Source organism: Budorcas taxicolor, chromosome 23 (genome assembly GCF_023091745.1).
Source record: "Budorcas taxicolor isolate Tak-1 chromosome 23, Takin1.1, whole genome shotgun sequence".
Taxonomy (NCBI): Eukaryota; Metazoa; Chordata; class Mammalia; order Artiodactyla; family Bovidae; genus Budorcas; species Budorcas taxicolor.
In genome coordinates, this window is record NC_068932.1 from 21,577,140 (window position 1) to 21,647,194 (window position 70,055).

The window sequence follows — 70,055 nt, forward strand, 5'->3', positions numbered from 1 at the left end:
ACGACGTGGGATTCCCGTGGGGCTCGGGCTCCAGGGCCCAACGATAGAAGGGGAATAGGCAGTTAAGAGCTAGACCCTGGGCTAGGGTCGTGTTCCAGCCTTGAAACCTTGGCCCAGATTCTGGGTCAGTGGCAAAGAGGGGTGGAGGAAAGCAGAAGATCCATTCCACTGTGGGCCTCAAGAAGGGCCCCTGTGACCCAGCCCAAGTCCTCTCATTCCTGGGGAGGCAGGGCCTAGTGCCCCGTCCTACTCCCCCAGCCGGGCCAAGCTAATCTTAAAGGGCCCTGATGGAACACCACCACCACTGCCAGCCTGGAACCACTGGGAACCCACTGGTGGAAAGGTGCTCCACATAGCCCACTGAGGGGAGCCACAGCCTGCCCTAACCTTGCTTCCGCCCTAAAGAAGGCTCAGAAGGAGCTTATGGCTGTCACCTTATGCATCTGTCTCTGTGCCTGTGCTTGTCTGTGTGTCAGCTTGTCTGGGTCTATAGATCTCTAATTTGTGCCCTGTTGTATGTGATGTGTCTGTATGTTGGTGTGTAATGGAGGCCTCAGGTCAGGATCCAGGATACCTGGCCTTGACCACGGATGGTCTCTTACTGTTGAGCAGCTTCTCTGAGGCTGGAGGCCTGGGGCTATGAGGGGAATGCAACCTTTAGCTCGCCTTGGACATGCCCCTCAAAAAGACTGCATCTGTCTGATGGGCATATGGGAGCCCACGGCTAGGGAGGCCTCCGTGGTGGCAGAGCCCATGGCGTCGGCCTGGCGGGCCGCTGGGTGGGGGGCCATTTCAGGCCACAGGCTTGGAGCTGAGGGCTGACAGGAGGACCACAGGCCTGCTTTTGGGGTCTAGCCGCTGGGCTTGCTGACTCGCGGGGTGTCGGCCCTGGGACGCCTCCTGACGCTCTGCCGCTTGCCTCTGCCGTCTGTCTGTCTCTCCCGCTCCAGTGGCCCTCTCACCCTTCACTGTAACACGCCGTATAGGTCACCCCTATCAGAATCGGACGCCCCCCAAGAAGAAGAAGCCGCGCACGTCCTTCACGCGCCTGCAGATCTGCGAGCTGGAGAAGCGCTTCCACCGCCAGAAGTACCTGGCCTCGGCCGAGCGCGCCGCCCTGGCCAAGGCGCTCAAAATGACCGACGCGCAAGTCAAAACCTGGTTCCAGAACCGGCGGACAAAGTGGAGGTGAGCTGGCGGGTTTGGGCGGTACAGTCTCTGGTTCCAGGCCTCTCCTGGGGAGTTCACACTCCTTCGATCCCTGCCTTCCGATGGTTCTGGTTCGGAGGAGCGGACCGCTCTGCTAGGCTCGAGGGGAGTGCGAAGCAACCGTGGCCGATCACCGGATGGGGCCGGAGAGCCCCTGCTGTTTTGTTTTCCGGCTTTCTGGCCGGCACACTCAGTGCGGTTGTAGACGCGGCTGGTCTCTGCCGCTGCTTGGGGTATACGTCTGGATTTAAGCAGTCTGCGCCGTCTGGGCTTCCGAGATCAGCGAGTCCTGAGGGACTTTTTGTTTGCGCAGACTTACGGGTACAGAGATGCCTCTTCTATCCTGGAGACCAGAGGCAGAATAGCACGCTCCCGGTTTCTGCGCCCCAGCCGGGGCTCCTGCTAGAGCGCCTGGGGCCCCAGGCCGCGAGCCCGGTCCCTGCTCTCTCCCTCCTCCCTAGACGCCTGGCCTGGGCGCAGCGGGTCCCCTACCCGGGAAGGGGAAAATCAATCTGCGCCGCCTGCGGCGGGGTTTCCCAGGGTCCCACTGAAAGGGGGATCAATCAGGAACAGATGGGTATGTGTGTGTAAGAGAGAAACATTTTCTCTTATCCCGTCACACACCCACAGCCACACTCGTTTTCCCCACAAGCAGGCGCTTTCTTCGGTTGAACCCTTTTGCACCCCTGCATCCTCCCGCACATTTGGCCCGCCTGCTGGGTTCCACACACGCCGGGAGCTTCTTGCTAGCTCAGGTCTCAGGCGGGAGAGCAAGAGAGTCTGGGCAAAGTCCCCGGCGCCGGGCAGGGAGGGCCTGGGCCCGGAGGAAGGAATTGGAGTTTCCTCTTTTTCTGAATGAAGGCGAGGAATCTGCCTGAGATTCCGCCACCGTGGCCACAAAGGAAGCCACTGCCCCGCGAGTCTGTGCCCCCTCTCCCCACATTCCTGCTGCTGGGGAAGGGGTGGGGGACGCAGCTCAGACCTCTGGAAAGCTAGGGAGGGAGCAAGGACTGGAGGGGGGAGGGGGGAACGCACTCGGGTTCCCAAGGCCGATCCGAGGCTACGGCCTAGGGGAGGGAGTCAGGCAAGCCCTTGGGGTGGGCGCACAGAGAAAAATAGTATAGCAGGCTTAGAGAAACTGATACACAAGGTGGGGGCAAAGATAAACAACCCACCCAGGGAGAAAATAAAAGAGAGAGAGAGTGGACTTCCCTGGTGGCGAAGAAGTCTTATGTATGTATAATAAAGAAAAGCAATAGATGACGGAAACCTTCATTTTCGTTTCAAACAAATTCCCTTAAATTCTGAGAGAAGGAAAGGGGTGGGGCGAGAGAAAAACCAAAGGAAAAGACACAAAGCCTAAAGGAAGAGAAATAGTTTGAAATTCAGGGAAGAACGGGCAGAGGAGAGACAGAGCTAAAAGGCAAGAAAGGGCGGCGAGAAGAAGGTCGGCGTCCGCTGCTGGGAGAGGCCCTCTCGCTGGCTTCGCTCGCCTTCATCGATCGCCTACAAATTGCTTCTGGAGGCCCCGGGGACTCCCATTAGGTCTGTCCACCTTAGAGACAGACGCTTGATCTCAGTTGACTGGGTGGAGGGGAGGCATTAAATGGAATAAGTGAGTCATCGCCTCCCTGGACCGCCTCGGAGGAAGCCAGTCGGTCCGGCGGGAATCCCGGCCGGCCCAGGGCTTGGCGCAGGAGGTCGGAAGCCTGGGAGAGGTTCTCAGAGAGAAACGGGGTGAAGAGGTCCATCATGGCAGCTCACATCCACCGGTCCCTGCCTCTGCCCTGGACTGATGGGGAGGGTGAGACCGCTCAGACTTGGGAAGGCTCCTGGTCTTCCTCGAGTCTGGGGAGAGGCAAAATGCCATCCTAGCCCTGCTTGTGCCTTCCAAGGCCAGTGAGGGTGTGGGCCCTGCCTGGAGCCAGAGAGCCCCAACCGCTTGGGCCTAGCGGATCTCCCTACAGTTCCCCCAGAGTACACCCTATCTACTTTTGTGGTTTCCAGTCTCTGTCGGAGTCAGAACCCTCAAGATAGGGGAGTGTTTCCAAGGGCCCCCAGCTGGAATTGGGGGCCGCGAAGGGGAGCTGCGCTCTCCCAGGCGGTCTCCCGGGAGCGCACCCGAAGCGTGGGTAACGGTTTGTCCCCGGTGCAGGCGGCAGACTGCGGAGGAGCGTGAGGCCGAGAGGCAGCAGGCAAACCGCATCCTCCTGCAGCTGCAGCAGGAGGCCTTCCAGAAGAGCCTGGCTCAGCCACTGCCCGCGGACCCGCTGTGCGTGCACAACTCCTCGCTCTTCGCCCTGCAGAACTTGCAGCCGTGGTCTGACGACTCGACCAAGATCACCAGCGTCACGTCCGTGGCGTCGGCCTGCGAGTGAGCCTGTCTGCTACTCTCTGAGAGACCCGAGACCCGGGCCCAGCCAAGAGGTCTCAAGGCCCCGAGAGCCAGGACTCTCGTCCGCTCTCCGCCGCAGACTGCACGCCTCCGGGGATCGCGGCGCCCCTACGCACCGGCCCGCGCGCTCGCGCCGACGCCGTTCTCTTTTGGGTGGAGAAGAAGAAGAGAGCGCGCAGGAAAGGGACGCGCCGCCGTCTCCCAGATGCCTACGCGGTCCCGCGCCTGCTGGAACTGTTCAGAGTCCTCCGTTAGCGTCTATTTTATTTTATTCTGATTTTTAACGTGGGACTGAGAGAGGCAGAAGTGGTGGAAGAAGAGCTGGTGGGGTCCCTAGAGGACAGCATGAGCTGTCGTTTGAACTTACCCTGGGGAGACCGCCCTCTCTGTTCTCCACTCCCCGTAGTAGCCCGCCCACACGGACGTGATTTCACTGTCGCTCCTGGTGTCTCCCCACAGTCACGCACAGGGGCCCTATGGCAGAGTGTCCTGCACACACAGGGTCATAGCCTTCACTCCCTTGGCCCTTACTATCAGGGGTGGCTCAGATTCATTCTGAACAGTATGGCACTTCTCACAAATACAAGGCCACAGTCACACTGTGACACACCATCACACACACAACAGCCACAACAGCGTCACTTGGCCTACCAGACCCCTATCACACACCCTAGCTGCACCCAGGTACGCACAGGCAGGTTTCCACACAAAAAGCCTATTTCTCCAGATCCTGTTCGTGGGGGGGGTTAAGTTATGCACTTATAAGGTGTTTTCTGTGTAACCTTTTTATAAAGTGCTTGTGTAATTTATGTGAAAAAAATAATAAAACCCTCTGAATCCAAAATCAAGGCTGCTTGCTCCTTGCTGAGCCCAGCACCTTGCAGCTACTTGGGTCTGGTGTGAGCTGGTGCAGCCAGGGCAGCCCCTCATACTTAAGTTTGAAGGATATCTTGGGGTCAGGACCTGTCAGGTTCTGGAGAGAGGAAAGGAGGAGGAGGAAAAATGAAGAGAAGGCAGCAGTGAGAAAAGTTGGGAGAGCCAGTGTCTCCCAGAACAGTTAGTGCTCAAGATTTGTCTTTGGGAGTGAGAGTTATGTGTGTGCACTGTGTGTTTGTGATGGTGTGGGCAATCAGGATGTTATACTGACAATGAATGTTTGTATAATAAGTGTTCAAGTGTGTAATTTTGTATGCAGGTGTGTGTGCTTATTTTGCTTCAGTTGTGAATCGAAACTATTATATATACAGACTTGAATTGGTATGTGTGTGATCATGTGTAAATGTGGCTTTTTGGGTAGTTGTATAATCGCTCACCAACATCTGTGATTGTTAGTGAATCAGGGGCTAATGTTTGTGATAGTGCATATTAGTTTCTTATTATGAATCTATTTTTGTGTTAAATGTGTGAATGTTTATGGTTGTATATCGTCTATAACTGTATGTATGTAATCATGTGTTAGAGGTGTATTTCACTGTATGAGTGATACTTGTCTAGGATTGTATATAATTGGGGGAGTGAATTAATGGGAAGTAGGGATCATTGTGGATGACATGTCCCTGCGGTGAGTGTGTATAGTGCTGTGTGATTGGGTATAATTGTACACTGCTGGAATACATGATGGTGGGGTGTGCAGATCCATTGTAGGGGTATACACATCTGCTAGGAGTTTGGGGTCCTAGGACCTTACCCAGCAAGCTGCAGAGATTACAGCATTCTATGAGTAATCGGACCAGGATCTTCTGTGATGTTTGAAGCAAGACTTCCAAGCTCCCAGACTAGCCTGGCCTAGGAGGGATCTGAAAACCTGACTTCCCCGGGACCTTCAGGGAGGCCCCAGACCACTCTAGCCAGGACAGCAGCCACAGTACACAACACTCCCCATAACATTTAATCCCCCACCTACCAGACCAATGTCAGGATATACAAAACTGACTTAAGCCTGCTTTTCTGGAAGAAGCTAGGTGGTAGAGGCTTTGGGAAACATGCCATCCTGGGGTAGTGGAGTGGGGACATAGGAGGCTCTTTCTTTACCGTGGAAGAGTGAGAGAACTTTGTGGCTAAAAACTGGAAGAGAGTAGGGTGTGGGGCTTGTTCATGTATGCAGAGCTGTGTGCACCCAGACTGGGGTTGAGGGCAAGAGAGTTATGGAAACCATCAGAGCCCTTATCCTGGCCTAGACTGCCCTCTTGGCTCTGCCATATCACAGGACAAGCACAGCAACCTCCAACCCAAGGAGGCCCAGGAGGAAATTTGGCTGAGTGCGGAAGGGGCACTGCTTGTCCACCCCTATCTGTGCTCCTCTTTAAGCAGGATCTGGGAAGGAGGAAGGATTCTGAGTCCAAAGGACTTCCAAGGTGGAGGGGCTACCCCAACTCCAGACCCACCGGGTGACCAGGCCAGACCCTGACAGTGTGTGGGTCAAGGGGAGAAAGTTCTGGTCTCAAAGTCAGGTCTGCAGTGGGCCTCCTGCCTGTGCAGGCGGCGGCATCCAGTACCGGGCCAAGAGAAATCGAAATCCGGAAATGGCCTCTTGCAACCGCAGAATTCTGCTCCTCCTACCTGGGTAGGTCTGGCTCTCCCTCCCCTCGTGCCGGGACTGGAGCTGCCCTGCCTAAACCATTTTCAGTTGGTGCGGTCTCTCCTCTATTTGCGTCTTTAAGAGGCACCTTCAGTGCCTGCCGGTTGCTGTATTCCAGAGTTGCTGACCCCAGGGGAAACTGGGGCCTTTCTCCCACCTCCTGACTCCTGGGACCCTTCAGGCTGGGCACCCGGGGGCTCCTGGATATTTTCTGGCCACAGACTGTCTAGCCGAGGCAGGAACGGGGAGTGGCTGTCCGGCTCAAATTCAACCACCAAACAGGCTCCCGAGAACCCCAACTCTTCACCAGCACTCCCTCACCTCTGCTCTGGCGAGACAAAGCAGGCAAAATCAGGCATAACACACCTCCTCCCCCAAATACCTCCTACGTCCCGGATCTTCACCAACAGCTGGGGTCACACTCAAAACAGCGCGGGGCCAGGCCCCTCAGCCCCTCTGCTCTCGGACCCTGTCCAGCTTATTCGGGCCTCTCGGAGAACTGGGCTTCCGCACGCCGGAATCCCGGGAGCCCATCCCCACCGCTCCCCGCTCCGGCTCCCGCTCCCTGTCGCGCGCTCTCCCGGGGCCCCTCCCACGCGCTCGGGACCCTGGGCAACGCGTCTCAGGTGGGGGCACACTCCCCGGGGTACTGGGGCCCTCGGCGCTGAAGGACGGCGTACGACTCCCCTTTCTCGGTCGGGAATTCGTTGGGACGGAATCTCGGTAAATCCCGCGTCGGCCGAGGGCCGCGGCGAGGACAGGCCGGGATGGCGGCGGGGCCCGCACACCCCGTAGTCCCGAGGGGACGCGGGCTGGAAGGAAGGGGAACTGCCAGGGTCACAATCAGGGCCAACTACCCGCCGCACAAACAAAGCTCTCAACTCCTATCTGCCACCGCTCCTGCAGGCAAGGGTCTGTCTCTGTTCAAAAATAGAAAAGAAACAAATGATCCGAATAATGGTGTGTAGAGATGCGGAGGGAGAAGAGGAATTAACGAACCTGTCTGAGCAGAAAGGGCCACATCCTTCCTTGGCTTGAGTGAGCCGACTGCACTGACCAAATCCTGCAGTGAGTGAGCCTTGATACCCCTTCAGACCTGGCTGACTGGGTGGTGGCCTTCTGGGGCCCAGAAACCCAAGCAGGGCTGGGGTCCCAGCGCCCCTGTGCCCCCGCCCCCTGGGGTGGCACACAGAGAATCTGGCCTAACCTGTTAATGATAATAGCGGCTTTGTGTGGCCAGATCCGTGCTTGGGAGCTCTATGGGCACAGTCTGAGCACTGCCTCGTGAAGCGCCCACCGCAATGGCAGGTATGGGGTCTGTACTGTACAGGCGTCCTGTTCGTGGTGTGTGACCTGCAGATGGGCAGGCTGGTTCCAGGTGTATGATACAGTAGTTCAGGGATCTCCAGGCTGTGCAGAATTGGAGCAGCTGGGACTCAGAGGACATGCTGCAAGGGGCAGTGGGCTAGAGCTGGGGCCCCAGAGCTGCACGAGGGGCCAGATGCTACACTAAGGCCAGATGCTGGAGGAAACTTCCTCTCTGTTTCTGCAACTTTGCTCAGGCACACTTGGCCCTCGCCCCCACACACTTCCCCCCCCACACACTTGCCCCCCCCCACCCCGCCCCACACACTTGCCCCCCCCACCCCGCCCCACACACTTGCCCCCCCCACCCCGCCCCACACACTTGCCCCCCCCACCCCGCCCCACACACTTGCCCCCCCCACCCCGCCCCACACACTTGCCCCCCCCACCCCGCCCCACACACTTGCCCCCCCCACCCCGCCCCACACACTTGCCCCCCCCACCCCGCCCCACACACTTGCCCCCCCCACCCCGCCCCACACACTTGCCCCCCCCACCCCGCCCCACACACTTGCCCCCCCCCACCCCGCCCCACACACTTGCCCCCCCCACACACTTGCCCACCCCACACACTTGCCCGCCCCACACACTTGCCCCCACACACACACTTGCCCCCCTACAGACACTTCCCTTTTACTCCTCCCAGACAACCCCCCCCCACCGCCCTGCCCGGCCCCGCGCAAGAGTCGGACACAATTGAGCGTCTGAACTGAACTGAGACCCCCCTCCCCCTCCTAAGCAGCGTCTCACTCTCCTAGGCCTTCCTAATCAGCTCGGATTTTGGAGCCCAGCAGCCAGGTCACTGCCTGGGTAGCTAAGAGGAGCTGCCCGCGCGATTTTCCCGTATCGTTCGAATCCACGGCGGGCCCAGGAAGATCTCTGGAACGGCCCACCTGCACTCACTCCTGGATTCCTTATCTTCGGGAGTCTGATAGGAACAGGCTGAGTGAGTGAGAGGTCTGCAGCCAGTTCAGATTTTCCAAGGAGCTCAGAGCAGACTCGGAATATGTTGTTTGCAACTGGGGCGTGGGAAGCCAGGGCGGAGGTGCAAGTGGGGAAAGGGGGAGGGGGAGGAAAGGAGAGGGGAGGAGGAGGGAGAGGCGTCGGGGGTGAGTAGAGGGAGTGATGAGTGCCCGTGTTGGGTTGAAATCACATCCTTTCACCCTGGGCCTGCTTTGTTGTGGACCTCACATACCTCCTCCAACTTTACTACGACTGGAGTGTGCGATGTTACACAAGGCAAGCTACAGGTGTGCTGTTCTACGCGCGCGCATACACGGCACACACACACATACACGCGTAAGGTCTCCACTGCTGCGTTCGCAGTTACCTCCACAAGCTCACGCCAGGGGGTCCCCATCAAGTTCCTATGGATGGTTACCACGCGTCTATCCCGCCAAGGGCCTTCCTTTCCTTTCCCCATCTCTCCTTCCCTAGCCCGGAGGGAGGAGGGAGGAGGGTCTAATTCAACTACCGGTCGGTTTGGGGGTGGAGATTGCCCAGGCCTGCATTTTCGTTTCCAGCCCCGCAGCTCTGGCAACGTGACCGTGGGGGCAGCGGGCCGTCCTGGATTCGGCCGAGAACCCTAGCAAGGCCCGGGAGGTCCAGCGGCCGCCGCTGCCTCCACTAAGCCCACAACAATCTGGCCTCCTTGTGTGTGCGAGAAGGCGGCGGGGGAGCGGCGTGGCCATGGGGGGTCTGAGGCCCCCCTTCTGGGTGCCATTCAATGGGGAGGTTTGATGGGAGCTGCTCCTGCCGCCTCACATTTTCCGCCCTGTGGCCCCAGAGCCCATGTATCTTTGGTTCCTGCGGGAGGAGTCCCAAGTCCGGAAAGCTGAAGGCCCAGAGACTGCTGGAGCCGGACCTGGGCTTCGAAGAAACGCTGGACAAGTGAGTTCCGGGCGCCCTCTAGGGGCCGCGCGGGGAGAGGCGCCTCTACCGAGGCCCTGGGAGCTTGTGGTCTGAGGGACCCTGGAGACCTCAGGGACGGCTGCTACCAGCCCCAGTGGAAAATAATAACGATAATAACATTAATAATTAACAATATCGAGCACTTGCTGTATTCCAGGCACTGCACTAGGTTTTAAAGGTATTAATACATTCTTAACAACCACCCTATGACGTGGGTGGTGTTCTAATCCCACGTTATAGGCAAGGAAAATTGAAGTCCAGAGAGGTTAAGCAACCTGCCTAAGGGCACACGACTCCAGCATTAGAAAGTGAAAGAAAGAGGGTGAAGTCTCTCAGTCGTGTCCAACTCTTTGTGACCCCGTGAGATTCTCCAGGCAAGAATACTGGAGTGGGTTGCCATTTCCTTCTCCAGGGCATCTTCCAGACCCAGGGATTGAACCCAGGTCTCCCGCGTTGACAGGCAGACCCTTTAACCTCTGAGCCACCAGGTCAGACCCCAGGGTCTGACCCTGGAACCAGTTTCTTTGGGATGGATGGCAAGTCCCAGGATGTGGTGGACTTGGGGAGGACTCCTCAAGGAATGTCTTGTTTTATGGAGGGAGCTCTTAGCTCAGAAGTCCACCGGGAGTTTGCTCCCTTGCTGCTGCTGCTAAGTCACTTCAGTTGTGTCCGACTCCCTTAGGACTTTGGAAAAAATATTTCCAAGCCACCGCAGTCCACGGTTTCCTCCAGCTCTTACTGCTCCCCCACTCCAGGATCCCCTCTGCAGCACTGCCAGGACTTGAGACCTTGCCCTCCTCCTTCCCCACACCTAACCCTTTAGGCTTTCCCAGCCAGGGCTTACCACCTTCCAGGAGCCCTTTGGGATTGGAAGGGGGTTGCATATGCTTCCACCCCTCCCTCTTCTGGGTCAGCAGGATAGAGGACACAGGCCAACAGAAAATTTAAAATAGAAGTGAGCGTGCCACACTTTATTAGAGGAAGAAGTGGAGAACCAGGAAGGTAACCTGCACTAGGTTTTAAAGGTATTAATACATTCTTAACAACCACCCTATGACGTGGGTGGTATTTTAATCCCACTTCATAGACAAGGAAAATTGAAGTCTAGAGAGGTTAAGCAACTTGCCTAAGGGCACACGACTCCTTCCTGTCTTTTCCATCTGCTCTGAGCAAAGCCTGTAGCTGGAGGAGGTTGTTCTGGGTTGGAGGATGGGGGAGCATGTTGGGGTGGGTCAGAGGATTAGCAAGGGCTTATGCCCTGACCTTTTAAACAGTAAAATTCAGTCAGAATATGAAAAGAAAAGAGAGCATTGTCTTCCCTTCTTCCCTGCCTTCTCCAGAGTGATAGAGAAGGGGGAGGAGGGTAGGTGAGTTGTCTCTGGGAGGTTCTTTTATGTACAATATAAGGTGTGTTCAAGGCTATGGTTTTTCCAGTAGTCATGTACGGATGTGAGAGTTGGACTATAAAGAAAGCTGAGCACCGAAGAAGAATTGATCCTTTTGAACTGTGGTGTTGGAGAAGATCCTTGAGAGTCCCTTGGACTGCAAGGAGATCCAACCAGTTCATCCTAAAGGAAATCAGTCCTGGGTGTTCATTGGAAGGACTGATGTTGAAGCTGAAACTCAAATACTTTGGCCACCTGATGCAAAGAGCTGACTCATTTGAAAAGACCCTGATGCTGGGAAAGATTGAAGGCAGGAGGAGAAGGGGAAGACAGAGGATGAGATGGTTGGATTGCATCACCGACTCAATGGACATGAGTTTGGGTAAACTCCGGGAGTTGGTGATGGAAGGGAGACCTGGCGTGCTGCGGTTCATGGGTCGCAAAGTCAGACACGACTGAGCGACTGAACTGAACTGAAGGTATATTCATTTATATACAGATTTCACCTGACAGTCTTAAACTTTCAGGTGTATAAGAAACACTTGGGAACCTTGTTAAAATGTAGGTTCATATTCATTATGTCTGGGGTGGGGTTTGAGATTCCAGATTTAGAGCAAGCTTCCTGTGGTGCTGGTGCTACTTCAAGGATCAAGGTACCACCCCTGTATGTCTGAGATCTAATTCTGGGTTCTCAAGCTTATCTATCAAATATGGCCTACAGTTTTATTTGCCTGAGTATTTTCCCACTTTATTTAAAGAAATTAAAAACACAGACACAAGTGACACCCTAAAATTCACTCTCCAGGATGCTACAGGCCTCACCACTCCCTGCTATCTTATGTCCTGCTCCTTCCCTGTTTACCTGCATAGCCCCTCTTTTTCCAGTGCACCTGTCCCTCTTTCTAAAATTCTCTTTCACTCCCAGGTGCCTGCTGAGGTGACTTTGGGCATCAGCCTAGGTTTTGGGCTCTGCTTCCCTGCTTTCTAACCTCCGGCAAGTTGATTAAATTTTAGGAGCCTGCAGTTTCCTTGTCCAAATTATAGGGCCAACCCTTCCCCGGATTACAGAAGGGATTAAGGAGATAAGGCAAGTAAAAGCGTTTGGCTCTTAGCTGGTGCTCCAGGAGTGGCGCCCGGAGCCCCTAGGTGGCTTGACCTAGGTTTTCTGTGCACCAGGCGGGGTGGGGCAGTAGGGGGCGGGTCCTACAAACTGCAGAGGTCCCCTCCCTCCCCTCCCCATCCGCAGATTCTTGATTCCTAGGGTAAAGTCGAGTGGCCTCGCAGCTTTCCCTACTCAGCGCTTCAAAGGGAGGCTTACTGCGCATTTAGGTGCTGCACTTCCTGCTCCTCCCGGCAACAGGGAACAATTAGCGAGTCCTCGTGTTCACAGGCGCCCAACTGTCCGCGGGGCAGGCCCTCGGGGTGAGAGCCGGTAGCCAACAGGATGGGACGGTGGAGACAGGCTCAGCCCCAGAGGGCTGGAGGCCCCGGCAGGGTGGGGCCGCTGCGGAGCAACGTCCATCACCGCTTCCATAGACACACCGCACACCTTCTTCCACGCGTGCTCACACTGCCTTCTTCCTGTCTCACTCCCAGGCTAGGTCTCAGTGAGTCCACAGGGCAGAACGATCCTGTCATATGTCTACACATTCATTCCAGCAGGATCCTTGGTTACACAACAGCTGCTGTCCCCAGATCTCACCCTCACGATTGTGTCAGTCTAGGGAAACTGCGGGCTTGCGGGCATGGGCATTCACCCACCTGTTCCCTGGCCACAAGGTCACACCTGACTGCACATAGGCTCGGAGGTGGGTCCCACAGGTTCACAGGAAAACACTTAGGAGCCTCTGCAGAATCCTCTCACTAGTTCACTTGCTAACAGGGGAAAACCGGCTCTTGTGTGTTGGTGCATTTTGTTCAGGAGTCCAGCCCACAAGCTCATAGACACAGAGTGGTACCCTTGAACCCATTTCTACCCAAAGGCTTCTACTTCTCTCCCTTTGGCATCTCAGACCTGAAATTGGGGGCTTCCTGGTCAGCACAGGGGAGGCATGGTTGCTCCACTGGGGCGGATTCTGCTGGTTGGTGGGCAGGATGAGTCGGGGAGGACAGTTTATTAACCCCACAGAAGCCCCAGGTTACGGTCCTAGGTGCTGGCCTGCCTCTCTGCATAGGCGTGCTGGATCACAAGGCGACTCCAGTGCTGTTTATAGTGCTGGTGCAGCCTCGGTGCTGTCGGGAAGGCTTCTAGCCTAGAGAAAGTGAGGGGTCGGTGGTCCCTCAGAGACTGGATGCTTCTTGATGGGGGGGGGGGGAGTAGATAGAAGTAGCGGAATCACTGGAAGGCCTGGGGCCTTTGATTTCACCAACTGAGCCAAATACTCAGTTCTAGGGACCCCCTACCAGTTCCTGCACCTTCTGCCCAGGGGTGAGTTCCACTGTCCTTCCACACAGCTTGTCGCGGGGTGTCGCCGCCAGGTCACTGGAGTTCACAGGACGCCAGTGAGCTCCAGCGCCGGCCTGCGGGGAGCTGCCCTGCGGCGCTCAGGACCCATCCAGAGCATGCGGAAAACTGCTTTCATGCGGACCGAGTCGAGCCTGTGTCCAGACCAAAAATTCGGCGGAAAGCTCTGTAGGACAATTAGTGAGTGTCCCCTCGCCTCCGTAGAGGCCAGACAGGCAGGGGAGGCCAGTTTGGAACGGCAAGAAATGTGAAAAGTGTGAGAAATGGGCTCTCATTTTAAAGCCCGGTACCAAGAGGTCTGGGATAAGGGATATAAATAGAGGAGAAGAGGGGCATCTTGTACTTCTGTCCTCCCAAACTGGTCTCCTAGGGGGAGGGGCCGGGCGGCAGCGGAGAAAACGCAGGCTGCGTCCACCAGCTTGGATCGGATCAGTCGGTAAAGTCAAGCCTCTACCCAGCTCTGAGGTGGATCCCACGGGCCCGGGGATGCGGTCTTGTCCCCACAGGGCTGGGGAACTCGGCAAAGTTGGTCCTTCCTTCAGCAGCGAGTGGCTCCACTCGGCCAAGTGGACCTGAGAGGCTAGGGAATCCAGCCTCCCGGCGCTGACCTGGCTGCGGAGGGCGGCCTCGGCCCCGGGTAGAGAAGGAACGCGCTCCAGGAACGCGTGCACCAGGCGGCTCCTGGCCTCGGCGAAATCTGCCATCATCGGCCTCTCCTGTGGGCTTTATCCCTTCCTGGGGCCCAAGACCCGGACCCGGGCAGGCAAGTGCGCAGCGACTTTGCTTTTTCTGCCTATTCTAGGGCTCCCTACCCCAACCCCGCCTTCAGAAATTGTGGGAAACGCGCGACTGAGCAGAGGTCGGGCCCTGCCCAACCCGGGGGCCGCCCAGGCCGCGGATTCGCTCCTGTGGGTTTCGGGGTAGAGTCTAAAGAAGCGCTCAACTGCCCGGGATCCGCCCAGCTGCAGAACTGCAAATGCTTGGTAAGCCGCCGGAGGAGCTGGGTACTTCGAGTGAGAATTCATCCTGTGGCCCGGAGGAGAGTTGCAGGGTGAGAACTCAGAAAGAAGGGCACACTTGCTGGTGGCCCTCCAGCACAAATGAGCACCACTGTGCGCCTCTTTCTCTCTAGTCCTACCTGCGTCCTGGGCCCCGTGGGGAGGACCTCAGGGCGGGCATTACTCCACTACAGAGAGATGACAGCCCAAGAGGCCCCCATGGAATCATCCCCCAATATGTTCTCCCCTCAGGTGGCTTAGCTAGTGGTTTCCAGGAAGGACTCAGGCAAAGGCAAGGCTGATAGAGGAGTTCAGGTACCCCTTATTTTGTGTTGAAGAAAAAGCACCTTGGGCTCCTGTGTTACTGGGCAGCCCCCTTTGTAGCTGTGTTGTGAGGTTCATTACAGTGAATGCAGCTGTTCCTCTTCACATTCCTTGGTGAAAAAGTTAGTTGCTCAGTTGTGTCTGACTCTTTGTGACCCCGTGGACTGTAGCCCACCAGGCTCCTCTGCCCATGGGATTTCTAAGGCAAGAATACTGGAATGGCTAGCCATTCCTTTCTCCAGGGGCTCTTGCCCGCCCAGGGATCGAATCCAGGTCTCCTGCATTGCAGGCAGATTCTTTACCCTCTGAACCACCAGGGAAGCCCCACATTCCTTGGAACAGCCAGGAATCCCAGGAAAAAGGAGCTGATCGGCCCTGACTGCTCCTCCCCAGACAACTGAGCCTACACGGCATCTCTGCCTTTATGGCCCTTGGATGTCAGGGCAGTGGGAAGGAAGGCTGAGTCTTTGGGCCACAGGCCTGGCAACTGTCAATAGCCTCCTTGGTTATGAGGACAAGTCTTCTTAGCGACCAGAGTCCACAAGAGGCTGTAGGAAACAAGCATTCCTCTCCAGCCAGTAGAGGACAGAAACCCTTCCCACCTGTATAAAGTTCAGAGACTGCTTCTCTGCCCGAGACTGCAGAGAATCCTCCCCTTCCTTGAAAGTGTTAGTTGCTCAGTCATGTCTGACTCTGCGACCCCATCGACTCCAGCCTGCCAGGCTTCTTCATCAGTGGAGTTCTCTAGGCAAGAATACTTTTCTCCCTGCTCAGCCGTGTTTAAGTCTGGGTTCAGCTAACTCAAGAGAAAATTTAACTTAATACAGGGATATTGGATAGTTTACAGGAGCAACAGGAAGGTTGAAAAATGAGGAAGATTGTATCAGGAAACACCAGAAGGTCACACCGCAGAAAAGCCTGGTTAGTACATTACTGCTGGCACCCGATCTCTAGACTCTTGTATCTAGAGATACAAGTATCACTGTGTAATCTTTCAAGTCTCCTTCCATCCTTACTGACCTTAATCCTTCAGATTTAAATCTTGTGTGGGATCGTTTGATTGGCTAAACCTAGGACACATGTAGGCACCAGCTATCACAGATGGGGAGAAAATGAACATAGTCTTTTAGGCTTCTATATGAAAAACTGAAATTCACCCACCAATGTTGACCTTCTGTGGGGAGAGTCTCTCCAATCAGAAAGTGTTCAGAAGGGTTTAAAAAAGGCGGGGGGTGGGGGGGGGATGATAAATGCTGCTACAGTCCACACCGTTGACTGCCCAACATCCATACACACATTTCTTTCTAAATTTACAGTCTCTCCCCCTACAGAATGCTCCCATCCAATGTCATGCTACTGTCATTCACACAGAGTGCATTTGACTTGCCTTCAGGGGAGACATTCCAAACCCTCATAGCTCTAAATTCAGGGTCTTCCTTTTATTCCTCCTCTTATTCTTTTGGCATCCTAGCTCAGTATTCTGCAACCTGTGAACTAGACCAAACTGTAAAGATAATTATCACCACACATAATAATACAATAGCAAGGAAATAAGAACTGGAAGAAAATGCAAATAAATTCAAATATGTAAATGTCTAATATGACAGAAGGTCAGGAGGTAAAAGCCACTTTCTTTCTGTAATATTAGATTCTGTTTTGTATTTATGACATCCCTCCTCCTTTTTCCATCCTGTTTTTCTTGCCTTCAGCTATCACCTGCTGGTTTTCTCTTTACCCAGAGGAGGAGCACGCTTCTACTTCTGAAGGATCTGAGAACCTTGATGATCCTGCCTAGGAAGGGTATTAGTTAATGTTAACTTTTACTTTCATCAATGTTTTAAACTTTAATTTCCATTAACTTTTACCACTGGACATAACAGCATTAGGAGGCTCCCCAGGGGAGCCCCTTGTTTCCACAAATACTTCCTTTTGCCTATGGTGTAGAGAAAAATCCTGCTTGATCTTGATATTCAGAATTAATCACCGTGGCCAATCCCATAATCCCTCTTTAACATCTTTATCCATTGCCGTGAGCAACCAGAAGTGACCAGGTAGCAGTTTCTGCTTATAATTCAGTAAAAATATTGTTGTTTCTCCTGGTAGGAACTTTCTTCCTTTGAGGACTCCCTAACCCCAATCCAGCAGAAATAAGGGTCATAAGAAGTGAGAGAGTCATTGGGTACTTGTAGCAAGTTCTGCCCCTCTTTTGGGGCCCATATAATTGGGTTGTGGGAGAAATAGCTTTCTATATTAATCACTAGCCCACAACATATAGCTCATCCTTGAAGTACTGTAGCACACCATGATAAAAAGCTAAATTGTTTTAAGAAAGAGTCCAGAAACACAATGGGTCAAACTAGACAAAATGTATTTTTCTCTTACAACCAGGGAAGAGGGTTGAACACATCTCCAGACCTGAGCTAATGAGGGAGTTCTGCCATCCTCAGTAAGTGCCTTGCAAAGTTGTCGGTCCTGGCTAGCAGGAAGGAAAGGGTACAGCCAACTCCAGGGCAGGCTCTTTAAGATGACTTGAAATGACTTCTCAGTGCCACTCACATTCCACTGAGGTAAATGAGGGAGCTTGTGAAATGTGGTCCCTGTGTGGACAACCATATGCTCAGGAAAAAGGGAAGATGGATTTGATGGGGCAAGCTGCAGACTCTAATATTCTTGTCTGGAGAATCCCATGGACAGAGGAGCCTGGTGGGCTACAGTGCACAATGTCGCAAAGAATCAGACAGCACTGAAGTGACCAAGCATATCAAGCGCCATGGTTTCCTTTATACCATTCCACTGATCTGTAAAGCCAGCTGCTTCTGGATGATGAAATATAAAAGATCAGTCAATATTATGAAATTTAGCCTCATTTTGACTGCAATATGAATTCTTTTTAAAATTTTATTTATTTATTTAAATCGGAGGATAATTACTTTACAGTATTGTGATGGAATATGAATTCTTAAGAAGCAATGTTGTGTGGGAAATAAGGCAGTTATAAGGCATAGACTATGGGAGATAATATTGGCAGAATCTTGATATTTGGTGAAGATACAGCCAAAGCTTCCACTAGATCCTGGTCTAATAGGTCCCCCTGGGGTGATAGAATAGGGGATCTGGGGTTGATTGCTGCTGCTGGCAAATTAGGTACTTTCCCAATGATGGTGACCAGGTTGGCTTTGATGAGATGTTGAATTCAGATATAGCCTTCATTCCAGTCTTGGGACCATCTAGAAGGTTCGGCAGGCCCTGGAGTTCCCTAGGGTAAAGGACTCAGATCCACAATGTGTTATCTTGTCCACCTGATTATTAAGAACCTGTTCTATAATAGGAGGTTTTTGGTGCTTGATGTCATAAAACATGAATATTTTCACACTCTATATCCATTCCCAAAGATTCCTCTTTATCCTTTTTCTTCCACTTCCTTACCCGAAGCCTCTAACATCAATCCTTTTGAGTCCTTGACCATCTGTCTAAACCATCAGCCACCACCCATACATTCACAGCAGATCCTTACCTCAGGTCATCTTCTGTCTGCAGACAGGGTGAGCACAAAATACACTGTTTGACATTCTACCCATTGGGTAAGATTCTCTTTTCTGTTGTTTCTCAGAGCCATCCTGAATGGGACTGTACAGCAATGATTTGTTTCTGACCAGAGTCATTGTATTGCACTGTAAACTGGCCTTGAAACTTTTCTTCCTCCCTCATCTGGTGTTAGGGTATTCCCCATGAGATCATAAATGTGGAGTGAGGGGTGGCATATTGTAGTATAAGCTAGAGTGAGGCCCATGGGCTCCTTGTTGTGAAAAATACACAGAGGCATCCACTCTTAGGATTGTGCAAGTACTGGCTCAGCACCTGTGTGAATGCCTCCATAAATTTTACACCATAGACATCTTGTCTACCTCCCCCTAGTCCAGGCCCTGGTGACTGGACTGTACTGGACACTTACTTATGTCTTCAGGACCTGTTTGCACTGGACTCCACTTCTGCTTGATGACAGACTCTAAAGGGTACAGTCAGCACATGGTCAGCTAGATCAAATAGCAGCCGGCTCAGTCCATCTTGGTGTCTCATGTACACCTAGTGATTTATAGCAAACTAAGCCCCCTTCTGTGAGTAGCTATTTTCTTTTTGGGGAAAAAATGGCTCTTGCGTCTTTGCTGGACTGTGAGAGGTGCCTCCTCTGTGATTATTCTATGGTGACGTGCCACAGGCTCCACATAGCACCCCTGTGTGCTGTAGTGACTGAACTTTCGTCCAGGCCTTATCCATGCTCTACTGTGTCTTGATAGCTGGATGGAGATGTGATAGGAATCATCAGCCTTCATATATATATATATACACACACACACTTATTTGTTTATTTTTGGCTGTGCTGGGTCTTTGTTGCTATGTGGACTTTTCTCTAGTTGCCTCAAGTGGGAGTTGCTCTCTAGTTGCAGGCAAGGGCTTCTCATTGCGGTGGCTTCTCTTGTTGTGGAGCACAGATTAGGGCACAAGGGTTTTAGCAGCTGCAGCATGTGGGCTCAGTAGTTGCAGCTCGCAGACTCTAAAGCACAAGGTCAGTAGTTGCAGTGCATGAGCTTTGTGGGATCTCCCAGGACCAGGGATGGAACCCGTGTCTCTTGCATTGGCAGGGAGATTCTTCACTAAGGAAGCATTAGGGAAGCACCACCCGGCACTTCACTTTTATAGTCCTTCATGATATAAGTTTTACAATTCCCTCAGGATGTAGCTTTTGATCTGCTATTTTGGTGAGAGTTCCAGGGTCTTCCATGTTGTCTCCAAATACTAGATTTCCAGTATGTGCTAGTTTCTGAAGATGGAGAGGAAGATAATCAGGAAATAGTTTATACTGGACCCTCTGTATGGCAAATTGAGTAAAAAAGTGATCTCATGACCTCCATGAGCTTCTACTCTAATGGACCACAGAAGCATTCACGTTAGCTGAAAGCTAGCAACTAATAATCTCTCTAAAGGATGAGTGTTCCTCTTTCTCTAGGGCTCAATTCCCCTTGAAATAGTAAAGGATTCCTTAAAGGAAGACCATGAGAGGAATGCAATATAGTTTTGCTGTCAGGAGCACAGGTCTGGAGCTGGACTCTGTGAGCCTGAAATCTCTCTGTATCTTAGTTTCTTAAACTGTAGAATAGGGGTAACAGTGCCTACTTCAAAGAGTAGTTTGAAGTCTAAGTCATGTTTGAGATATAATCTGCATACAGCAAATTTCACCTTTTTTAGTGAACAGTTCTATGAGTTTTGACAAAACTCATAGGTCAGGGTGAACTGCCCAGGGGATGTGATCTCTCAGCTGGTGCTGAAGGATGAGGAGGGTATACGATCAGATATAGAACATTTTCATCATCATCCCCCCAAAGTCCCTCATACCCTTTTGGTAATCAACCTCTTCCTCATCTGAAGCTCCTGGTAACACCTGCTCTGCTTTCTGTCCCAGAAGTTTGCCTTTTCTAGGATGCCATGAAATGAAATCATCCTGTATGTAGCCTTTTGAGTCTGGCTTTTTTCACTTGGCATGATACAGTTAAGATTCATCCTTATTGTATGTGTCAGTAATTCATTACTTTTTTATTGCTGAGTAGTATTCCATTGTATGGATGTACCAGAGTTTGCATATCCATTCGCAGTTGAAGGACTTTAGGGTTGTTATCAGTTTGGGGCAACTAAGAACAAAGCTAATCTGAACATCCATGTTCAGGATTTTGGTGAACATTCCAGTTTTATTTTTCTTCGGTTAAATACCCAGGAGAGGGATTGCTGGGTTATATGGTAAGTGTGTAAGCGTATTTTTATAAGAAACTGTCAAACTGTTTTCCAAAATTGGTAAGCCATTTTTCATTCCACCAGCAATGTGTGGCCGTTGCAGTCACTCCATATCCTGGCCAACACTTGGTATGTTCAGTTTTTAACCATTTTAAGGTGTGGTATCTTATTGTGGTATTTTATTGTTGTTGTTTTTGTTTGTTTATTTTTGGCTGTGTAGCATGTGAGATCTTAGTTCCCAAACTGGGGATCAAACCCGTGCTCCCTGCAGTGGAAGTGCAGAGTCTTAACCACGGGACTGCCAGAGAAGTCCCCTTACTGTGGTTTTAATTTACATTATCCTAACGATTAATGATGTTAAAAATCTTTCCATGTGCCTATTTGGTAAAATATTCAGATCACCTGTCCATTACAAAAAATGGACTGCTTGCTTTCTTTTTATTGAGTTTTGAGAGCTCTTTATATATCTTGCATACAAATCCTTGATCAGATATGTGAAAGTGAAAATCACTCAGTCGTGTCTGATTCTTTGTGACCCCATTGGAATTCTCCAGGCCAGAATACTGGAGTGGGTAGCCTTTTCCTTCTGCAGGGGATCTTCCCCAATCCATGATATATGTTTTGCAAATATTTGCCTCCAGTCTGTATCCTGCCTTTTAATTTTCTGAGCAGTGTTTACTGAAGAGCAGAAGTTTTAACACTTTCATGAAGTAGAATTTATGATTTTTTTCTTTAATGGGTAGTGAGTTTGGTGCTGTAGATAAGAAGTTTCTGCTTAACAGAAAGTCATAAAAATTTCCTCCCCTGTGTTCTTCTAGATATTTAATAGTTGGTTTTATACTTAGAACTATAATCCATTTTGAGTTAATTTTTGTTACTATGCCAATTTTCTTTGGTATATGGATTATATATAGTTTCAAGGATTAAATAATGTATGTTAAGCATTTATAAGCGAGCTTGGCACATAATGAAGTTCAATAAATGATAGCTATAATTATTAAAGAACATTCGTTTGCTGTTATTACAGAATTCCTCACTAAGAACACTATTTTCCTTTTACTTAAGGGTGTCTATGAAATGACTCAGGTCTGGAAATTGAGGGAGGTGCCTCATTCCCTATCACTGGGGTTTACCAATCTATCATCATTACTTATTTACCTGCAAGTAACAGAGACCTAAAATAACAGTGTCCTGAACAAGGTGAAAGTTCATTTCTTTCTCATGTGAGTGACAGAATGCAGGCTGTCCAGGGCTGGATGGCATCTCTAGTCCACAAAGACACTCAGGGATCTACACTCCTTTTTATCTTATTTTCTCACCACCACTAAATATTGCCCTTATCCACATTCCAAGATGCCTCATAACCACTTCTATGTTCTGAGCAGAAGGTTGGATAACCAACAAGGACCTACTGTGTAGTACATGGAACTCTGCTCACTGTTATGTGGCAGCGTGGATGGGAGAGGAGTGTGGGGCAGAATGGATACATGTGTCTGTATGGCGGAGTCCCTTCACTGTTCACCTGAAACTATCACAACATTGTGAATTGGCTATACCCCAATACAAAATTATAAGTTTCTTTTTTTTTTTTTTTTTTAAGAAATAGAACCTTTGATTTTTAGCAGAACACGTGGCTACCAAGAATAAAGACTACGTTTCCCAGCCTCCCTTGCAGGTAGGTAGGTATGGCCATGTGACTACCCTCCCATCCAGGCTGCCACAGAACATTAAGCGGAATTCCAGGCGCTATACAGTAGGTCTTTGCTGGTTATCCATTTTAAATATAGCAGTGTTTGTGCGTCCATCCCAAACTCCCCTGGAACTCATAAGTTCACTCTCTGTGAGTCTCTTTCTGTAAGTAAGTTCATTTGTATCATTTCTGTTTAGAGTCCACATATAAGGGATGTCATACATAAGAGCTTCTATTTCTATGAGAGATAAGGGGAAAATAGATATTGGAAAGCAATTAGTAATCCTTGTCACAGTAACTCAACTCTAGCCTCTGTTCACCAGTTTTTACTATTAAAAAGTATTGATTGGGACTTCCCTTGTGGTCTAGTGGTTAAGACTCTGAACTCCCAATGCACAGGGTTGCAGGTTTGATCCCTAGTCAAGAAACTAGATTCCACATGCCACAAAGAAGGCCTGGCGCTGTTAAGTATGTAATTTTTTTTTTTTTAAGTACTGATCAAGTGGCATCTTAATGGCCTCTTTTGTTTCAGGCACTTAATTAGAAGAAACAAAAATAATTATAATGGTCAGGGACCTTTGTCTATGGAGTACCTGTCTGTTCTGTTGACTAGTGTCTTATTTATCCTCATCTCCCGCTGCTATTAAGTGTCACTACTTGGTCTAAAGCACATAGTGTTCTTCACTTTCTTTGAAACAAAGAGCCCCATACCATCTTCTAATAGCACCCCTTGCCTGGAGAGGACAGATTACTAATGCTTTTTGGTGCTTCCACTATTTCCTTCACCAAAGTATTTTTTAAGTTATTTGAGAACAAAACAGGACCGTTTTAGTTGCAGAGAGGGGAGTATCTGCGAACTCACAGATGTCTGTAAGGCTGGAGAATGAAGAAAGTACAGTCGTAGTAATTTCCCTCTGGGGCAATCTCAGCTCACATTGGTGCACTCATTTTCCCCTCTCCAACCCTCCCTTGTTTTTTGTAATCTCAAAGATTGGAAACAAAAGACCATCCGCAGAGAACCGAGAAAATTGTGCTATATCCATCAGTGTAATATGTGCAGCCACAAAAAGAATGAGAGCTCTAATTACACTGATGTGGAGCAAACTCTAAGATATATTATGCGTAAAAAATAAGATGCAGAACAGGACATGTGCCAGGCCGCCCTCCACATATGCGTGAAGGGAGGGAGAACATGTGGGTCTGAATGTGTATGAAAAAGCTTGGGGAGGACACAAGACAACGATAGCTCTGGTTCTCTGGGGAGAGCCACGGGGTGATTGAAAGAGAGAGGGTGGAAGGGAGGCTGACTTGCCACTGCTTTGAACTGTTTGAATCTGGGTTGTGCGAGTATATTTAGTCACACGTTTGGAACCAGACTTGGATCACCCTCCCCGTTTTGCTACTTACCAGCTATAAGACTGGAGAGCAAGACCACATTCCTCTAGAGTCTCAGTTTCTACATCTGTAAAATTGAACTGTTGGAAGCCTTCCCAGCGCTCTGAGAGTTGCCAAAGGTGTTTTTGTGGCTCATTTAAGGGAGCCCAGGGTTTCACTGGCATTGCTGCCATTTCCACCACTACATACAGATGACCAAAGAGGAGAAGCCTCTGACTAGGAGAGGCCAGAGTCACTTACCAAAACCTTACAAAAAGTAATGTGGTGAGAGACTGACAATGTGATCCCTGACCCCACTGAGCTTAACCCCATGTTTGAAGAGCCAGCTTAAAGAATATCCTGGGGTTCACCTGCTGGGTGACGTTATCCGCTGGACCCTATTCCCCCACTTCAGTGACAGTGCCCAGCACCAAGCCTCAGGGATTCTGTCCCAAATCCAGATGGTTAGGTCCTAAAATTCCTCCCTTGTTTCCTCTCTCCATCTTACCAGTGAAATAACAGTTCTAATATGAAGGAATAGAACAAGTAAGTCATCTGGGGCTTTGCAGGGAGAAACACCCAGGATTTCAAGCTCCACTTGGAGCACTGCATAACTCCACTGTGGTGATGCTGATCCAGTGTCCAAACGACACATACCAGACCAGGAATCCTCTCTCTTTCATCATTTATTCATCTGACAGATTAATCCAGTCCCTTCTCTCTGCCAGGGATGTAATGGAGACTAAGCTGGAAGTTACAGTCCTTTGGTGAAGATAAACAGTCAGATAAACAAATCATAGTAAAGTGCAACAGCATCAGAGAGGCAGACAAGCTTTCTAGAAATAACAGCAGAGGTTCAGGACACAGGGGCAGAGGTCCCCCAGGTCTGGGAAGTGAGTTTTCAGCTTGCATCTCACGGTTGTGGGTGGAGGACAAGACCAGATAAAGAGAAACAGTTTCCCTCCAGCTGTTGTAAAGGTGAAACAGTAGGTGTAAGGCTCCTGCAAGGCTCAACACACTATCAATGCTCTATCAGTTCTTGCTGGTACCTGAGGGAATCTCCCCAGATTCCCAGGCCTGAGTTCAGGGTTGCCATTACCACAAAATACCACAAGAGGGAGCTGGTCCCCAGTTATTTGTGCATTCCTGCTCCTGTCCCTGAGACAGCAATGGAACTTCTTCGCATTACTGCTGCTGCTGCTGCTAAGTCGCTTCAGTCGCGTCCGACTCTGTGCGACCCCATAGATGGAAGCCCACCAGGCTCCCCTGTCCCTGGGATTCTCCAGGCAAGAACACTGGAGTGGGTTGCCATTTCCTTCTCCAATGCTGGAAAGTAAAAAGTGAAAGTGAAGTTGCCCAGTCGTGTCCGACTCTTAGCGACCCCATAGACTGCAGCCTACCAGGCTCCTCCGTCCATGGGATTTTCCAGGCAGGAGTACTGGAGTGGGGTGCCATTGCCTTCTCCATCTTCCCACTAAGGACTGGTTATTTACACCTTACAAAGCTGTTACAAAACACCCTCAGACACCTGCAGCCCCTGCCAAGGCCAGTGTGTGCCTGAGTCTATGTGGCTCCTGACAGCCTTGTCCTGGTGTTTTCTCTTAAAGCCCAGAATTTGTTCCTCTGAATTCTTACCATCTCAGAATAACTCCCGTTTCCCAAAATAGTCACCAATTATGTTCTTTTCATTCTTTCTGGTTCTTCCCACCCACACTAGACATCCCCAGGGCCCATCCTCCCTCCTTCCCAGCCCCCTTCTCTCTCCCTCTCTCACCCATGAGGGCGAGAACCTGACCACCGAGGCCTTGGAGCCATCTAGGCCAGCAGAGGTTCGTTTTTCTGCATCTGTCAACCACCACCATGTCCCCAGTCTCTCTCCAGAGGGGATGAAAAAGCACTCTTCCACAAATATCCTTCCTCAGTTAGGAATGCACTCTTTGTTGTGAACCCCACAGTCTCTGCCCTGATGGATAGGATTTGATCTACCTGCTCTGGAGTGAGCTGGCTCTGTTGTTCAGTTCTCACTCTGTGGGTGGCCTTGGGCAAGACCATCTCCATGGTCATCACCCATGAAACAGATATGAAAAGAAGATCTAACATCTTCTTGTAGGATGTTACTTGTAGGGTGATTGAAAGGAGCAGGTGTTCCCTGCTCAGAGAGAGGAATATTCACAGAGAAAGGAATATTCACAGGCGACCTTATTGCTTTTCTCCCCTGTCCCATGGAAACTTTTTAAACACACCCTGAGATTGACATACAGGTAAGTCCCCCAAAGGAGAGGGGCCGTTTCCTGACAGATGGCTTCGAGCCAAAGAGATAAAACGTGGGTTCAGTTGGGGGCTGGCAGGAAGTCACTCTGTTTTAACTTTCTCCCGGGAGGAGTCTGGTGAGGCTGAGGACTGACAAGCACAGGACCTGATGAGGTCAGAAAAGGGACAGCAGAAGGATTTCCAGGGAGAGGAAGCACAGGCATGGGTGGACGTCACAGGTCAGTTGTCCCTGCAGCGGGGGGGCGGGGGACAAGACCTCAACCACCTGTGCCCGGCTCAGTGCCAGGCACATTAAGGGAAGCCTCCTGGGGTCCGAGTGACCAGAGCCTTCACCCCCATCTGGACCGTCATAGTCAACTGGCTTAGCCCCCTTTAGAAGATGACAGGCAGTCCAGAGACGCCCCACATGGACTGCAGTTTGCCCCTCAGTGAAACAAGAGTTGGATCTGTTTGACAGTTTTGAAACTGTGTTCCTCAGAACTTCTCAGAGACAAGGAGCCAGGGAGAGGGAGATGAGGTGGACTACCAATGCTCAAAGCCCCCTCTGTCTACTTCACGAGAAAAGCACAAAAAAGACCATGTTTCAGAATGAGAGGGGCGTCCCTGGTGGCTCAGTGTTGAAGAGTCCACCTGCCAATGCAGGAGACACGAGTTCTATCCCCAGTCCGGTATAATCCCAGGTGCTGCGGAGCAAAGAAGCCCAAGCGTCATAACTGCTGAGCCTGTGCTCTAGAGCCTGGGAACTGCAACTGCTGAGGCATGCTTGCCCTAAAGCCCATGCTCCACAACAAGAGAAGGCACTGCAATGAGAAACCTGAGCCGCACAACAAAGAGTCGCCCCCGCTGGACGCAACTAGAGAAAGCCTGCACAGCAAAGAAGACACGGCACAGCCAAAAATAAAAAATAAAGGGAAAAAGAATAATAGAAAGTCCATATGACTGATTTGTGTAGTTTAACAATTAGTTATAAAATGAGTATCCTGTCATGCAGGGCCAGTAGTAGAACAGTACTTATACCCCAGGGCCCCCTGAATACCCTTCCTTTGCCACCTTGGAGGCCCCAGACTTGATTTTAAGGAAGCCAGCAGGTCTGGTATAAGATGCAGGCTTTAGTGTTTGTGAGTGTGTGTGGTGTCTGTTTTAGCTGTGATGCAGGACCATGCAACCAAATCGGGCTCACACTTGCCCTTTCTCTTATATGTGCATTTTTCTTCCCTTCTCCACCGCTGCTGCTAGTATTTCCCCCTTTACCCCACAGACACTTACTATGTTGTATTTGGCCTGTGCCCTTGGGTATATGTGGTGGTGGTTTAGTCACAAAGTCTTCTCCGACTCTTGTGATTCCATGGACTATAGCCCTCCAGGCTCCTCTGTCTGTGGGTTTTTTAGGCAAGGATACTGGAGTGGGTTGTCATTTCCTTCTCCAGGGCATCTTCCCAACTCTGGGACCAAACAAGTATCTCCTGTGTTGTAGATGGTCTCCTGCATTGAAGGCAGATGCTTTACTGCTAAGCCACCAGGGAAGCCCTGTGTATATGTGTCTTTGAGAAATATATTGTGTTTTGAATGTGTGTACATTTTATTTTTTATTAAACTTTTTTATTTTGTATTGGAGTGTAGCTGATTAACAATGTCATGACAGTTTCAGGTAGACAGCAAAGGGACCCAGCCACACACATATATGTATCCATTCTCTCTCAAACTCCCTCCCATCCAGGCTTCCACATAACACTGAGCAGAGTCCTTCCCTGGGTTATACAGTAGAGAGAATCTGTGTACATTTTATATCTCTTTTTATTCTTTCCTTTTTACTGCTTTTAAGACTTACCCATGTTATTATATATTCCTCAAACCCATTGCTTCCAACTGCTGCCCATTTACTCCACAGAATGCATTTTTCATTCACGTCATGGTTTTTCTCATCCTTTCTCCTAATGATAGATACTTAGGGTAACTCCAGTTCTCTGCTGAAGTGAGTAACACTCATAGGTGTTTCCTCATGGACCTGAATTTGGGTTGCTCTCAGGCATAAGACGAGGAAGAGATAAGGCAAGGCAAGGCAAGCAGGTTTAGGATTGACTGGTTGAAATCATTTCAGTGGGCTCTTGGGTACAGGGGCTGCCCCTAGTTGCCTGGTGGCTGGCCCTGGGTGATTAGAGCAGGTGAATAGTGTCCTGGAGTGAAAGAGCCCAGAGAAGATGGAGTGGGGTATGTAGACTCTGGATTGATTTGTTAGCAGGTCAAAGGCGTGCTTGAAGGTGAATCCTTTACTAGCTCTAGGAATTGGCTGGCCCTCAGATGTAAGTCTCTCCAAGGTTAGCAAGGCTTCAGATATTAAAGCATCAGAATTAAAAGATATGCTTAATACTATGAGTTTGGTAGAACTTAGCTACAAAGTCAACTGAGCTGAGAAAAAATTTTAATGTGTTAATTTTGATTATAATTTCAATTATTTTACTGGTTGTTGGCCTATTTTCTATTCCTTCTTATTCAAAGCTTGGCATTTTATGTATTTCAATAAACATTTCTTATAGATATAAAATCTTATATTGGTATAAAGCTATTTCTAATAATTCTTTTACTTTGAACTTTGTTGCATAATTATGAAATTTTCAAACAAAGAAAAGAGAATAATATAAGAACATCTGTGTATCCACAATCCAACTTTGTCAAACCTTAACATTATAAAATGTCAACTTCAGAGGTTTTATTGAAAACTGCAAATACAACTGAGACTGCTGGGTGCCTCTCCTCTCTCCCACTTCACTCCTTCCCTTCCCAAAGGAAACCACAATCAGTAACTTCAGTTCAGTTCAGTTCAGTCACTCAGTCATGTCCAACTCTTGAGACCCCATGGACTGCAGCACGCCAGGCTTCTCTGTCTATCATCAATTCCCGGAGCTTACTCAGACTCATGTCTGAGTCGGTGATGCCATCTAGCCATCTCATCTTCTGTCGTCCCCTTTTCCTCCCGCCTTCAATCTTTCCCAGCATCAGGGTCTTTTCCAAGGAGTCAGTTCTTTACATCAGGTGGCCAAAGTATTGGAGTTTCAGCTTTAGCCACACTCCTTCCAGTGAATATTCAGGACTGATTTCCTTTACTTGGTTGGACCTCCTTGCAGTCCAAGGGACTCTCAAGAGTCTTCTCCAACACCACAGTTCAAAAGCATCTGTTCTTGGGTGCTCAGCTTTCTTTACAGTCCAACTCTCACATTCATACATGACTACTGGAAAAATCAGAGCTTTGACTAGACGGACCCTTATTGGCAAAATAATGTCTCTGCTTTTTAATATGCTGTCTAGGTTGGTTGTAGCTTTTCTTCCAAGGAGCAAGAATCTTTTAATTTCAAGGCTGCAGTCACCATCTGCAGTGATTTGGGAGCCCAAGAAAATAAAGTCTCACACTGTTTCCATTGTTTCCCCATCTATTTGCCATGAAGTGATGGGACCAGATGCCATGATCTTAGTTTTCTGAATGCTGAGTTTTAAGCCAACTTTTTCACTCTCCTCTTTCACTTTCATCAAGAGGCTCTTTAGTTCTTCTTCATCCCTTAGCTCTGTAAAATTAAATCAAGAGGTGTGTCCCATGTCCGCATCTGCATGGGAAATGCCAGTTTATCCTTAAAGACTTGCTGAACTGGCCCTGTCTTTTGTACAGCCTCCCCTGACCCTCTCTGGCCACCTCTACTCCACTGTGCTAGATTCACGCCTGTGCCCCACCCCAGGCCCCGCCTTGCGTACCCCCAGCCTATCTCACCCCTGTCTCACTGGGCTCGACACAGCCAGTGGCCAGAAAATCTCAGTGGAATTGAATCCAGCGAATCTGCCAAACTCTAACCCAGGACCAGTCCATTCTGCCCTCGCCTTTGGGTTCCAACCCACACAGCACTCCGGGCAGGTGGGGAGTTGAAACAGGCTTCCTGGCTCTCTCGCCCTCACAGCCCTTCAGAAGCCAACTTTTTCACTCTTCTCTTTCACTCTCATCAAGAGGATTTTAAGTTCTTCACTTTCTGCTATCAATAACTTAGTCATTATCATTCCCACGTACACTTTTGTACTTTCATTCCATTTTTGTGTTTCCTTAACTGTCATGTAATTTTGTTTTCAGGAAGTTAAAACTCAATAAATAGTATATGATGTACATGTGTGTATGTTAGTCACTCAGTCGAGTCCGACTCTATGTGACCCCATGGACCGTAGTCCGCCAGGCTCCTCTATCCAGGGAATTCTCCAGTCAAGCATACTGGATTGGGTTGCCATTCCCTTCTCCAGATATTGTACATGTTATTCTGTAACTTCTCTCTGGCTTCATAAACCATGTTCTGGAGACTGTGCATGTTAACAGATCATTTTAATTCCAGTTCATTTTAACTGCTGTGTAGAATTCCATCATGTGATTGTACTTCCCTTCCAGTCTGCTATTGATGGACACTTAGATTGTTTTCAACCTGTTGTTGTCAATGATAAAGTTTTTTTTTTTTTTTTTCTGGCTGTGCCACATGGCCTGTGGGATCTTAGTTCCCCACCAGGAATTGAATCTGGGCCACGGCAGTGAAAATGCCAAGTCCGAAGCACTGGACTACCAGGGAATTCCCTCAGTGGTGAACATCTGAACACATGTCTTCTGGTGAATGCAGGTAAGGATTTCTCGGGGGTGTACACCTGGAAGGGAAGTGGGCTATGTGCATGCACATCCTCCACTTAGACTAATATCTGAGTTTATACTCCCATCAATATGTGAGTTCTTCTTTCCCTGCTTCATTGACAACACTTGGTCTGGTCAGATGTTAAATAATTTTCCAGTCTAATCTTTCTAAATTGGTATCTCATTTTTTAAAAATTCACATTTCCGTGGCTTCTAGAATGGTTGCACATTCTTTTCTTTTTTAATATCTGTGGCATTAAGTTGATTTCTAGTGTTGTGTTAGTTTCTGCTATATACAGCAAAGGATCTCAAAAAGAGTGGATATAGGAGGCGATGGCCCCCCAGTCTAGCTCTTTTGCCTGGAAAATCCCATGGACAGAGGAACCTGGTGGGCCACAGTCCACGGAGTCGCTAAGAGTCAGACACGACTGAGCACCTTCACTTTCACTTTTCACTTTCCTGCATTGGAGAAGGAAATGGCAACCCACTCCAGTGTTCTTGCCTGGAGAATCCCAGGGACGGCGGAGCCTGTGGGCTGCCTTCTGTGGGATCACACAGAGTCAAACACGACTGAAGTGACTTAGCAATAGGTATATGTACCAATTTACATTCCCACCAACAATGTAGGAGGGCTCCCTTTTCCTCACACCCTCTCAGAATTTACGGTTTGTAGACTTTTTGATGATGGCCATTCTGACTGGTGGGAAGTGATGCTTCTTTGTAGGTTTGATTTGCACTTCTCTGAGAGTTAGTGATGTTGAGCATCTTTTCATGTGCTTTTTGGCCATCTGTATGTCTTCTTTGGAGAAATGTGTATGTAGATCTTCTGCCCATTTTGGGGGGAGTTTTGTTTGGCTTTTACATAGCGCTACATGAGCTGTTTGTATATTTTGGAGATTAATCCCTTGTTGCTTCATTTGCAAATATTTTCTCCCACTCTGTTGGTTGTCTTTTCATTTTGTTTATGGTCTCCCTTGCTGTGCAGAACAAACTTGGACATTCTTTCACATTTGCCTTGGCCATTGAGTTTGTCCTTTCTACTGGGCTGTTTGTTTCTTATTGATTTGTTGGAATTCCTTGTAAAGTCCTCTGTGCTCCAAGTCTTTGTAGGTGATATGCACAGTACATGTCCTCTCCCAGTCTATGCTTTATCTTTCAACCTTGCCTATGTCATTTCCATGTGTAACCTAAAATTTTGAACATGGGGAAATACATCAACATTTATATTAACAATTTGAGCTTTTATTCTTGGTTCAAGAAGTCTTGCCCTACCCGAAAGGTACTAAAAAAATTCTATTTTTTTCTAAAAAAATGTAGTTTTGCCTTTTATATCTTTAATACCTCTAAATTTTGTTTTTATATGATGTGAAATAAGAATCTAGTTTTTTCTTATATGGAGAGCTAACTAATTCAAACCATGCAATACCACCTCTGTTATAGTGTATGTATCTATAGATAAGTGAGTCTTTTTCAGGGCTCCTTAATTTGTCCCACTAGATTATTTACAAGTCTAATCTATAGCACGTAGTATTGATTGCTTTCACTATTTTTATAATCTTTGCTGTGACTGTAGTTATTTCCCCCTACTTTTCCTTATCATTTTCTCTTTAAACCAAGAATAATTTGGAAGTATTATTTTATTTTACAGACATAGGAAATTTTTAAAGCTTCTCTTTTGTTGTTAATTTCTAATTTTATTGCACTATAGTCTGAGACCTATATTTTTTATGCTGATTCTTTGAAATTAATTGAAGCTTCCTTTGTGATCTACTACAAGGTCAAGTTTTGCTAATATTACATAAATATTTCCAATTTTAAGGAATAAATTTCTCTACCTATACCTATTAATTTGAGCTTATTAATATATTGTTTAAATATAAGCTCTATCTTTGTTCAATTTTTATCTACCTAAACTATCAGTTTTGAGAAGGATCTGTTAAAAATTTCTAATTACCATAATTGATTTATCTATTCCCATCCCAAACCCAAGTTTTCTCAGTTGCCACTTACATAATTTAATCTATATCACTATTCGTTGCTATTTTATCCCTTGACTTATTCTTTTACAAATATATACGTCCCTCTTTGTCATTTATAATGCTTTTCACCTTAAAATCTTTTTGGTCTGATACAAAACTGCTACAGGGAGTTCCCTGGCAGTCCAGTGGTTAGGACTCGGCGCTCACTGTCGTGGCCTAGGTTCAGTCCTTGGTTAGGGAACCAAGATCCCACAAGCCAAGCCATGGTGGCACAGCTAAAAAAAAAAGAGAGAGAGAAAAAAACTGCTACAATGACTTTATTTTGATTGATGTTTTAGTTTATCTTTTTTCTCTTTGTTTTCAACCTTTGTGTCCCTTTTTAAAATAACATATTTTATTTCAATATATTATTTATTTTAATTTAATGAGATTCTTTTGATTTATAAATTTAACCCATTTATATTTAAGTTTATTTGCTGTTGTATTCAGACCCATTTCAGCTATCTTATTTCATACTTCCTATTTACCATATTGAATTTTTCTTTTTTTCTCCTTCCATAACTTTCACTGGATAGATTGAATTTTCTTTTTTGGTTTGAAAGTTATACATTCTATTTTCATTCTTCTGGTGTTACCCCTAGTTTATGTGTGATAACCCTTACTTGTGTTTCTTTTTCCTTATCAATTTTGAACTTATCGGTAGCTATATCTCTTCCTCCATAGAAAGCATGTGCTTGCCTCCCAATGGACTTCACAACCTTCCAGACATACAACCCTGTCATGTTGTATCATCTAGGATTTTAATGCTCAAGATACAGCTTTTTCTTTTTCTTTTTAGACTTATTTATCTAGACAAATATATACCTTACTCTATTCTTTAGTCAGCCTTCCTTCTGGTATCTTAAAGTATTAGATAAAGTATGTCTTAAAGTATCCAAAAGTATTCTCAAAGAGGGCCTTTGGGTAAGTAAATCTTCTAAGAACTTGAAAGCTTTAGAGCATCTTTATTTCACTTTTATGTTAAAATTTGAGTTCTAAAGTTCTTTTTCTTGCATTCTGTATTGCTACTGAGAAAGCTGATGTCACTATGATACTTGTTCCTAGTGGTTAGTGTGTGGGTGTTGTTTTTTATTTTATGTTTGTTTGCTTGTTTGTTACGATTCTGTAGAAGCTTTTAGAATTTTATTAAATTTTATTTGATAAATAAAATTTTTATTTAAATAAGAGATAACTCACACTTTATTAAATTTTACTATAATAAGTTCAAGTGATTAAAAAAAATCTATCTTGTTGGTACTCAGACTGAAATCTTATACTTTTCTCTAATTCTGGGAAATGCTGGGAATTCATTTACTCATTTTTTTTTCAACTATTTCCTTCCTTCCAGCTGTTTTTTTCCCCCTCCTCTTCTGGAACTTTCATTTTAAACATATATCTATCTTTGATATCTATTAACTTTACCCTTGTATTTTTCCTCTTTATTCCTTCCTGATACCTTTTGGGAGAGTTCATCAACCCTGTCTTCCAGTTTATGAATTCATTCTCAGTCTGAATCTATTCTGCCATCCAACTTTCATATTGAATTCTTTACTTCAGCTATTATATTTTTCATACTTGATAGTTTCTTTATATATTCTCATTCCCTATTTCAATTATAATTTTACAATTATTATATTATCATCCATGATCTGAGAATTTTATTATGATTAAAGCCAGTTCTTATTGGTCCATTCATTCTGCTTCATTTCATATAGGTTCATTTTTTTGCGTTTTCTTTTAGAGGTGTTATACTACTCAATGTCTTCTCATTTTTCTTATGAGCTCATGTTCCCCTGGTGGTTATGTACCTAGAGAGGGAACTACTACAATCTGGATCCTTAGTTTGGCTGCCACCTCCCCAGTGACCCTCCACCCCGCCCACCATGCGCCTAGGCAGGAGAGAATGTGCCTTTGGATGAGCCCATTGGGTTTCAATCTGGGTTCTGCTACTCCTGAAATGCCACTGTCCAAGGTGGACCTACCTCTCCTCAGGAGATTCAATGCAGGGTGGTTAACAGGAGGTGAGAATGCCTAGCAATGAGCTAGGAGGAGCCTGGGTCACTTTGATTATACCCTTCCTTGTGGGGTTCTGAGCTAGAATAGGCCTAATGAGAAGTTTGCTCGAGATTTGGAAGGTGGAAGTAAAACAGCTCTGCAGGAATTCTGCTTCTGAAGGTTGGTGTGGGTAGAGGCAGAAACAGACAGACAGACATGTGTCAGAGAGCTCCTTTTTTGTCCTTACTCTTCTTCATCCATTCATCTGCTGGTGGACACTTAGGGTGCTTCCATGTCTTGGCTATTGCAAATAGTTTATATCAGCTTTATTCATAATTGCCAAAACTCAGAAGCAACCAAGATGTCCTCCTTCATGAGGTGGCTGGACAAAGAAGCTCTGGTACCATCACACAATGAAATATCACAAGCACCTAAAAGAAGCTATCAAGCTGGCATGCTATCAAGCCATGAAAAGACATAGAGAAAACTTAAGTGCATATTACTAAGTGAAAGAAGCCAATATGGTTCCAGTTCTACAACATTCTGGAAAAAGATCAGTGGTTGCCTGGGGTTAGAGGGGAGGGAGAGATGAATAGGCAAAGCACAGGGGATTTTTAGAGTGGCCAAATCATTCTATATGATACTATCATTGTAGATTCACGACATGATACATTTGTCAAGACCCATGGAACCAAAAGAGTGAACGCTAATGCAAGCTATGATCTTTGGACGATAGTGATGTGTCGATGTGGGCTCATCAACTGTAACAAATGTACCACTCTGGAAGGGGATGTTGATAACAGGGGGAGGCTATGGAAGGAGAGGTAGGGGGTTTACAAAAACCCTCTGTACTTTATGTTCAATTTTACCGTGAACCTAAAACTGCTCCAAAAGTCTAATCAAAAAGCCATCATCATAATCCCCTGGATCTTTAGCAGGCTAAATGCTCTTGTGAGATTCTCCTTTCTCTACGTGAGACACTCTTCCTATAAATCCACTCTGCATGACTTTTTTGACTTGTGTAAAGAAGATAGGATGTGGGGGGATTATGATAGACCTTTATAAATTCACATTCTACTTTCTGCTTCATATTTGTTTAAATATCTTTGTTTCTCTTCATCAGTGAGATCTCACCTCCTGTGTGTTGTGCTTAGTTGCTCAGCGTGTCTGACTCTTTGTGACCCCATGGACTGCAGCCTGCCAGAATCCTCTGTCCATAGACTGTTCCAGGCAAGAATACTGGAGTGGATTGCCATTTCCTACTCCAGGGGATCTTCCTGACCCTGGGGTAAAACCCACATCTCTTGCATCTCCTGCATTGGCAGGTGGATTCTTTACCACTGTGCCATCTGGAAAGCCCTAAGATCTCGCCACATGCCAGCAATAATCTTGCCAGTTTCCCACAACTTTAGGTCAGGGTTAGAAGCCTTTACTTGGTCCCAGCCTCTTCTGCTGTCCGTCCTGTAGGGTATCAGTGGTTTATCCCTGGGGGTTTTGAATCATAATATCACAGGACACCATGGCCCAGCTGGTAGTGCCCAGGTTCCTCCCAGCCTTGTAGTCAACATGACTCTATGGATTGTCTCCCATAAGCCCTAGTGCGCTGGGCATTTGTATTGTAGGAGCTGGAGTAGGAGGTGGGGTCATTAGATGACTTTTTTTTTTTACATTGTGAAAGATTAAGTTCTCAGTTCCTTCACGGTGACTATGAGACACAGAAACTGCCCATAGCTCCAGCTTCATGCCCATCATCTCTGGTTTTATAGATGGAGGAAGAATGCCTGTATTTACCATGCCACCAAGGTCATGTTCAATGTGAGTGGGCTAAGTTCCTATATTCATTATAATTTCTGATCTTCTATATTCTTGATGCTCTGGCAGCTGGGGCCTTACTGACTGGAGAGATACTGCTCATTTCTAGGGTTAACCAGTTCTTAGAGATTACAAACAGGCAGTATGCCTTTATATATATATAATACTTTAAATTTTTTTTAATTTTTAATGTATTTATTTATTTTGGCTGTGCTGGGTCTTAGTTGCAGCCTGCAGGATCTTTAGTTGCAGTATGCAGACCCTAGTTCCCTGACCAGGGATTGAACCCAGGACCCCTGCATTGGGAATGCAAAGTCTTGGCACTGGACCACCAGGGAAGTACAGGGAATGTGACTTTCATATATATACTAACCAACCAGTCCATAGTCCATACTCCAAAACAACGCCCCTATCTGGCTCTTACACTCCAGGAGACAATGTCCCTCAGCCCTGATCATCTCAGGGCCCAGATACCAGACAACTACACACCATCCTAGATCCCAGAACCCACGGAGATTATTCAACTTTGCAAATTCTAAACCTGCTTATCATCCCATTGCCTTGCCTTTCCCACAGAAACCACAAGTCTTGTGCCCATGCTTTCCCTGGGCCCCTTCTGCCTCGTGAGTGACCCCAGTGCTTCCCCTTGTGGCCCTGTGTGGCAGGCATGCCCTCCTTTCTTGGGAACAGTAACAAATGATCTTTTCAATGGCAATCATCTCCTAACCAGCTGGCCTCATCACTCCTGAATAAAAACAAAATCCAAACAGTCCTCCATAGGAAGTAGGGGTGCTATTAGGGGGATATAGATGTTGAGTAGCCCCAAAATGACAAATGTCCACTACAAGGTGCAAAGAGACGCAGATAAAACCAGTTGAGAGAGAGAGTATGACACACAAGTGGGTAAGCTTGCTGACATCTGGGGATAATAACCCCAGTTATCACTTTCTGTATCTGTATCACTGTCTGTATCTAGCTCCTTATTAGGTTCAGCTTCATCCCTGCAACTTGAAATCTATGACAGGGACTTACCTGTTAAGAATCCGCCTTGCAATGCAAGGGACACAAGTTTCATTCCTGGCTGGGGAACTAAGATTCCACATGCCGCTGGCCACAGCTAGAGTTTGTTCATCACCATGAAGATCTTCTATGTCACAACTAGGACTGGATGCAATCGAATAAATAATAATTTTTTAAAGTGTATGACAGATTTGCTGCTGTTTCCTTCTAGTAAATCCTGCTTTGGTTCAGCAAGTTGAGCATGTTTCTGCTCCTTGCAGCCGGTGATTCCTCTCACAGGGAACTTGTTCCCACACAGATACGCCTCAACCTATGAAAAGGTTTTATCCCAGATGGTGGTCAACAACTGTCTGCCCAGGCACCTCCTGCCTCCCCCACCACCCTGCCCCCTTTGCATCCTGTCCTGTCCTCTGGCCTTCAAGATTTGAGGCCAGCGCACTTCTAGCCCTGAAGCTCCCTGCTCTTTTATTTATTTATTTATTTTAATTGGAAGATAATTACTTTACAATATTGTGACAGTTTTTGCCATACATCAACATGAATCAGCCACAGGTATACATGTGTGCCCCCCATCCTGATTCCCACTCCCACCTCCCTCCCCACGCTATCCTTCTGGGTTGTCCCAGAGCACTGGCTTTGGGTGCCCAGCTTGCCTCGCCCATGCCCTCCACCCGCATGCCTCACTCCCTGTGCTCGCTTCCTTCCTCTTCGCATTCAGCCCCTCTCACCTTGTCTGCTGAGCCCTCTTGTTTGTCTTCAGGGTGGGCTTTGCTCCTGCCAAGGCCCCGCCTTCCTCCTTTCCGCCACAACCCAGGCTGGCAGATGCTGGCTCCTAACTTTGGAGGTCGCCCTCCAGTCTTTCTGCCTTAATTTTCTAGCCTGGATTCCAGCCCCTGTGTTTAGGAACTGTCATCACATTTAATCCCGCCTGGGGGAGACCCCCTCCACCTCCCTAAATGGAAGGCATTCCATTACACAATAAAGAGTAGATTAAGTAGCTGTAGGGAAGTGTGAGAGAAAGTCTGTCAGAGTTGGGCTGGACTTGCCAAAACTTGGTGTAATGTGGGGACGCCATCAACCTGCCCCCGAAGGAAACCTGAGTTGAGGGGAGCCTGGGGCAAGTTAGGATGTTCCAGGTAAGAGGCCGGAAATGGTGTAGGGAGGCGCAGGGAAAGAAGGGCCTCCCATGGGTGGGAGCAGGAGCTTCCTCCTCGCGGCTGTCAAGGCAGTGGGTCATCAGGGTGTCCTACTGCTTTAGGGTGGGGTGGTTGGGGCCCAACTCAACTGTGGGTGGGGGAGGGGAGGGCGAGGGAGGAGGTTGGGAAGTGGGGGAGGACAGGGACCCGACAAGTGATTCGGCCTGAGGCCAGGAGCACCTGGACCCCAAGGGAAAGGCCCTCCCCCCAGAGATGAGGAGTTGGTGGTTCCTGGTGGAGAGGGCCTGAGCCTTGGGGCAGCTGGAGGACCCAGGACTGGCCGCCAGGAATATCCAGCAGGGCTGTCCATACTCAAGAAAGCAACTGAGCAAATCACAGAAGTGGCCCTAGTCAGGCTCTGAGAACTTTGGTCTCAGGGCCCACCTGCCATCAGGCCTCCTCCCACATCCCGTCGTCCAGAATGGACACTCCAGCCCCTCTGGCGGTCAATCAGGGCCGGGCCCAGCTTCCTTCCTCAGCCTCATCCCTGATGTCCTCCCCATCATGCGCGGAGGCCAGCCCTCCTCCAGCCTCCGGGGGAGCCCAGGTCCTGCCAAGACGAGCCACCTCGCCCCAGCCATGCCCCAGCTGGGACATTCCCTTGTCTCAGCAAGCTGAGGCACCTGAGGCTTCAATTAGTTCAAAGCCTTTCTGGAAGCAGGTGAGAGATGTAAACAAGTGTAAACAAGTAAGTGAGTGAGTCATCTGCCCTCCCAGCCCGCATGACCAGAATAGCCTTCCTGCAAAGGAGCCTTGGAGGGCCCTGGCCCCAGGACAGTGTCCACAAGGGGAGCAAACCGATGGTTGGTCACTGGAGAGGCTGCCGAGGAGGAAGGGGAGACTGAGGCAGGAAGGCTTGGACATGGTCGGGGCGGGGCGGAGGGTGTTGCAAAAATGACCCTGAGGCCCATTTCTCCGTGGCCAGAGCCTCAGCCTCAAATTTAGGGAAAGAAACAGGAAGTAATGTGTTCAGAGGGGCAGACAGGGTTGAGAGACCATCCCATCACCTCCACAGCCGATGGCTTGGAGAAGCAGCAGAGTGCAGGAGAGAAGAAGGGCAAACAGATGGGCTCTGGAGTCAGGCCTGAGCCTGAATCTCACAGCTTTGTGGCCTTTCTACTTTGTGGGACAATGACTTTACCCAATTACTTGACTTTACAATTTACTTTACCTTCAGAGCCTCAGTGGTTTAATCTGTGACGTGTGATAATAAATAGCAACTGATTCTAGATGCTGAAAGGCATCAACTCCATTTCTCAACTGTCACAGTAATTGTTGATACAGGAGAGAATCAGCAGTGGATGCTAAAACTATTGGGCAAGAGTTTATGGGGGGAAGGACAGTCTCAAAGCACCTCATTAATTAACAGAGCACTTATTAATTTCAAGGGGAAAAAAAGTAACCTTTGGCAGGGATCACATTAACTTCATGACCAAAGTTAACATAGCCAATAGTGGGACCAAATGACATCCTGTGCCCCCCTGATGGAGGCACCAGGGAGGCGGCAGCATCGCTCACTCAGCATCCTTGTCCAAATGCACAGACTGCATTTAACCATGAGAAAGCTGCCAGACATCCAAACTCTTCCAAACAGTCAATATTATAAAAGGCAAAAGAGGTGAGAAGAATGTTTGCAGATTTCAGGAGACTGAAGAGATGGGACAACTAACCACAACACGTAATTCCAGACTGGAACCTGCATTGGGAAAAAGCAAATGCTCTAAAAGACAGGATGGGGCAAAGAGCAAAATAGCTGTCCTAAGGATATGTGAGAAAATATCCTTGTTCTTAAGAGATATATGCTGCTGAAGTATATAGGGATATGACATTTGTATCTAATCCTCAAATAGTTCAGGAAAAAATATTAAAATAATTACAAGGCTTCCCTAGTGGCTCAGTGGTAAAGAATCCACCTGCCAAAGCAGGAGATATGGGTTTGATCCCTGATCCAGGAAGATCCCACAGGCTGCACAGCAACTAAGCCTGGGAGCTACAGCTACTGAAGCTGGAGCACCCTAAAGCCTGCGCTCTGTGACAAGAGAAGCCACTGCAATGAGAAGCCTGCACACCACAACTAGAGAGTGGACCCCGCTCACCACAACTGCACAGAAAAGACCCAGCACAGCCAAAACAATAACTAGGTTTTAAAAATTACAGCTGTGTGTGTATGTGCTAGAGAAAGGGACAGAGGAAAAAGCCAGTGCAGCAAAGTATTAGTTATCAGTGAATCTTGGGAAAGGCCACTTGGGGGTTTATTATACTATTCTTTTCGGCAGGCTTAAGATTTTTTCAAAATAAAAAGGTTGTTTAAAGAGAGTTACTGATTAACACAGTCTGGCATTGGTTTAAACCTTATTAGATGCTAGTTCCGGAGAAGGAAACGGCAACCCACTCCAGTATTCTTGCCTAGAGAATCCTGTGGACAGAAGAGCCTGGTGGGCTGCCATCTATGGGGTCGCACAGAGTCGGACACGACTGAAGAGACTTAGCAGCAGCAGCAGATGCTAATTCATATTTTTGTGAGATGGGTCCCAAAGTCAGCACCACCCCAAGCTCCCAGGGAAACCCAGGGTCAGGGTCCTCACCCTCATCTGACTTTCACTGCAATAGCCTACCTTCCACTTTTGTATCCACTCTTGGAATCATCCCAGCCCGAGCTGAGAGGCGGGGGATAGGAGGAGGTGGGCGAAGGGTATGAGGAAGACCGTCCTTCCTCTTTCCTCACCTCAGGAATTGTATCTTCTGAGAGTCTGGACAGATTTGTCCACATGGACTAAGTGGTTGGTGTTGAGCGATCTGCGAACAGAAAAGATACTGATTGAGAAGCAGGAATGCTCCTCTGGCTCAGCCTCCTGCCTCTTGGCGATGCCTGAACCTCCGAGTACCAGGAAGGGGAGATGCACGCCCGTCGAGGCATCACTCAGCCCTGGGAAAGCCAGCCCGAGTGTCAACACTCTGGCAGAGAGAAGTGCTAAAGCGCATATTTAAAGATGTCTGAACAGACTTGTTTGAGAGACAACTGGGGCTGTGAAGTAATCCGGATGTCTCCCCGTGTCTCGGTGTGGAAGGCAGGGTTTGCCTGCAGGCCTCTGACCTTTAATGTCTTTCTGTTATTGTTAGCATTTGACAGAACTTTGCTGAAGACTTGGGGATGACAGAAATCAACACAGAGAGGAGCTTATAATTGCTGCTAGAAGGGCTACTCATTCTTAAGACCCTGCCTGAAACAGAAATCAGTCCAACCTGGGATCTTCCAGGTCTAATGCCCGGGCCAGGGACATTGTGCTAGGTACAAACATTTCCCCCATAAACTGACCTCCTGTGACCCCAGTGGCCCCTGTGAGCCAAGGTCTACTCTCCCCAGTTTCCCCCAGAGTGTAAGCAAGAGTCCAAGAGCCAGGGGGCTGAGTCCAGGCAGAATAGGTCATAGTGGGAAACTAAAGTTCCAGGGAGAACAAGAACACAGGAAATCGAAGGGCTTCTGGCAGAATGATTCAGATCTGCAAAGAAGGATCTGAGGGAGAGTGATCAGAAAACGGAAGGGGAGGATCTGAATCCATCACCACAACCCAGCTTTCCCTGATACTTATCGACCATACCCCTGGCCCCTGACGGGGGTGGATGTCACACTGCAGACTGCGGACAGCGGACCCTCCTAACCAGCTCTATTCTTTAAGGAGCCCCCTCCCTTCCATGGAGGCATTGAGGAGCTGTCTTCACACTATCCTTGCACTCCTGGCTACCAGGAGTGATCAACCAAAGGAAGGGAGTGTGACTCTGACTGAGTTATTAGCTCCTTAACTGCGATTTTGCATACAGGTAACAGGAGACCGAAGGCCTTTGAAAAATCTGGGATCACTTTACTTACCCTGGGTGATACAAGCCTAGAGGTGTCAGCCTTCCCCATACTCCACACAAAGGTCCAATATGAAGGAACGAGGCCAACAGAGAGAGGACTGGAGCCCCAGGGACACTGTTGGTATTTCTCAGCCGAGTTGTTCCTGAAGCCTTTCCAGTCTGTTCATGTCAGTGATGTGAACGAATCTATGCCCACTTTTCTTCTTGGGCTACTTAGAGATGGACTTCTGTGATAGAAGGAGAAGAAATAAAGGAGTGAGGAAGAAAGGGTCCCTGATTAAAATACTGTGTGAGACTCCTTGTCCCCCAGGCTAAGCAGAATTTTTTTCTCATATTTAACTAGAGGGCTTCCCTCATAGCTCAGCTGGTAAACAATCTGCCTGCAATGCAGGAGTCCCTGGTTTGATTCCTGGTTTGGGAAGATCTGCTGGGGGAAGGGATAAGCTACCCACTCCAGTATTCTTGGGCTTCACTTGTGGCTCAGCTGGTAAAGAATCTGCCTGCAATGTGGGAGACCTGGGTTTGATCCCTGGGTTGGGAAGATGCCCTGGAGGACCACTCCAGGGTTCTGGCCTGGAGAATTCCATGGACTATACAGTCCATGGGGTCACAAAGAGCCAGACACAATTGAGTAATTTTCACTTTCACAGAGATTACAGTCTGGTGGTTGAAACTAAAGGTTGCATAGATTCAGGACTAGGGCAACCATTGGGTTTGAGATTCACTGATGGAAACAGAAAAAGAAAACTGTTCTGTTGAGATAAATAGAGACAAGAAAAAGAACCATATGGGCAGCTTGAGAAAGACATGATTTTTCCAATTCCTGAGGCCCAGTATGTTTCCTGCTATTCCTTTCTGTGACAATCTCTGAATTCCTACAATACCCTCTGTCTTAGACTTTTTGGGGTCTAAGTGACAGAAACTCACCCAGGCTAACTTAGGCCGAAAGGGTAGTTATTATAGGATAGATGTCTCCTGGAACCTAGGGACAGGTGGCACCTCCGACCCCAGGAGGACCTAGAAGCCCTTCTCTCTCTGGATCCCATGGTCTGAAGCATCTTAGTTGAGGCCAGCTTCCTTCAGTTCTCTGTGTGCACAAGGCTGAGCACGGCAGCTTCATAGCCCTTGAGTGTACACATTCAAGTGGCCACAGAGATGTCCTGATCACCCTTGTCCAAATGAGGAGAAAGGCTCAGGCCCAGTCTGGGTCAGTATCCACCTCTGCTCTGATCAGCCATGTCTGGCGGAGGGGAGGTCACACTGTACCCCAGCTTCTACAGCCTGCCTCTGCGGAAGGCTCAAGGAGAAGTCCTTGACCACTGTGTTATACCAAGCTGTTTGGGGTGGGTCTCCACTCACTGCCATCAGACAGAGTTGACGAAGGTGCTGATAGCCTTTGGGGCCTGTTTGCCCCTCACCTTTCCTTGTGTGTGGTTCAGCTGGATCAAAGGGCCAGTTCTTTGTAAAGGAGCACAGAGAACATTTTTCCTCACTCGATCATGTGAGCAACCAGCATTTGTGATGGTGCCAGCTGACTGTCCCACCCACCCCCTACCACAACTAACCCTGAAGGAGTACTGGCCAGTGGCATATTATATGAACTAACAGAGTGTTTTTTAGGCTTCCTTGATGGCTCAGTGGTAAAGAATCTGCCTGCAATGCAGGAGACCCAGGTTCAATCCTTGGGTTGGGAAGATCCTCTGGAGAAGGAAACGGCAGCCCACTCTAGTATTCTTGCCTGGAGAATTTCATAGACAGAGGAGCCTGGCAGGCTACAGTTCATGGGGTTGCATAGAGTTGGACATGATTGAAGAACTAACATATTATCTGGACCCATCATGCATCCTGTTAGGGTGGCTAAGAATCCTACAGAACATTCCATAGGCAGACTCCTGCCTAGCAGGTACATGACTTGCCCTTTCAGGAAGGGCAGGTACCAATGTTTTACCATCTAAGGACAATCCTGGAACCATACAGACTTAGCACTGAATGGAGAATTCTGGAAGTTGAACATGATTCTACAGATTTTACTAGGGCTGCAGGGGCTGAGTCAGCCTGAGTCCTGGGCACCTCTCCCATCCTGTGCTTAGGACTCTATAAGAAGTCAGTTCCACCCGGAGGCCAGAGTCTGCCTTCCTGAGCCCCTAGTCTGCTTGGTGGAGTCCCTGGAATATGCTTTTAATGTCTCCATTGTCCATGACTACTTGGCAGTAGGAAGCCCTGGATCTAGGGTGGGGATGGGGACTGTCTAATTGAGCACAGGCAGATTGAGGGCTCAAAGTGGGAAGGGCAGCCAGCTGTTTCCCATTCAGTGTTGCTCTTCTAAAATGAAAATATGACTGGCTTGCTCTCAAAGCAGCAGCACATAACTACAGCTACTATGATTGAAAGGGATAATTCAGAATTTAGAATAAAATATAAAGAAATGCAAACACTCAGGTGTGTCTGGATATCTCCCTCCCTTACTCATCTAGTACTGCCCTGTTCCCTATCACTAATTTTTTTCCTTTAATGTAAGTAGATTACACATTCCTAAATCACCTGGAGCGTTATCTTGGCTTGCTCAAAGCCCAGCCTCCCAGCCCCCATGGGCAGCTTCCTTTTAGCTTTGAGGCTTCATGCTGGCAGAGACACGTGACTGCATGAGTGCTTCTGCTGGCAGAGGATGTGTTCCGACAGGACACCTTATCGGTAATAAAAGCATCAGAGCAACAACCTAAGTGGCACAGGGAGGAAGGCACTGGCGAGGGGGCTGCAGCACGAACATATCATTAACTACTGAAGCGATGACAGGCTCCCAGGAAGGAAATGAGAGAGACTTGGGGAAAGCAGAAAGGGCAGGTTAGGAGAGGCAGGACCTCGGCCAGGTCGCTGGGTTTAACGTCATCGGTGAAGAGTCTTGTGGATTACATGTCTCCCATGAGGTGGGATGTGAGGAGGACAGGCACGTGACCTCTCTGGTCTTCTTCCTGAAACCCAGAGCCCCAGTCTAACCAGGAGAACAGCACCACCAGGCAAACCCAAATTGTGAGTCTCAAAATACCCAGCCAGTATTCCTCCACAGTTAGGGGCATTAAGAAAGCAAGAAATGTGTGAGAAGCTGTCACAGATCAGAAGAACTAAGATGCGACAACTAAGTGTATCGAGGTATCCTGAATGGAATCCTGGAACAGAAAAAGGACATTAGCGGAAAATCTAGTGAAACTGAATAACATGGAGTGTAGTTAGTTCAGTTCAGTTGCTCAGTTGTGTCTGACTCTTTGAGACCCCATGGACTGCAGCATGCCTGGCTTCCCTGTCCATCACCAACTCCCAAAGCTTGCTTAAACTCATGTCCATCGAGTCAGCGATGGCATCCAACCATCTCACCCTGTTGTCCCCTTCTCCTCCTGCCTTCAGTCTTTCCCAGCATCATGGTCTTTGCCGATGAGTCTGTTCTTTGCATCAGGTGGTCAGAGTATTGGCACTTCAGCATCAGTCCTTCCAATGAATACTCAGGACTGATTTCCTTTAGGATGGACTGGTTGGATCTCTTTGCAGTCCAAGGGACTCTCAAGAGTCTTCTCCAACACCACAGTTCAAAAGCATCAATTCTTCAGTGCTCAGCTTTCTTTAGAGTCCAACTCTCACATCCATACATGACTACTGGAAAAATCAGAGCTTTGACTAGACAGACCTTTGTTGGCAAAGTAATGTCTCTGCTTTTTGATATGCTATCTAGGTTGGTCATAGCTTTTCTTCCAAGGAGTAAGGGCCTTTTAATTTCATGGCTGCAGTCACCATCTGCAGTGATTTTGGAGCCCCCCAAAATAAATTCTCTCACTGTCGCCGTTGTTTCCCCATCTATTTGCCATGAAGTGATGGGACCAGATGCCATGATCTTTGTTTTCTGAATGTTGAGCTTTAAGCCAACTTTTTCACTCTCCTCTTTCACTTTCATCAAGAGGCTCTTTAGTTCTTCACTTTCTGCCATAAGGGTGGTGTCATCTGCGTATCTGAGGTTGTTGATATTTCTCCAGGCAATCTTGATATCAGCTTGTGCTTCATCCAGCCCAGCATTTTGCATGATATACTCTTCATATAAGTTAAATAAGCAGGATGACAACATACAACCTTGACGTACTCTTTCCCTATTTGGAACCAGTCTGTTGTTCCGTGTCCAGTTCTAACTGTTGCTTCATGACCTGCATACAGATTTCTCAGGAGGCAGGTCAAGTGGTCTGGTATTCCCATCTCTTTCAGAATTTTCCAGTTTGTTTGTTGTGATCCACACAGTCAAAGGCTTTGGCATAGTCAATAAAGCAGAAATAGATGTTTTTCTGGAACTCTCTTGCTTTTTCCATGATCCAGCGGATGTTGGCAATTTGATCTCTGGTTCCTCTACCTTTTCTAAAACCAGCTTGGACATCTGAAAGTCTATGGTTCACGTACTGTTGAAGCTGGCTTGGAGAATTTTGAGCATTACTTCACTAGCATGTAAGATGAGTACAACTGTGTGGTAGTTTGAGCATTCTTTGGCATTGCCTTTCTTTGGGATTGGAATGAAAACTGACCTTTTCCAGTCCTATGGCCTCTGCTGAGTTTTCCAAATTTGCTGGCATATTGAGTGCAGCACTTTGACAGCATCATCTTTTAGGGTTTGAAATAGCTCCACTGGAATTCCATCACCTTCACTAGCTTTGTTCATACTGATGCTTCCTAAGGCCCACTTGACTTCTCATTCAAGGATGTCTGGGTCTAGGTGAGTGATCACACCATCGTGGTTATCTGGGTCATGAAGATCTTTTTTGTATAGTTCTTCTGTGTATTCTTGCCACCTCTTCTTAATATATTCTGCTTCTGTTAGGTCCATACCGTTTCTGTCCTTTACTGTGCCCATCTTTGCCTGAAATATTCCCTTGGTACCACAAATTTTCTTGAAGAGATCTCTAGTCTTTCCCATTCTATTGTTTTCCTCTATTTCTTTACATTGATCACTGAGGAAGGCTTTCTTCTCTCTCCATGCTATTCTTTGGAACTCTACATCCAAATGGGTATATCTTTCCTTTTCTCCTTTGTCTTTGCTTCTCTTCTTAGCTGTTCGTAAGGCCTCCTCAGACAACCATTTTGCCTTTTTGCATTTCTTTTTCTTGGGGATGGTCTTGATCACTGCCTCCTGTACAATGTCACAAACTTCCATCCATAGTTCTTCAGGCACTCTGTCTATCAGATCTAATCCCTTGAATCTATTTGTCACTTCTATTGTATAATTGTAAGAGATTTGATTTACATCATACCCGAATGGTCTAGTGGTTTTCCCCACTTTCTTCAATTTAAGTCTGAATTTTGCAATAAGGAGTTCATGATCTGAGCCACAGTCAGCTCCTGGTCTTATTTTTGCTGACTGTATACAGATTCTCCATCTTTGGCTGCAAAGAATATAATCAATCTGATTTCAGTGTTGACCATCTGGTGATGTCCATGAGTAGAGTCTTCTCTTATGTTGTTGGAAGAGTGTGTTTGCTATGACCAGTGCATTCTCTTAGCAAAACTCTATTAGCCTTTGCCCTGTTTCATTCTGTACTCCAAGGCCAAATTTACCTGTTTCTCCAGGCATTTCTTGACTTCCTACTTTTGCATTCCAGTCCCCTATAAGGAAAAGGACATCTTTTTTGGGTGTTAGTTCTAGAAGGCCTTGTAGGTCTTCATAGAACCATTCAACTTCAGCTTCTGCAGCATTACTGATCGGGGCATAGACTTGGATTACTGAGATATTGAATGGTTTGCCTTGGAAACAGAGATCATTCTGTCATTTTTGAGGTTGCATTCAAGTACTGCATTTCAGACTCTTGTTGACTAGGATGGCTGCTCCATTTCTTCTAAGGGATTCTTGCCCACAGTAGTAGATATAATGGTCATCTGAGTTAAATTTGCCCATTCCAGTCCATTTTAATTAGTAATACACTAATATTTTTGCTTAGCTGGGACAAATACATTATGGTAATGCAAGGCTTTAACAATAGGGGGCGCTGGGTGAGGGGGTATATGGAAACTCCATACTATGCAACTTCTCTGTGAATTTAAAACTACTCTGGGATTTAAAGTTTCGTTATTGTTGTTTTCAGGTAATGCAGGGATTGTGGTGGGGAGGGCACCACTGGGTCTGGCTTTCTGGTTGGAGCGAGAAGGAAGGTTTGATAGGAAGAAGTCCTAAGAAATCTGAAGGAGGACCAGAGAGGCTGCCGGTCTTGGATGACACAGGCATCCTTGCCTCCAGCATCCCTGAGGAAGTGGCTTCCTACAAATGAGGTTAGCAAGGCTTCCCTTACCAGGGGATGGCAGAGAGAGAGATCGAGAGCTGAACCTCACCAATCACTCAGGGAAATCCTGTTAAAATGCAGATTCTGACTCATCCGGTCTGGGAGAGGCTGAGCTTCTGCTTTTCTAACTTGCTCCCAGCTGGTGCTTATGCTGTTGGTCTCAGGACCACACTTGGAGTTGCAAGAGGCTGGAGAGATGGATGTCACCACTCACCTAGGAAGGGGGTTAAGGAGATGCTGAAAGTGAAGCTGGACGATTCAACTTCTCCAGAACCTGAGAAGAGGGGCAGGCTTGTAAGGTGCTCCCCTCACCCCATAAGCAGAGTCAGAAAGCAGGTCCAGTTCTGATCGGCTGCAAACTGCCACACTGCATGGTGCCCTAGCCTCAGCCTCGTGTCCCCATCTGCACGAGGACACCCCAACTCCTGCTGCCTGTGTCTTTAGGTGGATCTGGGGATTGAATGGGAGAGTCTTGGCACACAGCGCAACTCTGTGTTGGAATGACTGGGGCCCTGCTTCAGATGACTAACAAAGATTGTGTTTCCTGTTTCTTTATTAACATGGCTGTACCCTCATGAAATCATTTTTGCTTTATTTATTCAGTCATTCAGTTACTCAACAGATACATATCGAAAGCCTGTCTCATGCTTCCAAAGACTTCGCTGTCCAAAATCTCCAGTCTTGGGGAATCCAGCTTTATCGAAAGTTAGAGCTGAAGAAGGGGGAAACACCCGCTGGATCTCACCTCCACTTGCCAAGTCCCATCTGTCTTTCTCCCTCTGCTATGCTCCCTCCCTCTGACCTCCTTCTCTGGCTGGGTCCACAGAAGAGAGAAACCTGCCCCTGAGGGCTGCCTCTCTTCCTCCAGGGAGTCTCCTGGTGACGGCATGGATCCCACCTGTCCCAGGCTCCCTTGCCTCTGGGGCTTACCTCCCCTTTCTCTGGCAGGAGGGCTTTGGCCGGAACCTCAGTCATTTCCTCGCTGCTGTCTTCCCAGGGACAGGGCCCATGATTTCCTGCTCATCCTCAAACTCAACATATACAAACATTTATATGCACTGTCACAGGAGTTTCAGAATCAGATCAAGGTGCTTTCCTCATGGCAAACACCGGAAAAGAGAGATCTCGGTTGTTGATTTCTGCTGACTCACAGGCCCTTTAGGAATCTGCTAACAGCAAACGATGCGTCATCACCCAGAAAAACATGCTCAAGCACAGCTGCAGGGGATTCTGGGCACTGGGTGAAGAATGCCGGGTCCAGAGGCTCCAGTCAGCTTAGGGATCCATGCAGAGCACAGCCAGACGACAGGCTGAGGGGGCGGGTGTGAGGAAAGCCCGGGTTTCAGTGTCATCACATTGCCCCTGTGCCCCCAAGTCCTCAGCTCCATCAGTGGTCATGCATGCCACCCTTCACACATCCCCGCAGGTCAGGTCTGTAGCCCGTACACCTGCCCAGCCAGTGCCTCCTGTTGGTGGCTTCTCCTGGGCCCTGGGAATCTCAGCGCATCATCCCTCTGGGTGGAAATGCTGGGCCACTTCTCACTGGCCTGTGGCTGATTCCACTCCCACTACTCAGGACTCCCCCAGCACCCTCCAGCATTAGTCTTCCTCCTCTTGGGCTCGAGCCAGCACCAAAGAATAACGCACCTTTCCCCAGCGCAGAAGTCCACAGACCTTAACTCAGAACCCAGAGGGAGGGGGAGATCCAAATGGATAAAGACTGTCCGCTGTCCCCAGGATATCTCCCTGATCCCAGATCCTGGCCATCAAGCTGGTCTTGGCTTCTGCCCTCCCATATCCTTATCCCTGTCTCAAGGACTTTCCTTCTTTTCTTGAGGGATCTTAGTTCCTGACCAGGGGTTGGACCCGGGGTAGAGTCATAACCACTGCGTGTATGAGTACTAAGTTTCTTCAGTCGTGTCCAACTCTTTGTGACCCTAGGGACTATAACCCACCAGGCTCCTCTGTCCATGGGGATTTTCCAGGAAAGAATACTGGGTTGCTGTGCCCTCCTCCAGGGGATCTTCCCAACCCAGGGATCAAACCTGCATCTCTTATGTCTCCCACACTGGCAGGCAAGCTCTTTACCACTAGCTCCACCTGGGAATTCCCTCAGGGACCTTCCTTCTTAAGTGATCCCTTTATGACTTTTTTCCCTCAGGCTCCCTCTCATCCCCTACTCTGTCACTGTCTTCCTCAGGGGCTCTATGTGAGGAAGATGTGGCTGCCCCCAGGAACGAAGAAAATGCTAGTTTTCTACAAAATTCCATGAGCCCCTTCTTTGTTCATCACACCTGAGTTTTAGCTGGCATATGGTCACATAGCTGAAGACTATACTTCCCAATATCCTTGCAGCTGAGGTGAGTCTGGGCAAGGGAATTCTGATAGCTATGAGGAGGTCAGCTGTAGACCACTTTTAAGTTTTGCTATTAAAAGAAATGGGTATGTGTTCCTCTTATCCTTTCCTTCTTCCTACTGACTGGGAGGCAGACATAATGGCAGGAGTTAGTGCAGCCAATTTGAGCCCACTGATAGGAGCCGCTGGAGAAGAACGGGTGACCCACTCCAATATTCTTGCCTGGGAAATCCCAAGGACAGAAGAGCCCAGGGGGCAACAGTCCGCAGGGTTGCGAAGTCGGACATGACTTAGCACCACCACCGTGAGAGCCACCATGCGCCTCAAACAGTGACCAATACGTAGGAGGTGCTCAATAAAGAAATTTTTGGAGGGGCTTCACTCATTTATCTTCACAAAAATCCTAATAGGCAGAATTACTGTGTCATTGTTTATTGTCATCCCAACTTTACAGATGAGGAACCTCAGACACAGAGAGGTTAACTTCGCAAGGTCACGAAGGGTAGGATTTGAGCCCAGGCAACCTGGTGAATCTGCTGTTAATTGTGACAGCATACAGACTGTGATGGGGCTTCCCAGGTAGCGCTAGTGGTGAAGAACCCACCTGCCAATGCAGGAGATATAATGAGACGCTGGTTCCATCTCTGGGCCAGGAAGATCCCCTGGAGGAGGGCATGGCAACCCACTCCAGTATTCTTTCCTAGAGACTCGCATGGACAGAGGAGCCTGGTGGGCTACAGTCCATGGAGTCACAAAGAGTTGGACACGACTGAGCACACAAACATAGACTGTTATGTGAAGAGGAGCAGACATCTATCCCATTTAGCCTCTGTATTTGGGGGCCTCCTTGTTATAGCAGCTTAGATATCCCTTCATATACCCTCTGTGATCTCCCAGAGGTGGCTGTGGGTCTCCCCATCGCCTAAGGCCTGAGTACGAGCCCCTCAAATGCCAGTTGACAGGGAGGCAGACTCCTAAGAGGCAGCTGAGGGCGGCTTTCTAGGGGCTGAAGACTGCAAATTGAATACTTGCCTTTTTACTGTAGCCTTGGTACTATTAAAAATTGGCAGTCTCCCATCCTGCTTGGATCACCAGCTCCTGAAGTACCTACATGTGCTCACAAGCCCTCCCTTTCCTCCAACTTATCATCTCAAAGACATGGGCACACCCACACTATTCCCCAAAGGGTAATGTTTTGTTTGTTATTTAAATCAACCAACATTTCAACAGTTCTGCTGTTTACAGTTTACAAGGTACCACCCCAAAATCTAGGCATGGAAAGATACCCAGGATCTATGTCCGCTTTCCTCCCGAGCTGTAGCAGCAGTGTCAGGCTTCAGTGGAAAAAAAACCCAGTAAGTTTCAGGAAAAGATGCATGTTCTTTTCTTATTTCTACATACATGTGCACCCATCTATATGTTGGTGAAAAAGCAACTCCCTCTTTGGAAATCATGGCTACTCAGGAGCACTCTAGAACAGAGCAGGTCTGAGTGTCACTCCCATTTCACAGATGAAGAAACTGGCTTTAGACAAGTCAAGGCCTAGACCTCAAGGCCAGTGTGAGTGAGACCCCTGTCCCACACCTCAAAGCCCTGCTCTTCTCATCAGACCTGCCTCCTGTTGTTCTAGGTCAATGTCATTCTAGGTTATTGTCCCCATCGTCCACCCAGCTCACTACTCTCTACCCTACCTCCCTACCTCACTACTCCCTACCCCACCCTCTGCCATAGAAGGAAACCAGAGACAGGGATCTCTGGGGGTCTCAGGCAGTCTCTCCGGGGGGAGGTTTTCTGGCAGGGCCCCACTGCCTACTTACAACCAATAACCCAGATAATTCAAGGCAGTGGGTCTCCCCCAGCGACAGAGGAGTCCCAATTGCCTGGAGAGCATGATAAAAATGTACCAGTTAGCAACCCCCTCCCAACTTCTGATCCAGGTTCAGCCTCCTGTGGTTTTCTAAACAAGTTCTCCCCAACCCTTCACCCCTGGCAGGTGAACTTAACCCATGACCACTTTGTTAATACTGGAAACTGACTCAAGGTAAGCCCCTTCGTGTGAAGGGTGAGGACATGGCTGTTTCCCCCTTTGTTTTCCCACAGAGATCAGTTACATTTCTTCAGTGTGAGAGGTGGGCTGGGAAGAAAATGTGGGAGCAGTGTAGAGACCTCAGGGCACTGCAAGTGGAATGTCCTCATGTGCCCAAAAGGAGGAGAAATCTCTGAAGTTGGGGGCGGGGGGGAAGCGGGTTCCTCCTGAACTTATTAACATCTCACATCTCTCTCTGAAGTTCTTGAATAATAACTGGCATTTGTACTGAGATTTTACAAAGACCTTTTGGGAACATTAGGTTCATCCAGGCCTCAGTATTACCTTCTGAGGCAGGGATTACTGTCCCCAACTCACAGATGGAGAAACTGAGGCTCAGAGGGATGAAGTGACTTGCCAAAGTCCCACAGCTAGGAAGTCACAGGCATAAGCCCCCAGGCTGTCTGATCCCTAATTACAGGCATGATTTCCTCTGTGGTAAGCCATTCTGGGGGGTGGGGGGGGCGGAGGGGGGAGGTTCTATACTCCTCACAGACCAGCGTGCACAAGAATCCAGGAAGGGGCAGAGAGGGAGGGGGCTCCCACGCCAAAGGGAAGAGTCTCAGGTCTGGTTCCCTGGGATTCTATTTGGGTGGCTCTGGAGTACCAGCCCTGAAATCTGCATTTTCCCAAGCTCAGATTGGCATCCAGCCAGGCACATCAGCCAAGGCTCCCCTGCTGCCTTCCCATCCTAGACCTGGAGAGAAGGGCACAAGAGATGTTCTGGCTTGAAGTGCAGTGACTGTGAGGACCCCCAGATGTCCACACTGGAGAGAGGAGGAAGCGCCATGCCCCTTCATGGGAAATTACTGAAGACCCCAAGAGAGAAAGGATAAGGAAGGAAGAGAGCAGAAACCCCCACTTCTACCATTTCCCCATCTAAGGTCTGACATCTCATTAAGACATCTCATTTTCATGGGCTACTTAGAGTAACTGGAAATTCCCAATATTCGTGGTTTACTTTGCTCTGTGTCCAGGAGGGGAGGGGGCAGGATCAGAGGTCTGGGAGACCTATACAGAATCACAGAACATCACCTGAAGTGAAAGGTTGTCACCAGACTTCATTTGGGAGGGACTTCAAAGCCCTCTACCCCTCCTTCTGTCACATACATACATTGCTCCCTCTCTTCTCTAAGGACAGTGCCAAATTCAAGGGCAAAGACCTAGAGTAACCTTTACAGACTGCCTCATCCCACAGCTGACCAGGGTTCCTGCCCTCTCTGACCTTGCTTCTCCTAATAGTCCAGGCCTGGAGAATGTCTTGCAAGGGGTGGGAGTGGATGTGAGAATTGGGGCTCTGATGAGTGTGGCTGTCCCAAGGTCAGGTGTTCGGTGTCAACAGGAGATGGTGGCCGCCTGGTTGAGCAAGAGGAAGTACTTGGTAAATGCAGAAATCAGTGTGTGTCAACCATGAGAGGGCCGTCTTGGGGGTTCTCTGTTAGGGAATAACTGGTGGTCACCTGAAAATCCTGGAGTCTTGGCTCTTCTAGAAGTGCCAGACACACAGTCATCACTTCTCACCACTTTTTAGATAGCTCTGAGTGGACTGACCTGCTGGTACTCATCCTTCCCCTGACTTTCCATCTGGAGATTACTACCCATGAAACACACCCTGTTCTGACAGGCTTGACAATCATAGTATAGAGGAAGAAATTTATAACTTGCCAGACACTGTGTCAGTTGGGGGTGTGGGCCAGCAGCAGAAAGAGCACAGAACTAGCAGTAGGGGTGGAACTCTGGAGCAGAGTCATTTCTTCCTTGTGCAAACCCATAAATATCAGAAAAGCCTCTACGCCCGTTTGGGTAAGGGACCTCCTTTCTGACGGCAGAGGGATGGCTGTGATGTCTGCCCGCAGATCAGATCAGAATCAGAGACACAGATCCTGCCTCTTGCCTTGAGTTTTACAGCCCGTCAGCACGGTAACCTGCAGCAGTACCGACCTATGGACAGCAGAGGGAGCTCTTGCCTAACCTTTCCCGCGTGGAGGCCGTTGCGAGGGCTTGAATTTTGGGAGCGAGGAGGGTTCTGAATTTGCTTCCGAAGTCCCGGGTGACTGCAGTGGAGCGCCTGGCTGGAGTAGGAACAGGGACAACTAGGCACTCATAATTTCCCCTTAAGGCACTCGCCCAGAAGAAGTAGCCTCTTGCGACGCCCCAAAGTGAAAGTGTGAGTCGCTCGTCGTGTCCGACTCTTTGCGACCCCATGGACTGTATAGCCCGCCAGGCTCCTCTGTTCATGGGATTCACCAGGCAAGAATACTCGAGTGGATTGCTATTTCCTTCTCCAGGGAATCTTCCCGACCCAGGGATCGAACCAGGGTCTCTGTACTGCAGGCTGTTTATCGTCTGAGCCACAATAAAGCCCAAGGAGGACCGTTTTTACGCTCAACGGCCCCCGTACCCCCGGCGCACCAGCAGAGACACGGGTTTGCGCCTTTCTCAGCCCTACTCCATGTCCAGCTCCTGAAAGAACGTCCCTGGCATCTGTGGGTTCCAAGGATGTGCCCCTCAGTTGCACCCTTGCTCTTTTCTTGCCGTGGCCCTCTCCTAATGGCTAAGTGCCAAAAAGTGGAGGTGAAGCGTGCTCACGTAAGGGCTTGTAGTGTGAGGGTGAGACTTTGGGGTTCTAGGTGGGGTTGAGGGAAAAGGGGGGGGGTTGAAGGGTGCGTGCTGCTGTTGCACGTCTCCACAAATGCCACTAGGTGGCACTCCAAGCCCGCGTCTCAGAGAAGCGCAAGCTTTTAGAAGAGCTTGGCTGCAAGTGCTCCGGATTTAGCTTGAAGACTTAGGGAGGGCTGCAGAAAGGATCCATCTGAGTCTGAGGGTCCTCCTCACTGCAACAGAAGGATGGACCTGGTATTGGGGGGGGTGGGGGTGGTAGGGGGAGGCACTGTGAAGCAACTATATTTCCCAGAAGGGCTTGGAAAGGGCGAGGAGAAGGGAGGGAAGGCATGGCACATATTGTGGGGGATAGAGGGTGAATCCCCCAGACTTTCCTCAGGAGCTGGTGAAGGGTCAGAGGATCCTCAGTTATTTTAATATATCTTCAGATTAAAACCTGTAAAACCTCCAGCTTTATAGGTTTTGTTCCGAGGCCACTGGGAGAATTGGGGGTTTTAGAATCCGAATTCGGCCTGGAAACTTAAAAAAAAAAAAAAGGCCCGGTTCTGTCCATTTGTCTGCTTTTCTCCCAGGATTTGTGGGTCTGTTTATCACCTTCTGCCCTGGGCCTTGCATACTCCACCCTGTGCAACCAGAAGCCACGGAGAGAAATCTCCAGATATTTGGCCTCTTTCTTTGCTCTTCCTTCAGAACCCTCAACGTCGTCTACTCCCTCTAGGAAATCTGCCCCAAGCTTTGAAGACCTTCTCTCCACAGCCCTCCCCCACCCAGTCCAGGATGAAAGGGGAAGGGGCTCTAACTGCATCTGACTCATGCAATTCTCTGGGTCAGAGTTGGTCTGTCCAGGACACCCCGGAGTCACTTGCCCCTTCCTCTGCTTGAGGTCTTCCCTGAACTGATCCATCGGACCCCAGTTTAGCTCCTCTCCAAGACCTGCAAATTACTGAGACACTGATGTCCCAAACTTGAGGGATCCTCCCCATATGCCGAGGCTTGACCCAGAGGTCTCCCTCCTTCCTTCCCGGCTCCAGCCCTCCGAGTTCCATCCGCAGCCGCTGTGGAGGCAAAGGAGGACCCGAAGAGGCCGAGTGCACAGCAAGCGTTAATCCCATCCCGCCATCTGGGAAATGGAGGTCCGATGAGGGGTGCTAGAAACCTTCATGCGCTGGCAGCCTCGACAAGCGCAGAACGAGGCCTGGCCCAGCGAACTGGGAACTCTTAGGTGAGACTCAGACCCGCCGGCTTCCTCTCTTAAAGGGGCGGGGCGGGGGGTGGCGGGGAGAGGTTGCGTTCTCCTTACGGGGAGATAGAAACCTAGGTTCAGAAACTGCAGGGAGCCGGGACTGGGACGCGGAGCAGCGATGCTTCTTCCCCTGCGACCCAGGCCTACCCTCCAAGCTCCAGAAACCTTCGCATCCTCAGAGGTTGCCAACCTCCTGGGATGGGGTAGGTGGGTTTGGAAAGGATGCTCGATCTCCCTTTAGGCCTGCAAAGTCCCCTCAACAGTCTAGGCCCTCGCTCCCTGTCCCCGCCAGTGGCAGCGTGGTGGAGGCTCCGAGGGCGGAGCGCGGGGATACGGGAAAGTGGGGGCCTGCCGAGTGGGTGGCCTGGGACAAAACAAACCCAGGATTCTGGGAGAAACTAGGAGAAATGGAGGTCTGGGTGACTGCCGCCCCAAGGTGACCCTTTTCGAAGTACCACGCTCTGCCAGGCCTCCTGGGGAATAGAGCTCTCCCCTGAGAGTCCCCTCCTCCTCCCCGAGGCCAGAGGTATTAGTGCTGCTTCATCAGAGCTCATTTCCTGCGAAAGTGGAAACATATCCAGAGTTCCTAATAAAGTGAATGACGAGGCTTCGGGTGTAATTGGGCTTCCGGTTGGTGGCTATTTCCTTCAATTGACAGTGGAAAAAATATAAACCCACACCTCCCAGATATAATTGTATGATTGTCAGAAAGAGGTGCAGGATGAATTTGCCCAGACTCGGAGGCAGTACTTGAGAAGTGGGCACAAACCCTCACCCAGACCAAGGGACCCAGGAGCCCCGGACCTCCACACCGACCCTACATCCAAGCCCGAGCCTCCGCAAGCTTCTCGGCCTCTCCTCCCATCCTGAGTTCCGCCCAGCCTCTGCTGGCTGAAAACGCCAGATCTTAAGACGCCTGGGCGGGTGGGTCTTTTCCTTGCTCTGAAAGGAGTGTCCTGTGGTGCCGGGGGCGGGGACGGGGGTGGGGGAGGTGGCTGAGAGTCCCGGACCCCTGTCCCAGACCGCGTGCGCCGGCTGCATATTTCTATGCATAATCCAATTTTCTCCATGACTATCTAGTTAAACTCTTTAACAACAGCTACATAATTAGAATTTGGATTCCCATTAATTTTCCCTGGGCCTCGAACCATTTGCAGCTCACACTGGTAATTAATGCGATACATCACTAACTTTACCCAGTGCCGGCCAGCCGGGCTCAGGTCGCTCAGCCCACTCCAGGCGCCCTTGTGCGGCGAGTCCCTGACTCCAGACCCGGCTTTCCGAGTGGGGGCCGTTTTCCTCCCTTCCAAAGCCAAATGCCTCGGTCCGCGCAACCAAAGCCTTCTTTCCAGGAAATTTCACAATTAAAAATATTTATCGGGAGCAGATTTACGTTTCTGGGTTTCCAGTCTCGGGGCGTCTGGGTAGGCTATTAAGAGTAATTAGCATCTTTTGCGCATGCAGATTTACTCCGCTCATTGCCACATAACTCATCCCTAAAAGCCAGCGTAGTCGAACACTGGCGCCGCCGCCAGAGCTACCGACCCCGCCTGGGTCTGGCTAGGGCTCCCCCGGTCCCGAGCCCCTGTGTGCTGCCCACTCCTAGTTAATCTAGCCCAGAGGCTTGCTCCAGGCCCAGGAGGCTGCGCGCCAAGCGAGAAGTTTCCCACCCTGGAGAAGACTGACGCCGGGGCGACCTCAGGGAGCAGGGGAGAAGGCTCAAGCCAGGCTCTCCCCCTGTGTCGGGGCCCACGGTCTGGACCCGCGACGGTGCGTTTGTGTGCGCCAGGGAGTAGGCATGCCTGTGTATGCAAGATAGCGTGCGCGCGAGTGCACGTGCATGTGGCTGCTAGTGCGCGTTCCTGAAAGTGTACGAAGTGCCCGTGGAAAACCAGCGCCTCTACCCCCACCTCTAGCCCATCCCTTCCCAGGACCGCCAGCTAGGGCGCTGAGGTTCAGAGGGGAGACTCGGGCCCCTACCTTGCCTTGATTTCCCTTCTACAGAGCCGGCCCCAGCCAGCCAGAGGGCCCGGAACGCGCAGCGCGCGGCGAAAGGGAAAATGGGAGGCCTGACGGCCGCTCACATCAGAGCGCAGTTTGCCTGGTGCTGGCGAGAGGCCGCCAGAGAGAGGGCAAGCGGAGCTGGGAGTCACTGAACTGCGGCTGGCGGGATCTCTGGGGAGGCGCGAGAGGTTGGGGCTAGGTGGGGATCGGGGGTGGAGGGGATGGGAGTGGGGGCGGGCCAAGGTGCAGAGTGGTGGTGGGAGGATGGTGGCCAGGAAGCGCCGGGCGGCTCCCTAGCTCCCAGCCGAGGCACCCACTCCGCGTTGGTTATTAACGCGCTGGGAAGTCCGCGAGCCGCTCAACTTTCTTCTCTTTAATGAGCCTAGAAGAAGAGGCTGCCCTGAAGGGGTTTGTTCATTAAAGATGTAGCTGGAGGAATATTGTCTCATTAATTATCTGGTTTTAATTACACTCCTACCCTTTGAATCCAGAGATGGGAAAAGTTGATTCAGTGGCGCCGCCCCCTTTAGCTTAAAGAGTCGGGCGGGGCAAGGGGACCAGGAGGGGCCGTGGGGACTTGCAAAGTGCCTGGGAAGATGGGAGCAGGCCTTGGGGTGTATGCGGCTGCCTGCGAATTCCCCATGCAAGAGGGTTCCAAGCCTGGGTGTGTGTGTGGATGAGGTCTGCCTGTGGATCTGAAAATGTACGTGTGTCTGTGTGTGACCACGTGCGCTTGAAAGGCCGTGTGGACGTGACTCGGGTGTCTATGTGTGCTCCCCGCCAGTGTGGGATTCTGTGTTTGGGTGTGCGTGGGGGTAGCTGAGTGTGTTTATGGACAGGCCCCAGAGTGGGGGTCTAAGTGAACAGGAGTGTGACTGCGCCTGTCTAAGAGGGTGGCTCCCTGCCCATCAGCTCAAGTGACAGTGTCTGACCATGTCTCAGGGTCTCCACTGTGCCTATATGTGGCCCCATGTGTATGCGTCGAGGGGGCACGCTTCATGGCTGGAGCATCCCAGGAGCCAGGACCTCTCCAAGGACATAGCTTGGTTTCTGAGGGTCCCCAGAGCTAGGGTGCCATCTGGAAACCACAGTTCCTCTGGAAGGGGAGTTATTTAAAGGGGTGCTCGGTCCTGCCTCGTCCCTTGTCAGGCTAGCTCGGCGCTAAAGCGGGGGCCGTTTTCCCTTTAAATCGCGGACACTTTGACAGGGGACATTAAGGACCCGGCTGCTCAGGCTGAGCAGATCATAAAACCGGACAGGCAATTTCTGCTCCCGCCAAATAGCCGGGCAAACTCGTTCTGCATCTTCGGTTTTAATGCACTAAACTGGCAGCTAAGCAGGGAGCGAGCAAAGAGGGGGTGGGGAGCCCCCCACACACACTGGGGCGCACACACCGGCACCTGCACAGGCGCCAGCACCCCTTCACACCCTCTCGACCCATGCCCCGCCCCTGACCCCCCCACCAGTGGAATTATCAACTAGAATTTGATTAATATGCAAATCGCAGGCAAACAGCTCCATATAATTCTTTCAGTGGAGAGTAATTAATCACCAGTTAAAGCAAATTAATACATATATCAATTTTGTCAGAAACATGCTTAGTTCAATCGCCCGTAAAATTGAAGTTTGAAGTATTAAGAGGCTCTGCAGAAACGCCAGGACTAAAACTTTCAAATTGATCCTATTTAGTAATCAATCAGGCTCTCCCCTCAGGTTAATCTGCCTAATTTTTCATCTCAAATCATACACTTTACTGACATGCCATCTAGCAAACAGTCGATAAAAAGTTAACAAAAATGATAACGACTCCAGCCAGAGCCATTGTGCAGGGCGGGTGGGCGGTGGGCAGCTTTGATTGCATTTCTGGGGTGGTTGGGGACTTGGTTTTCTCCTAGGCCAAGGGCTGGAAACCCTCCCGGGCAGCCTCAGCTTCCCTGCCCACAACCTTTGTCTGTGACTTGCTCTCTTCAGTTGCTTTTGAACTCTGCTCGGAACAGTCAGAACCCTGGCAGCTTTTTCCCCAAAGTCACCTAAACCAGCTAGCTCCCTCTCCGCGCCTTGGTTGCACAGAATGTCTGAAGGCACGGCACGTGTGTGCTTGTGGTAATTGTGGGCTGTGCCTCTGTCTGTATTGTGTGTATAACAGTGGGGCTGGCATAACTGTTTCACAGCAACGGTTTCTCTGTCTAACTGTTGTGTGTGCTGCTGGCTACCTGTATGTCCACGCATGTGCTGTGACTGCACTGTTTCTGGGCATTCCATATGTCTGTGTCCCTGTGGGTGTGTTTTGGGTTTCTGCATTGGGAGTCTGTGCAACTTAGTGCCTGCCTTGTGTGTTTGCCTTGTTTCTAGGATGTCTGTGTGACAGTGTGTGTCTATGTTGTATGTGCCCTGGATTTGCCATGGCAGGCAGCCATTACCCAACAGCGTACAGAGGACATCCCCGCCCCCCGAAACCAAAAAAGCAAAGCCTGTGCTTATAGTGTTTATTCACTGCCTCACTTCCTTCAGAGTAGACTCAGGCTCAGATTGAGGTTCTCCACTCCTCTCATGTGGGCATGTGATCCCAGGGGGTTCGCAGGCAACCAGATCAATAAGCGCCATCACAGATGTCAGGAGAGAGGGAACAGTCCCTATGACCCAGGCACTTCACTTTGAGCAGCCTCTGAGACATGGGAGGGGTCACTTCTCCACCCTACCCTCCCTCCCAGGCTCTATGTTGAGGGGATAGGTGAGGATGCAGGCAAGGTCTATTTCTTGGCAGAAGAGCCTCCCAGCCCTAGATCCCTCCCCACAGAGCCCTAGAACCCACTGCTTCCTACTTGAGTCCTTGAGTTTTGAGCACATTTTGGTTCAGATGGCACAACCACACTTAGATGTGGTGACAACTCTTCTCATCTCTATCTGTGCATGCTGATAACTAAACCCACAGTGGCCCCAGGATACTCACAGAAGACTATTCTTCCTTCCCTGCCGTATCCACATTTACTCACAAGCAACTAACCACACCCAGCTCTCCATGAGGAAGCCTGCACATGTCTACTTGCACACACCAATGCACAGCAACCCCTGCACACATTACACACACACACACACACACACCAGATTCCGAAGCAGGCAGGACTCATTCAGTCCGGATACTGCCAGCAGCATCACTTACCCACCATCCACTATACACACACATCAACATTGCCCTCCCCATTTAGGACATAAAGGAGTCCCCACAGGGAGGAGTAACCTAGCTGGGGGAAGCTGGGCCTTCCAGGGCAACCTGGGACTGGTACAGCCAAAGCCAAATTGCACTAAGTTTCAGCCTGGGGACCAACTTGAGTAGGAGGGGGCAGGCTGTATCCTAGCCATTACCCAACAGCATACAGAAGACACTCCCCCGCCCCCAACCAAAAAAGCAGAGCCTGTGCTTAGAGTGTGTTTATCCACTGCCTCAACTGCCTTCAGAGTAGACTCAGGCTCAGACCGAGGTTCTCCACTCCTTTCATAAGCCTCCCTCCCTTCCGATCATGTGTACCATTCCTCCACACCCCCACCGCCACTCCCACCCCCCCATCCTCCCCGCCCCCCCATAACTCTAAATTTGAGAATTTGAGTAGCCAGCTTGTCAAGCTGTTTGGAGCTAGGATTCTGTTTGTTTGCAGCTTCAGTTCCACATCAGTGTTCATTCTCTCGGTTATCTGCACACACTCAATCCCTTACACGCATTGCACACCCAGAGCAGGATCACTTCAGCCACTGGTCACTCCCACCCCAGTGACAGCTTTACTTCTTTTCTGTCCATTGCATAAACTTAGTCACACCTAGTCACACACAGCAGCACATATTCAGTCACCCCCAGTTGCACATGCTCCGTTTCCATCAGTCAGCTGTACATGCCTAGTCTCTTGGTTGCACACACTCTCCTGACACAGTGACACACCCTTTTGGTGCTGGAGAACCTGGCCACACACACACATACCCCCACCCCCTCAGCCCCAAGGTCTCCTCCTGGACTGGCAGCTGTTAGTCACCAAGGTGACTTGCTGATGGCAGCCCTGAATCTGGGGGTGCAGGAGTGGGGCCCCAGGGAAACTCAGGTGGGAATTCTCCATCCAGAGAATCGCTCCCCCCTCAGACACATGCACAGGCCCAGGACCACCACCTTCCTTTGCTCCAGTCCTGAGCCTCATCTTTGGCAAACACTGTAAACCCACCCAGCATCAGGCTCCCAGCTCCCCCAGGTCTGCTGACCTCTGCCCAGGACCTCATTGGCACAGGCGCACAGTCTAGGGAGGCATCCAGTTCCCACACAAACCAACCACCCATAGTTCTACAGCCTAACCATCACCACCCAGCACAACCACAGACTCCTCCCACAGCCGACCAGGGTCCTCTCCACCTTACTACTGCAGCTTCGGACCTGCTGACCCTCATGATCCCAGTTTGCTCAGATTCCGGGTCCCCTCACCCACATATCCTGCAGCCCCCACCCCAGTCCACTCTGGGCCCCTTATCTAGCCACTCCCCCTACACCTGCGCTCCCTTAGGCCTCTTTCCCAGGGGGGTGTGTGTGTGGAACATCTGTATTCTCAGCACAAACTACTTTCTGGGCCCCAAGAAAAAGGGTTGGTTATTAGGGTAGGGAGCAAAATCAAGGTGCCCCTGGGTTCTAGCTGTTGGAGACATGCTGGGCGGGGTGAGTGGACTTCCCTGGACCTGGAGGCTCAGAAGGGTGGGGAGGAGGGGGTCCCCGCGGCGACTGGCAGGGGCGGAGGGGAGGCGCGCGGCCCCAGCCCGTCCCTTTCAGGGGGGACTCATGCATCAAACTTCAATTTTCCGGACGATTGAATTAGTGATTTTTTTTCTCCTGAACTAAAATACACTTAAGTCTTTGGGATTAATTACCACGTTCTGGTCCCTCAGACTGGAGTATTACTTATCGGAGCTGCGTCTGACACCGGCCCGACACCTCGTAAAATAAGGAACTGCGCCTCCTGGTCTCACCCGGCGCCGCCCGCCGGCCCCCCGGGCCGGGGAAGGCGGAGCGGGGAAAGCAGAGCTAGCCAGATAGCGCAGAGGGGCCCAGCCCGTCCGCGCCGCGGGGTCCCGGGCCGGAGAGCAGAACCTGCCCGCGTCCCTTGAAGGAAGAGGCAGAGCCAGGCCGCTTCTCCAGGGCAGCGGGGAAGCGAAAGTGGGTCTGCAGAGAGGCCAGAATCCTGAGTACGCAGGCCCGCGACGGCCCCGGGCGGTAAAGTAACTCTGGCAACAGGGCTGGCGGCCCGGAGGGTCCCGAACCTTAACGAACCTCGCCCCGAGAATGGGCTCAGGGCCCACAGCCCCTCACACGATCCAGGCCACACTTGCACGTACACTCACTCTCGGAGAATAAACACATAATGCACGCGCCCGGCCCCCACAGAGCGCACACATGCAGTGAGCACGCCACGCACAGCCGCACCCGAGGCCCGCCGGGCCGGAGCCTGCGAGGAGACCAGGGCCCGCACTTGGGTTGGAGGGCCTCTCACATCACGGGTTCTCGCTGTAGCGCCCGAAGCTCGGCCAAGGCCATCCCAGCGCCCGGGGCGGCGCGCGGGTAGCTGCTCTCATCGGAGCCGGGATTGCCTGGGAGAGGGTGAGCTACAGCCCAGGCCTCCTTGATCCCAGCTCCTCCCTCCAGTCCCCAGACAAGTCCCTCAGCCCTTGCCCTCGGTCGCCGCCGCCTCCCTGCGCGATGGAGCCAGACTAGCCTCGCACCACGCTGCCCGGTCGAACGAGTCGGACCTCCAAGGCCACGCGCGCTGTCAGCGAGGCTCCGGAAGCCCACGGGCAGCCTGGCGGAGGCATGGAATCCAGCGCAGCCGAGAAGACTGCGCCGGGGCGGCTTGAAACCGCTCCCCAAACGGTGTGGGACCCTGCACGGCGCGCTCTCCTCCGGCCTCCTTGGGCTCAGCGTTCGCCTCTCTCTTCCTTCCGACGACTGCAGTCCCTCCTTCCTCCCGCCTTCTCTCTGGCCTATAGAAACAACGAATTCCTCCTCGTCTTTCCAGGCCTGGGTCCAAAGCCACCTCCTCCCTGAAGCCCCCTCTACCCCGAGCCCGAAGTCGTTTCTCCGAGCTCTTCAAAAGGCGCTTCCCTGCCCCTCGGCCCAGTCTCCTGTGTCTTCGCTGGGGTACGGCGGGACCCGTCCGCTAGACTGGGAGTTCCTTGAGGGCCGGAACTGGATCTGATTCGTTTCCATTTCCCCAGCCCTCAGCGTGGCCTGGTGCAGAAAAGACGCACAACAAACATTTGCTGAATTGAATGGATTTTCCCCTTTATTTTATTAATCTTTCCCCTTCCTTCTTTCCTTCTTTCTTTTCCTCCTTCCTTCCTCCCTCGTTATTTTTTATTTCTTGGTTATATTCAATTGTCATGTTTTTCAGGCTCATTAAATCCATTTAGAGACAAAAGAATAAAAGGCAGAAGGGGAAGGAGGGGGAGGAGGGAAGGGGGAGGGGAGGGGGAGGCCAGGGAAGCAAACAAATAACCCGCTTTAACTAGACGGGCGGATAAATGGCCCCGTTTCTCCTCAGCCCCGATGCGCCTGCTTAGCTGCGCGCCCCGCGGGCCCCGCAGCTCGGGTGGGCTTAGCCCCGGGGCCGCCGCCCCCAGCCCGAAGGGACCCAGCAGGGCCCGGCCCGGGGCCGCGAAGCGGGGAGCGGCCGGAGGTGCCAGGGCCGCTTCATTGGGATTCATGGGCGTGTTGGGCGGGCGGCCCCGGGCTCCGGGCGCGGGGCGGGGGCCGGGCGGGGGCGGGGTGCGCACGGCGGGCGCAGATGCCCGAGTGACCGCCGCGCCGCGGTCCCTGCGCCGTCTTTGTGCCGGGGAGGCGCGCGCGGGGACCTAATCCATCAAATTGTCTACAAATTGTGAAGAAAATTCAAAAACCATATGGTCGCCAGCGCCGGCGCGCTCTGGGCTGCGGAGGGCCGTGGCCGCGCCCGCACCCGGAGCCGCGGGGGGCTGGGCCCGGCTATTGTCGCCTGTCAGCGGCCGCCCGGGTCCATTCGTCCCGGCCTTCATGGTCCGCGCTCCGAATTACAGACCCATCCATCCTGAGAGGGCGATTTATGTCGCCCGGGAGGAACCGGCCTCACGCCGGCCCGGCGGCCCGGCCGCCTCTTTCCTTCTTTCGCTCTCGCCGCTCCTCTCTTTCCCCCATTTCCTTTTTCTCTCTCCGTCTCTGTTTCTGTTTCTCTGTGTGTGTGTAGCTTTTCCTCTTTCTCCCCTCGTCTCTGTGGCTTTCCACTTTCTCGATCAGATTTTGAAGTGTTTTTTTTTTTTTCTGTTCTCCTTTTTCTATTTTTCTCCCTTAGTTTCCTCGTGGACTCGCACGTTCGGATTCAGGCCCCGGGGCCCCAGCGCCTGCCCGAGAACAGATGCGCATTTCTCACATCAATTTTGCTTAGAAAGAGAGCCGAGTGGCCTGGAGGCGGGACCTTCCTCTAGTGACAGCGGCCACTCGCCAGCCCAGTGATAACAAAAGCCCAGAGAGAAACCCGGTCCGTTCGGAAAAGTGAAAGCTGCCCCTGTTCGTGCCCCAGCCGCACTCGGGGCTCTGGGACACCCCCACCAGCCCCCCGCAGAGTTCTTGGTAGATTTGTCTCTGTCCCCAGCAGCGTTCGGGGCCCAGAATTTGTGAGCATTACCAGAAATCCATCCCAACTCACAGACGCCTCGGGCTCACATCTTCCTGTGCCCGTGTCAGCAATTTAGTCTCCCCTCGTGCTTTTGGCTTTATTTTCTTTCCTCCCCCAAGGCTGAGGCCCTCTGGCGAACCGAAACTTGGGAGCCCTCAGGCTCCACCCCGCTGTCCGATTGAGCTGTACCACCCAAGGCTTAGCCGGTGTCCCGGGGAGCGCAGGAAGAATACCCTTGGGTCCTGGCTGCGAGGCACGAACCCCAGGGCAAGTCCCCCCACCCTCAGCCTTTGCCCCACATAAATTAATTTTGCACCCGTGGCGCCCTCAAAGTACGCACAGATTTCCTCCCAGCATTGTACGCCTCACTTTTTACCCGGACCTGGCGAAGCCCGCTTCTCTCGCCCCCTCACCATTTGGTAGCTGCCGCGTGTTCGTGGGCAACAAGCGCCTCCTCTCTCTCACCACTTCCCCCTCACCCTTCATTCTCACGCCTGCCCCGAAACTCCTCCAAATCGCCAAGGCCTAGGCAGCCCGAGAGCAGGAGCCGAGAGACACCGAGCCTGCCGCGGCTTCACTGAAGAAGGTCCACTCATTCAGACACGGTCACCGCCGGTTCTAGTAAAATGGCAAAGACTTTATTTATCGGAGAAAGAGGCCTTAGGTACAGTCCGGGAGGGAGAGGGCAGAGCAGGAGAAGGGGAGTGGCACGCGGGACCCACCCTCATCCAGCCACCCTTGTCTGGCCAAGACGAGCTAGGAGCAGGGCATTGGAGACTGCAAGACAGACCCAGAGCTGTGGAGGAGGTGGGTGAGGGTTGAGGTGGGCCTCCTCTCAGTCTCTGTCACATGCAAAGAAATTCTAAAAAGAGTAAAAAATAATGCTTGGACTTTGGGTTCTGTTTTCGTTGGTTGATTGGTTGCTGGATTTCCCCCTGCTTTGTCCCTAAGACCTGGACCCCAGTAGTCAGTCCAAGGCAACCAAGAGAGGGTGGGAAGGAATCTTTAAAATAACGTTTCTGGGCATAAGGAGGCAGAAATGGCATCGAAAACAGACTTTCCTTGCCGGGGGGATTGTGGGGGGAGAAAACTGATTTAAACCTTGCAAGTCAGGACCCGGTTGTCCCCCTCAGTCCCTTCCCACGCGTGGGGGAAATAAAGGCAGAAGGGAAGAAAAGAAAACTGCAATAGGTCTAGGGAGGTGAGGAGGGAGAGGACCGGTGCATTCGCCACATGCAGAGAAAAATCAAAAAGTCGGGGCGGCCTCCTCCCCCAGACCTCGAGGTTAAGTGTTTGTTACCCTCGATTCTGCCTCGCCCTCAGCAAAGCCGGCAGCCTGAGCTTTGAAATCAAGGAAATCTCTGGAACTTTAACAAATAAAAGAAAGGAAGAATTCAGGCTGCGCTGGGAAGAACCCGGTATATAGGCTTAAATATTTATACACAAGCCATACAGAATTGCACGGCGAGGGCTCCCGGGGCGGTGGAGGCCGCGCGCGGCGACCGGCTCCGCCGGTCAGCCCGGGTTTATTGCTTCGAGAGGGAAGAGGCGGCTGCCGGGAGCCGAGTCCGGGCCAAGGACGGGGAGAAGGCGGGAGTTGCAGAGGAGGTCCCAGCTCCCCTCGGCGGTCCGGTCCGGGAGGCGGCGGACATCCGGCGCTCGGAGCCCGGGGGGCGGTGGAAGATGCCGGGCGCCGCTCAATCGTCCACGTCGATTTCTTCGTCTTCCTCGTCCTCCGAGCAGTCCTGGCTGCTGGCTGGCTGGTCTGTGAGCGGGGAGGCTGGCGAGAGCTGCAGGGGCCCGGCGCCCGGGGCCTGCGGGGCGCCTGGGGGGAGTGCCGGAGAGCCAGGCCTTGACTTAGCCCTGCCGCAGCCGCCGCCGCCGCCGCCTGCGGCCTCCGAGTTCTGCTCGAGTTCGGCCAGCGCCACGATGTCCATCTGCCCGCTAGGGCCCAGTTTCTTGGCGGACTCCACGTCGGCCTTCATCTCCTCCAGGTCCCGTTTAAGCTTGGCTCGCCGATTCTGGAACCAGGTGATGACCTGAGCATTGGTGAGGCCCAGCTGCTGCGCAATTTGGTCGCGATCGGCGGGGGACAGGTACTTCTGGTAGAGAAAGCGCTTCTCCAACTCATAGATCTGGTGATTGGTGAAGGCTGTGCGCGACTTTCTTCGCTTTTTGGGGGTCTGCCGCTGCCCAAAGATGGTCATCCCGTCACGGCCTGCGAGGAAACCAGAGTATAGTCTTGCGCCCGGGGAGAGGAGACCCCACCCCGGCTCTTACTCACCCCACCTAGACCCATCCGGCCATCAGTCTGCCGCTGTTCCCTTCTCGGATTAGATTCGGCCACCTGGACTAGGGCAAGCCTAGGCTATGGCAAGCCCCCTTCCTCCATCTCTCGTCTACCGGAAGTCCCTAGGAAAAATTGTTTTGATCTCTGCCCCGTCACCTGAGAGTTCGTTTGAAAGAACCGAGGTCGCTAGAACATAAGAGAGCCAGACAGGGACGCTCTGACTGGGTGTGAATGTTGGCTCTCCACCTCGTCGCAATCAACACGACTCTACTGCTATTCAAAAGGTCCCAGCAAAGGCTCTCCATTCCGCACCCCAGGAACAGGGCTAGGAGTTAGCAGGCCACTGAGAATGGGAGGGAGCCAGGCAGACTGCGGAGAAATCTTGGGTTCCCGCCTCCCCTCCGCGGTCACTCGACTCTAGCCTATCCCGAGGTCCCTAGGAGACAGGGTTTGGGTCCTGTTCCACGCATCTCCACTCCCAGTGGCGGCGGCTTGGGTTGGAGGGCCCTGACGACCGGCGTGGGTGGGGGGGGGTGAGGCGGGCAGAGATACAGGGCAGTAAGCGTGGGACACACGGAACAGGTCGCGGGGTGCTGGGCGCGGGGGAACCCAGTGGCGGCGCCTACCTTCGGCTGCCTGCAGGACGCTGACCTCCAGCCCCTTAAAAGTCTTGCTAGCGAGCTCCTCAAGCGCGCACAGCGGCGAGGTCTGAGAGAGCAGCGCGCGGCCCGCCAGGGGCAAGCCGCCCGGCGCGTGCTTGTCCGCGGCCGCCAGCAGGTGCGCCGCCCCGCACAGCGAGTAACTTCTCCGCACAGACGGCTTGTTGAGGATGTCCTCGATGCTGAACGGCGTCAGCGGCTTGTTGGAGTTGGCGGGAGGGGGCAGGTGGTCCAGCGGGCTGCGCCGCCTCTCCTCCCCCGGCGCCGCCTTGCTGTCCTCCTTGGAAGTCATCTCGGCCTCGTTTGGGGGCCCGGCCTCGGCGGCTCGGGCCTCGGGGACCCAGCCCGCGGGCAGCTCGGGCGCCGGACGGCGCGGCGGGAAGCAGACGGGAAGGAGGCCGCGCCGGGCAGGGCGCGGGCCGGGCTCGGGGCCGATTAGCGCAACGGCAGAGGCGAGCAGAGCCGCACGGGGCCCCAGGAGGAGGGCGCTGACGCTGGCGCTGCCGCCGCCGGGGCTTCCAGCAATCCGAGGCC

At 50.5% G+C, this 70,055-nt stretch overlaps 2 protein-coding genes and 1 long non-coding RNA gene across 5 annotated transcripts in view; 1 reads left to right on the forward strand and 2 right to left on the reverse strand.

Moving 5' to 3' along the window:
* Positions 1 to 3,587, forward strand: part of TLX1 (T cell leukemia homeobox 1) — a 5,223-nt gene extending 1,636 nt beyond the window's left edge. Inside the window, exons 2-3 of the mRNA XM_052661090.1 lie at positions 987 to 1,188; positions 3,365 to 3,587. Of these exons, the coding sequence (XP_052517050.1) occupies positions 987 to 1,188; positions 3,365 to 3,587 (425 nt within the window). The remainder of the gene's footprint in view (positions 1 to 986; positions 1,189 to 3,364) is intronic.
* A 20,741-nt stretch (positions 3,588 to 24,328) lies between these two features.
* On the reverse strand, positions 24,329 to 42,511 carry LOC128067808 (uncharacterized). The gene is made up of 3 exons (XR_008201428.1): positions 42,303 to 42,511; positions 41,160 to 41,230; positions 24,329 to 24,444 (listed from the first exon to the last, which is right to left on the reverse strand). It is a non-coding gene; the product is annotated as an uncharacterized LOC128067808 (long non-coding RNA).
* Positions 42,512 to 68,029: 25,518 nt separating this feature from the next.
* LBX1 (ladybird homeobox 1) overlaps positions 68,030 to 70,055 on the reverse strand; it is a 3,289-nt gene continuing 1,263 nt past the window's right edge. For all 3 annotated transcript variants that reach the window (XM_052660875.1, XM_052660873.1, XM_052660874.1), the window contains 2 exons: positions 69,489 to 70,055; positions 68,030 to 68,790 (listed from right to left, as the gene is read on the reverse strand). The exon at positions 69,489 to 70,055 is cut by the window's right edge and continues 142 nt beyond it. In XM_052660875.1, coding sequence (XP_052516835.1) covers positions 68,270 to 68,790; positions 69,489 to 69,813 — 846 coding nt within the window. In that variant the 5' untranslated portion in view covers positions 69,814 to 70,055 and the 3' untranslated portion in view covers positions 68,030 to 68,269. The remainder of the gene's footprint in view (positions 68,791 to 69,488) is intronic.